The 72,089-nt window shown below is 41.0% G+C and overlaps 1 protein-coding gene across 1 annotated transcript; it reads left to right on the forward strand.

Moving 5' to 3' along the window:
• The first annotated feature begins 11,253 nt into the window (after positions 1-11,253).
• Eif4e (eukaryotic translation initiation factor 4E) lies at positions 11,254-43,331 on the forward strand. The gene is made up of 7 exons (XM_036190939.1): positions 11,254-11,304; positions 32,229-32,335; positions 35,515-35,610; positions 38,085-38,148; positions 38,679-38,792; positions 40,175-40,314; positions 41,803-43,331. The coding sequence occupies exons 1-7, from the start codon at positions 11,287-11,289 to the stop codon at positions 41,915-41,917; spliced, it is 654 nt and encodes a 217-aa protein (XP_036046832.1). The 5' UTR covers positions 11,254-11,286; the 3' UTR covers positions 41,918-43,331.
• Positions 43,332-72,089: the final 28,758 nt, after the last annotated feature.

A 72,089-nucleotide genomic window follows, 5' to 3' on the forward strand; every position in this document is an offset into this window, starting at 1 on the left:
GCTTCAAAGTCGTAGACAGAACAGCTACAGAGAGAGAGAGAGAGAGAGAGAGAGAGAGAGAGAGAGAGAGAGAAAGAGAGAGACTATGAGTCACTCATAGTCTCTCCTTATATAATGGACACATTTTCATAGTTTAAAAATACATATTTCATCAATTCTGTTTGCATTCTCTTGGTGAGCTATAAATAAAATTAACTAATATTTAGAGTACTCCTGGCTGTCTTGGAACATGCTCTGCATACCAGGCTGGCATCAAACTCAGAGATCTGTCTGCCTCTGCCTCCTGAGTGATGGGATTAAAGGTGTACATCACGACCACCAGGTTTAAAAGTTTTCTTAAATTGAGCATGAAGGTACACACTTGTATCCCTAGCAGTACAGAGGCTGAGGCAGGAGGATTGCTTTAAATTTGAGGTCAGCCTGGACTGCACAGTGAGCATCAGGGCAAAATTTCATAATAAATCGTTTTTATTTATAATGAATCTATGCTAAGCAAAACCTTAAAAAAAACATGCCAGAGAAAATGAAGTTTGTAAGTAAATACTTTAAAAAAGCATATATAGAGTGTTTGATAATACGTAATATACAGACTTAAATATATACACTGAGAGTAGCCTTACTAGAAAAGTACATAGTGTTTGGGCTGTGGTGGTGCATGCCTTTGGGTGGATCTCTGAGTTTAAGGCCAGCCTGGTCTACAGAGTGAGTTCCAGGACAGCCAGGGCTACACAAAGAAACCCTGTCTCGAAAAACCAAAAAGAAAAGTATGCAGCGTGTAATTGTGCTTTGTTGAAATGTTAGAACTGTCTAAACTGAATATGAAGGAGTCAGAACAGGCGGTGCCTGTTGGGGAAAGGAGTTGTATTTGCATAGGAAAGAAAAATGGTCAAAATACTTTATACGGTTTTGAGTTTTTCTTGTGTTTTTATAACATTTTACATCTTGATAATGTTTTGAATTGTGCAAAAAAAATTGTGATAAAATTCATTCAATGTGTCTATAGTATTTGTACACTTCATTTTATATAAATTTAGTCTAAAAAACCATGCCATAAATAAACAGTGAACTCTTCTTAATCATAGGCATTTTGAAGTATTTAGTCAATGTATTTTAAAATCATCAAAGGAATAAAAGGATGAATATGATCAAGGCATATAGAATATATATGAAATATATATGAATATATATGAAAATCACAATGAAATCCATTATGCTGTATAACTATATGCTAATGAAGACAAAAGAGGGATATGTAATTGAGTACAATAATGCTTTTTTTAAAAAAGCAGAAGAAAGGTCTGGTGAGATGTCTCACAGGTAAAGGTGCCTGCTGCCAAGCCCGATGATTTCAGTTCAATCCTTAGGACTCACATGGTGAAGAAGAAACTGATTGTCCTAAGTTGTCCTAAAGTTTGGTCTAGACTTATCCTAGGGGACACATTCCCGAGTGCCATATTGTCCTGTGATGAGAATTTGTGTACTTATTTTTCCTGTCAAAATCAGTTACAGAAGTACAAAGTAGATCTTGGGGGCACCAAGCACACCCTTCATATCTCAGTCCATTTCTGCTGTTAATATAACACCACCAACAAAGGTAGTTTATAAAGAAAGCAGCTTACTTTGACTCATATCCCCCCCCCCAAGGTCATAGAGCCCTATCTGGTGGTGGCCTTCATACTGGTAGAGTCCCCAAGTGACACAGCATTATATTTAGAAAGGCAGGAATGGGCACAGATCTAGCCAAAACTTTTCTAGCAAACCTATTGTTTTTGTTTTGTTTGTTTGCTTGTTTGAGACACAGCCTCACTTTGTAGCTTTGAAAGTATATAGACCATGCTGGCCTCAAACTCATAGAGATCCACATGCTTCTGTCCCAAGTGTAGGGATTAAAGGTATGCACCACTATGTCTGTGCAAACCTATTCTTGAAATAAACCATTAATTGATTGATTAGTCCATCAATCACATCCATGGATGAATCCATTCATAAAGGCCTCATGTATACAGTCTCATAAGGTATGATGTCAGACTCCTGAGAGATGGGGAAGTGTGTTCCAAGTTCTCATCATCCTTTGACATGTATCACTCAGCAAATGATGTTAAGTGATGGAAAAATTTTAAACTACATGGCATGTTTCCTTGATATGACAATTACTTATATTTACTTTTGTTGTTTTTCAAATTTTTGAGACAAGGTCTCATGTAATCCAGTCCAGCCTCAAACTTGCTATGCTGATGAAGCTGGCCTTGAATTTCTGATCCTCCTGCCTTCTAAACTGGGATTATAAGTGTGCACCATGTGCAGCTGTACTATTTACTTTTAAAAAGCTCTAATCATGGTTTTCCATTAGTTCTTTGAGTATATCTTTGTTTTTAAGCAATGTTATGAATATATAATGAAAGGTAGTGTCTCCCAAACTCTAAAGTTAAGGATACAGGCACTCATTGTGATGGGTGGTTTTAATTGTCACCTTGACACATTCCCAGAATCACCTGGGAAGAGAATCTCACTGAGGGGTTTCCTGGATCTGGTTGGTTTCTGGGCATGTCTGTGAGGGAGTGCCTTGATTCCTAAAGTCAATTGATGTGGGTGTGTAGCCCACTCTGGGTAACACCATTCCCTCGGCAGGGAATCCTGGACTGTATTGTGGCAGAGAGAGGGCATGAGTAAGCATGCACACCTCCGTTCTCTTCCTGCTCTTGACTGTGGACATGACTAGCTGCTTCAAGTTCTTTCCATGAATTCCCATCAATGATTGACTAGAACGTAGAATTATAGGTCAAGTCAGTCCTTTCTCTCTTCAGGTTGCTTTTGTCAGGGCATTTTATCATTGCAACAGAAATGAAATTAGGACGCTGAAGAAGCAAACACTAACACAATTCAAAGTGAGTCATTGAGCAAGTTTCAGTAGTGTATCATAATTACAATGAACTTGTTACAGTTTTCTCTGGATGACACCAACATTTGAATTTTTTTTTTAAGGGTTATATGTGTAGGAGTGCTTTTCTTGCATGTGTGTATGTGCACCACATGCATGCTTGGTACCTGCAGAGGCCAGAAGAGGGCGTCAATCCCCCAGATGGTTGTAAGCCACCACACAGGTGCTGGGAGCTGAATCCAGATGCTCTGTAAGAGCAGCAAGTGCTCTTAAGTGCTGAACCATCTTTCCAACACGACATTGGATTTTTTTTTTAATTAGAAAACTTCCTATTGACAATAATATGGTGTTTCTAGAATCTTTATCACACAATAGATACTATTTGTTCTCTATACTTGTGTAACATGAGTTGTCCTGCATGCAAGGACGTGTTATTAATTGCATTTACCTTTTGTGTTTTCTGAAAATTTGCTACTAGAATTCATTTAACTACTATTAAAAAAAAATTCCCAACTTGCAAGTGTCTAGTGAAATGGCTGGAGTAGAAAGTAAAGCATATGGCAAATGCTGGGGAAGGATGATAACCACCCAGACAGTTCCCATAGGATGGCACTTCCTTAGGGAGTCATCCCAGATATAGTCCAATGGGTAGCTCTCAGTTTCTCCCACAGACGATAATTATAAGAAAATAACCCCAAAAGCCAAGCACCCCTTTAAATAGTGACTTCAAACAACCTAACTACTATTGTGTGCACATTTGCATTTCCTGAGAAGCCCTATTTATTCCCAAATAAATATGGGAATGTAGGTTTATCTTTATGGTTGCTTGATGAGTCTGAAATTAAGACAAGGTAAATAGGTTGTGTTCTGAAGCAATATCTCCAACAACTGGATTTGTGTTTTCCGCACTGGGAAACCTTGTCCCTGGAACAGGTAAACACAGTCCAAGTACTGTCAGCCTACATTTCTTACAGATGGCAAGCAGCTGCTCCTAATGAACACATGTCCACTCGAACACTGTATTGTAAAGGCAGTGTATGGAGCAACAAAGACCTGAATGTGCTTCCCTCACCCAGATCTCTGATTAAATTTTGGGGACTCTAAATGAAAATGAAAGAAGGCTATTGTTTTGGACCAGGTTCCTACACTGGACCCAATTAATGGTCCATAATGCTAAAGTTCCACGTCCCCATAAGGGAACTAAGCTGTTTATCTATTAGGATTAGAGAGCCCAAATTCCCCAAAGACCAGTCCCAGGCAGTAAGATAACAAAACCCCTCTGCTTTAATCCTTCCACTGAGATGAACCGATTCCTCTCAGTTATCTTCCTATTTCCATTTCCCATCTTACATGGCAAAGAACTTGGAAATGACCAATCTGCTTTTTGCCTCGTTTCTATTTTCATCAGCCTTCTATGTTTGAGTCCAACCTCCTTTGCTCAGCTCTTTAGAGCACTCCTATTTTGAAGTGTGTTATCTGACTCTAGCATTGAAAAAAGACCCAATCTTTAAGACCTTAGAATCCAATTCTTTTATTTTTGCCCCACAAGTGTTTACAATGTTTATTTCTTTCTAAAGATTACTGATTTTATCCTATGCATTTTTTATCTCTCCCAGGTGTTGTGAAATATTCCTTAACACTGCGTGAAGGTGTGTCACTATGATTGGTTTAATAAAAAGCTAAACAGCCAATAGCTAGGCAGGGGATATAGATGGGTGTTGTGTTTTTTGTTTTGTTTTTGGTCTTTATTTATTTATTTATTTATTTATTTTTTTGTGCACTGGCAGCCCAAAGAAAAATCTGTCTACAAATAGTGGCCAATGTCCAGCCACATATATTCACAGAAGGCTTGAGAAAGCTTAAAACAACAACAACAACAAAAACTTGGCTTCCTGGTGACCAAGGTCTCTCAGTAGACTCAGCACACAGAGACTACTGCCCCAGGGCTGGAGCCACCCACCAGCACCAAGCACTAAGCTGTGCTGCTCCAGTGGCTGACAGGGCAGTCTAAGATTTGTCTCATGTGATCAGAGAACACTACAGATGCTTAGTAAAGTCAGGTCCAGACATACAACCTCTAAAAAGGTACAGTATGTTAAAAAAAATCTGTGAGGCTTAAAAAAGAAAAGAGATTGAAGACTTGATATAGTTTTATAGTTTTTCTTGTTACCAAATTCAAAAGAAAAACTTACCTAAGAGATATAAAGTTTCTAAGATTGAAAAACACAAAAGCTTAAGCTGTTTATTTAAAAGGATGTTTTAAGGTCTAAAAAGTTATTTTTAGGATTGTAATATAATTTATGACAAAAAGTGGTTTAGGTATAAAACTTTGGACTAAAATAGGATAAAGGAATATTTTCTCTAAGTTTGCCAAATACAAATGGACTAGACATTATAAATGTAATTCTTACCTGATAATTGTTCTTATTGTGTATAGTTTTACTGTGTTAGAGTTAAAACTTTTCTTGCCTGGCGGTGGTGGCACACACCTGTAATCCCAGCACTCGAGACGCAGAGGCAGGCAGATCTCTGTGAGTTCGAGGCCAGCCTGGTCTACAAAGCGAGTTCCAGGACAGCCTCCAAAGCTACAGAGAAACCCTGTCTCGAAAAACAAAAACAAAAACAAAAACAAAAACAAAAACAAAAACAAAACAAAAAACAAAAAAAAACTTTTCTTTTTTATTTAGACAAAAAGGGGGACATGTGGAATAATCCTTTACACTGTGAAGATGTGTCACTGTGACTGATTTAATTAAAAAGCTAAATGGCCAATCATTAGGCAGGAGGTACAGGTGGGACATCTGGACAGAGGGAGCTCTGGGAAGAAGGAAGGCAGAGTCACCAGCTAGACACAGAAACAGCATCATGGGGAGTACAGAGAGATTTTGGGGTAATAAGACATGGAAGAACATTGGTTAAAAAATATGGGTTAATTTAAGTTAGAAGAGCTCGTTAGAAACAAGACTAAGCTAAGACCAAGCTTTCATAATTAATATTAAGTCTCCATGTCATTTTTTGTGAGCTGGTGGCCGAATTCTGGTCTACATCCATGTTTCAATTGTATAAAGTAACTATGTTTATTTAACCTTATTGTTGGCCTAATATACTACTTACATGAATTTTTCACATTATCCACAGATTGTTTGTTTTCTCATTGTTTTGGAGTGTATCCTTCATTATGCAGTCCTGTTACAATCTGGTCAATCTCCTAGACTGGCTAAGAGTGGCTCCCTCACTTGAACAACCAGGTTGCCTACTTCAGACTGCTCTTTTGAATGAGGAACCCATACAAATGACTTAGTTGGCATACACTGAAGGATTTTTCCTGATAGTTACTTTATGAGGCCTAGGGCTGGGCTTTTTAAGAAAAATGACTACTGGGGGATGTCTTTCTGTATGCTGTGAATATACGTTGTTCCCATTGGTTAATAAATAAGCTGTGGCAAGGCAGCTTAGAGGCAGGCAGGATGTCTAAGGAGAGAGAGAGAGAGAGAGTGAAGAGAAAGGTGGAGTCTGGAGAGAGACGCCAGCTTGTTGTCTAAGGAACGACATGCCAGCACACTGGTAAGCCATGTGGCAAAACATTGATTAATAGAAATAGGTTAATTTAAGATATAAGAGCTAGCTAGCAAGAGTCCTGCCACAGACCATACAGTTTGTAAATAACATAAGCCTCTGAGTGATTATTTTATAAGCGGCTGTGGGACTGTGGGGCTGGGCCGGACCAGAGAAACTTTCCAACTACAAATGACTTTAGAGTTTCCTTTAAATATTTATTACACTGTGCCTTCCATCATCAAGGAGCTAGTATCTGCATGGCAGAGGTGATCAATAATTAAAGAATGTTTGGTATGATGTCAAGCTTAGAGTAAGGGCAAAATAAAGCAGAGTTGGGACAGAGTAATGGGGAAGCTAGTTTACAGGGATGAGCAAGGATGGCATCTCTCATATGACATGGGACAGAGGCTTGAATGAAATGAGGGAAACAATCATGTGACTGTGCCACTCATCACTAGGGTGCCTCATGGTGCTTGTTAGCTGCATCTTCTTGCTTCTTAGTCACACTCCTTTATATGGGCACTGAATTATTTATACCTCCATGACTTAGTATACCAACCAGATTTTAAAATCCAGGAAGGAAATGCCTCTATTTCATGTGTCTTTAAATAGCCTTGACTGATCACATAGTTCCCATTACTTAGTACCTCTTGGATGCTTTCTTGTCAGGCTTGCAAACCAAGCTGTAATTAGGAGTGCTTTGAAGAGAGCCCAGGAGATGGCTCAGTGGGTAAAGGTGCTTGCTGATTGAGCTTGATGACCTGAGTTTGATTCTCTGAACACACATAAAGGTAAGAGGAGACAACAGGGTCCATACTCACTTCTTGCCACCACCACCCCAAAAGACAAATTTAAACATTTTCAAAGAAAATTAAGCATCATCTGGAAGAGCTAATCAGAAGAAAGCAACTGTGTTGTGACGAGGAGAAAAATGGTTTGATTCCATCATTGTATCTGCAGACTTCAACATGTCACTTAATAGTAAACACTCTTTATATTTAAACAACATCAACAAACAGGATTATAAAAGTCAAATGAAGTAATGCATATGAAAAATACTTGGCATGTTACAGGAGACCAATCCATGTTAGCTAACTTTTTAGTTTACACAAGCTTGAAATACCCTAAAAAGATAATAAGCAGCAGTTGGTTCTTAAGACAAAGGAATTCTTAAAATATGTTACATTTTACCAAAAGAGAAGAAACATATATTGTCTCATTCAGTCTCACTCAGTACTTAGGAAACAGATGGAGGAGCACTAGGCAGTTCCAGGCTAGCCTGGGCTTCACAGTGAGTCTCTGCCTTAACAGCAACAACATGGGTTGGGGATTTAGCTCAGTGGTAGAGCGCTTGCAAGCACGAGGCCCTGGGATCAGTCCTCAGCTAAAAAACAAAACAAAACAGACAAACAAACAAACAAAGCAACAACAACTACCACCACCATAACAAAGGAAGAAGCCTGGCCTGGTGGCAAAAGTCTCTAATGCCACCTACATGGAAGGTTGACACAGAGTAGGGAAAATTCAAGTTCTGCCTGGGCTAGAGTGAGTTCATGGCCTGCCTGAGCAACTTAGTGAGACCCTGTCTTAGAATAAAGAGTAAAAAGAGGGCTCTGTATAGCTCAGTGGAAGAGCACTTGTCTAGTATATGGCAAAGAAAATTAAATTAAAAGAGAAATTTACATCAATGTTATGTTCTACCACTCTAATGACCAGTAGTGTTGAATGTTTGTTGCGTTCTAAAAACTATTTCAAACATACTACATGAAACAGTCACTATTTCTCACTGTAACCAAATGAAACAGTATTATTTTCCATCTAACTCGTGAGAAAAATGAGGCACAGATTGGCTAAAACATCTGTCCATGATCAACAGAGTGAGAAGCAAGTTTAAGTTAAGCACAGAGCTGGGCACAGCAGCCTATACCTTAGTTCCAGCTTCTTTGGAGGATGAGGTAGGGGGATCCTTTGTGTCTATGAGTCCAAGACAACCTTGGACAACATAACAAGACTCTGACTTGACAAATAAATAAGCAAAACTATATCAATTATATACAGACAGATATAACACACAAAACCCGGCCACCATATATTTGACATGATGAAATCTTAGTGTTGATGTTAAAAATATGAAACAAATCATATACAAATGGAGATCAGTTATACTATAAAGAATGGAGCATACATAAGTACGGTAAAATCACAAGTCTTTTTTTGGTGTGTGTGGGGGGAGGACAGGAGTACTGGGAATTGAATCCAGAGTCTTGTCTTGTCTTTCTTTCTTTCTTTCTCTCTCTTTTTTTTTTTTTTTTTTTTTGAGACAGGGTTTCTCTGTAGCTTTGTGCCTTTTGTGGAACTCACTCTGTAGCCCAGGCTGGCCTCAAACTCACAGAAATCCACCTGCCTCTGCCTCCTGAGTGCTGTGACTAAAGGCGTGCGCCACTCTGAGCTACACTCTAGCCCAAGATTGACACAGAGGAGGAATGTTGAAGAAAATATAAAGTATAAAAATATAAATGAAAGCTATTTAAAACAAAAGTTTTATAACAGTGGATTTTGGGCTCATCGGGATATTTTCTTGCCAATGGATTGATTTTTGCTGTTATCTTGAAGCTTAATAAAACAGGATATTTATGGTGTCTTGTCTTGTCTTTTCTTGAATAGATTCTTATGTTGCCTTAGCTGGCCTGGAACTTGCCGCATAACTGAAGTTGAACTCCTGATCCCCCAGAATACTGGGTTTATGTGGTGTTGGGGATCTAAAACAGAACCTCCTGCCCGCAAGGTGAGCACTCTACTGAGCTACACTCCCAGCCCTCTACTGTCTTTTCACCAAAGTTAACCAGACATCACTTTACAAACAACAGAAATAAGGGATCAACTATAATTACCTTGGTTAGTGTAACAGATTTGTGCGTCAAAATTCACCTATCGGTTTAGTTTGCAGAATTTTATCTACTTTAGAATCTACTGGTGCTGAGTAAACAAAAGCTTTCATTTAAATCACATCTGCCATTCTGGTAAACAAAAACACGAACAGGCAACTGGCTTTGAGTTCTTCTACAGCCTCAAGTGTTAGTCAACCCAAGCATCCATTATGTACCAATAATAGCTATGACACAGCTCCAGACAACAGCAACACCATAAGGAGGCAGGCACAGATAGCCTGCTTGTACTGCTTTTCCTGGTGATAACATTCTTAGGCATCGTGGAAAGAGCAAGGAGATCCTGTCTTCCTCATTAGAACCTTTACTCAACACTGGCTTGAGAAACCACAGCCCAGTAAATTAGAAGAAAATGCAGCATGCCTGTGTGGGGACAAATTTCTGTTTGTTAGAAGTTATGAACCTAATTTCCTGAACATAAAGCTTCTGTTGAGAGCAGCTACATTCGAAAAGAAAAAAGGTCTTGAAACTTTAAAACTGTGTTGGTGTACATGGCAACGTAACAAAGTAAACAAAAGAAAAATTTAAAACATTGTTAAGGGTTGGGGATGTAGCTCAGTTGGTAGAGTGCTCACCTACCTCAGGAAGCCCTAGGTTCCACCCCAATCGCCGCATTACCCCACCCCCACCCCTGGCACGCGCCAGCACTCCCAGTACTTTGGGAGGAGGTGGAGGCGGGAAGATCTACAGTTCAAAGCCAGCCTCCCCAACACCGCAAGTTCGAGGCTAGCCTGGGCTACAGGAAACCCTGTATCAGGAACAAAAATTGTTAAAACAGCAGCGGAAAGAGAAGCAGCTGGTCCTTAGGAAGGCACGCACTTGCTCCTAAGCATTTAGATTCCGAAGGGATTTCAAAGCTGGTTACAGTCCTTACCACAGCACACCCTTGTGAGGTAAGTGTATTATCATCTTTGGTTCATAAATGAAAAAGCTGAGGCACCGAGCGATTAAGTCACTCGCCTAAGGAGCATGAGTCAACGTCAAGAGTCATAGTTGACCCGGCTTAACGACTCCTGACCTTCAGTCCAGGGCTGAGTCAGCGGAGCCCCGAGTGGCTTCCCTGGCTGGCACCTGGACGTAGGCTATTTCCGTTCACGTTCAAGCAGAATACTGGAACTGATTGGACAGAACTTCCAAACTTTTTACGTCCAGTAAGATTCAACCCTGACACATTCATCTCAGGACTGGGAACAGGAAAAGCCGACGCGTGCACTCCTCCTCCCCAAGCGTGCGAGTGGGTACCGTGGGCTAGCCCGCCCACCCGCTTGGGCAGCGATGGAAACAAGTGACCACCTGCGTTAGTGGATCGGGGACGGGGGAACGCAGACCGCATCAACGACTCTCCACCGCCGCCTCTTTCTGAAACCAAGAGAAAATGGTGGGAGGCGAAAAGAAAACTAAATAAAAACACACAAGCAACTTGTCCTAGAACCTCAGCTAAGCAAATGAAGCCTTCTTGCGTGTGCTGAGCGTGCAATTCCCCAATCTTCTAGGGAAGATGGGAGGACTGGGCGACAAAGGGCACAGCAGGAATACCCCGCAGTGACTGCGACCGTAGCTCTGCTCGCTACACCGCAGAGGCCTAAAACCTACTCTGCAGCTAGCACCCGCGGCGCCGGGAGCCGCGCACTCTCGCCAGCGACCACGTGATCAGTTTTTTTTTTTTTTTTTTTTAAAGAGGAAAAAAAAAACTTCGCGTTAAGGAAAAAAAAAAAAAAAAAAAAAGAGACTCCACTTCCCAGAAGCCTCTCGGTCCCCACGCAGCTGCAGTCTTGCGCAGGCGCCGCCAGGGCCAAACGGACACGTCCGTCACGTGGGCCGGAGCCGGCCAATCCGGTTTGAATCTCATTTTTTTTCCTCTCGCCCCCCCCTTCAGGAGCGGTTGTGCGATCAGATCGATCTAAGATGGCGACTGTGGAACCGGTGAGTGTTGCCTTCGGCCCCCACCCCCGAGGTCCCCGCGCTCTGGCTCCCTCCGCTCAGGGACTCCCCGCGGGACGGCGTTCCCGGCGCGCACGCCGCCCCCGGCCGCGCCCGGCCCCTGTCCCCCGGCCTGACCTTCCGCGGGCAGCCTTGGCGCCGGGAGGCTGGCGGCGGCAGCGTGGAGCGCACACGCCGTGTGGGGGCCCGGGCACCGGGGCGGTGGGGGAGGGGCGCCGCGCGGCCCGGAGGTGCGGCCGGCGGTGGGGGCGGCGCGGGCCGGCGGCGCGGGGATCGGCCCCGGCCCCGGCCCCGGTCCCGGGGGCGCGGGGCGGGCTCTTAGCGGGCACCGTGCTCGGCGGGGCGGGTGGGCGGTGAACCGGCCTGGAAGAGCCGGAGGGAGCCCGGGGCAGCTGCGCCTCGCCGCCGCCCGCGCCACGCCGCCGGAGTCCTCGTGCCGGCCGCGCACGAGCCGTTTAGGAGGGTGGGCTCGGCGGAGCCGGTGGGCGCGCGGGGCCGGCCCGGCGGGCGGGCGGGCGGGAGGGGCGCGGCAAGAGGGCGAGGGCGTCCCGCGCCGAGAGCCGCGGAGCTGCGGGGTTGAGGGGGAGGACACGCCGGGGTCGCGCCACGCACCTCTCGGGGCCCGGGAGGGGGGCGGCTGAGAAGGTGATCACATTGTCCCGGCCCCTCCACACCGGGACTGGGCTGTCATGGAGGAGTGGGGGGAGGAGCGAGGCCTGCAGATCGGGGCCGCGGGTCGGCTGGCCGGAGCCCTGCGTTTCACACGCGCCGGGCTTCCATTCATTCATCCTCTCGGCGCAGCGCGCACGCCTCCGACACGACTCTGTAGGTTCTTCCGCTCTTTCGGGACTTGACGGCCCGGAAGAGAGCCAACGAACACTGATATTGGAAATAGAAACTTTCGGGATCGTCTTTTCCTAAATTTAAAGGAAAGGAAAATTAGCACGGGGCCAGCAGCGCGTGCCGCGCCTCCCGTGTGGAAGTCGGAGAAGAGCGTTTGGAGTCCGGAGCATCGAAAGTCAAGCGCTTTTGCTGAACTCCGGCACCTCAATACTGCTTTTCCCTTTGATTCCCGCCCCCCCCCCCCAACACACCGCTTTCCTCTAAATTAAAGCACTATTCCGAAATTGATTGAAGCAAGATGCTCACCGAGCAGTACGTTGGTAGTTACCCGCAAGGCAGAAGAGTGGTTTTGGTTTTTTTTTTTTTTTTGGTCATGGTTTAGGTTTGCCAGCAGCTGGCCATTCGTTCAGGTATTTTAAGAAATGTCACACCTGTGTGATAAAGTCTTAGGTGATTAAAGGTGTAGACTATCGACCAGAAGCCTTTGACATAAAAAAGTTTGTAGACTATATTCGCTAGATTTTTTTTAAATTTTAAAAAATTCACCTATAGACTCTAGAATCTTGATTAGTTTGCAAAATGGACTTATCTTGGTTGGCAGAATTCAAGGAAACGTTTTTGTTTTTTGCTTTTTTTTTTTTTTTTCCTTTTTGGCATGATTTACTTTTTTTTTTTTAATTGGCATCGGTTTTCCTGGCAATTTGGTTGCCTGCAAAACCGCCTAAGTTGGTAGTGAAATGAACTGACTTTAGAATATCAGTGTTATGTAAGAACAAGAGGGAAGCATTTAAATTTAACTTAAACTCTCTTGACAAGTTCTGATGTCTGCGTCCGACTGAGTCTTCTAACTTTATCAACCAAGTGTTAAGGGAAAGTAGTATGGGTAATAATAGAGGCAGCCCAAAGACCCTAAGCAGTAACACAGCAACGTGTTCTGTGGCAGTTCAGTTCCATTGAAGTCTTGGACTGAGTTAAAGCCACAGTTTAGTCTTTAGATTTTATTCTGAGTCCGTATTTAGAGCTGATGCTATGTTTAGGGTGAGGAACCAAGTGAGAAGTAGATACAAAGTTGTACAAAATGTGCTCTGTACTTGTTCATTGTGAGCGATTCTGGAGCCTAACTGCCAGTGTTGGGGGCAGCAGAGGTGAAATACTCCTAGTGATGACTCTGTTGTGATAGTTGCATTGAAAGTAGTTGGAGATAGTATGCAAAATGGCATTGAGGGTTCTTTGTTTTAGTTTTTACACCCCTGCCTGTTGACTGGTCATATGGTATTTTTAATATTCTTAAAGTTTGTTTTTGGAGCCTGGGTGTGGTGGTGGTGCATGCCTTTAATCCCAGCACTGTAATCCAGCAGGGGCAGGTGAATCTCTTGAGTTTGAGGCCAGCTCGGTCTACACAGTAAGTTCCAGGATAGCTAGGGCTACACAGAAATCCTGTCTCAAGAAACAACACAGATTTGGTTTTGGTGCTTGATTTCAGGTCAGGCCTGATGCATACTAAGCTAATTCTACTACTAAACTATACTTGTGCTTTTTCAGTTTCAAATAACTTTTTAAAGCAGCTGATTTGTTTTACTATTGGATTGCAGTTGAACTGCATTGAAGCTTGTAAAATCTTATTTGTTTATTTAGTTTTTTCAAGACAGGGTTTCTCTGTGTAGCTTTGGATCCTTTTCTGGAACTCACTCTGTAGCCCAGGCTGGCCTGAACTCACAGAGATCCACTTGGCTCTGTCTTCCAAGTGCTAGGATTAAAGGTGTGAGCCACCACCGCCCGGCGCTTGTGAGTTTTAGTTTTTTTGTAGTGTGCTTGTCAGCATTTAGAGCAGTGGTTTGTTCTCAGGATCATCTAAGACCATCTAAAACCACAGATATTTACATTTTAATTCATAACAGTAGCAAAATTACACTTATGAAGTAGCAACAAAAATAATTTTATGGTTGGGGGCCACCACAGCATGAGGAACTGTATTAAAGGGTCACAGCATTAGGAAGGTTGAGAACCACTAGAGTCATGAATAGGGGATTTTTTCCCCTAACGTATCCAACCTTTTATAAGTATTTGTCAGATTTTTTAGTCTATGGGAATTGCATCAATGATCAGTCATTTTCAGTTTGATACCGCAATATTTTAAGTGCTTGAGCTTAGTTACAAAGGTAATAGTTTATAAATATAAATTGAGAAGTTGAAAAGGGAACATTAAGGGAAGTGTATTCACAGAACCTGTGGACAAAGACTACTCTTAGTTTGAAATTGTAGGAAAGTCAGACTGAGTGAAGATGGTAGACAGTGTCCTCAACCATCTTCTGGTGGTTCATGTTTCTTTTTGGATAGTTTGCTTTTCTAATGCTCTATTTTTCTTGTTAGAGAATACTTTCATTAGTTTTTATAATTACTTGTGTATGTGTGCCTCAGAACTTTGTAGATCGGGCTGGTTGGTCTAAGAACTGGGTGGGAGTTCTTCTGCCTTCCCAGTGTTGGGCTATACAGGTATGGACCACCACACCTAGTCCAAATATTTCCTCTCATTTTATACTTAGCAACCTGCTTTTAAAATAAGACTGACAGACATGGAGAAGCCAGCTGTGGTGGTGCATGCTTGTAATCTGAGTACTTGGAAGTGGAGGCAAGAGAATTGTGAATTTTAGTGCAGCCTGGCCTACATGTCAAGACCTGGTCTCAAAGCACAATCAAATCTTAAGAAAAAAGGTCCACTGAGATAGATAGATGCTTGGGGTGAGGGTGTTTGCTGCCATGCTTGAGGATGAGCTGGAGCCCTAGCAACAGGACCTCTTGCGAAGTTGTCCTCTGACCTTCAAGTCCACACCCAGGCAAGTGTACACACAGTGTATATACAAGTATATACACACAGAAAAATGAGTAAATATATGTTTGGAAAGCTTTAAAAGAGAACAGGGAAAGAGCTAAATGTTATAAAATGTAATATATTTACCAATGAAAAACAGTTCATGGGTAAGCAGACTTTGACAAATTTTTTTTTAAGTGAGGAACCCATTTTGTTAATAACTTTGTTCAGGTGTTTATTTCACATTTCACTTTACTTTATACTCTGAATCTGTGATTATTTGACTTAGAGAAATGAAATGTGGATGTATACTTTACACATCATAGTTCCATAGAATCAGATGTAAAATGAGTCAGGTTGGCTTAATCCAGATTGAACAGAAAGTCCTGAGCAAGTAACACTTTCATGAAACACTTAATTTCTAGAACAGCGGCTCTCAACTTGGGGTTGAACAATGCTTTCACAGAGGTCTAAGACCATTAGAAAACACAGATGTTTATGTTATGATTCATAAAGTAGCAGAATTACAGTTTTGAAGTAATAACAAAAGGTAATTTTATGGCCGTGGGTCACCACAGCATGAAGAACTGTATTAAAGGGTCTCAGCATTGGAAGGTTGAGAACCACTGTTCTAGGAGGCTAAGAATCTAAAGTTCAGTAGAAGTGGCAGCAGCCCTGGACTTCAGTAGCTGTTCTGGCAACGATCATTTCTCCTTTCCTTCCCTGCCACATTGGAGAGTATCTTCAGTTACATTGTGAGTTGTACCATCTTTCTCAGGGAGATGACGTGAAGTGGAAATGAGCATGGCTTCTGTAGTCATTAAAATTTCTCTGTGATGGGGAACGTTGAAAAATGGCAATCATATCCTAAAGTGATCCTGTTTTTAAATGTAGTCCTAAGAGAGGATAGTTATCCTGTGTGGATGTATATAACATGTATAATGTTTATACTTGATCAAAGTTCTGCATACAGGTACCTCTGCGTGCACACATCTTCTGCTAGGAAATTCCCCATTTCTTGGCCATTAGCAAGCAGTGGGGAAACCTACGATCACAGCCTTAGGATTGTTCCTTTCCTGTCCTTACCAGAGTCTAGTCACATCTAGAGAAGGATTGCTTTTCATCTAAAAAACACTTGTTTTTTGTCTTATAGTCAGAAAAGTTTGTCACTGTATCTGTGTGTGTGCGCATGTGCACGAGAGTGTGCATGTGTCTCTGCCTATATTGTAATTTTAAAAATACATTATTTTATGGAAATTGATGGGAGGCTTAGTTACACTATATTAAGAGGATTTATTTATGTTGAATCATGCCAAGCCTGACTGGTATTTCCAGGAATGTGGATTTAGTGTTCTAAGCAAGTAATTTTTTAAAAATGGCCTTTTAATCACCGCCTGTTTGTAACAACTGTTTGCTTTTGTAGTGGCTATTTTTAATATAGGCAGATCTTTATTAATTGCTAACTTTGTGTGTCAGGAATCACAGCAAGTACTTTATATTCATGTAATGCTTGCAGCAGATCTGTGAGATAGTGGAGTTATTCTTCACAGATGAGGAAACCTTTAAGGCAGCAGCCAGGTCCCAGGGTATGTGTTCCTAAGCATCACACTGCCATCTATCTGCTGGGCATGCAGGGTAGCTTCAGAAAGGGGGCTTAGTGTTGATAAGCTTACGAGGGGCTTTGCTTCAGCTATAAAATTGAAGGTTGTGTAGACAGGCTTTAAGACAGCATTTATGTGATCATGTTGAATTAAAGCGTAGACTTTTAAGAAAATAGCCTGCAGATAGTTTACGCCTCATGCGATGGTATATTTGCATGTAACTTATACATCCTGCTGTGAACTTGGGATAATAAGTTCAGCATAACACAATGCCACAGCAAGCTTTCCCCTGTGTTGTTTAGGGAATAATGACAAAAATCACGTACATTTCAGAATAGGAGCTGGTTTTTTACCTGGAATATCTTCTATTTAAAATTGGTTGAAATTGTTGTTAACAAACCCACAAATGCAGAGAGCTCATTGTGTAATTGTCATGTTTTAGAACTTGGTCTAGAACTTTGTAGGTATATTTCAAAAGACAGCAAGTGACCGCTTCCTTTCTTTCTCCTGATTTCTTGTTTGACTCTTAGGATATTTTGCTAGTGGAAAGTTTCAGTGAATTTTAAAAAGAAAAGAAATCCACAAACAGGAATTTACTTGCTGTAGACTAATTTTAGATAGGCTTGCCAGGGTGAAAGTTATTTTTGGGAAAGTTTCAGCTCTAATGAATATTAACAGGTATTTAAGCTTGTTACTACAATGTGCTGTACAGAAATTAGTCTTTCTTTGTTTTTATAGTGACAGATTTTAGTATCAATGTATTAGTATTTCTATATGAATTCTTAGGGGACAGTAGCCTGGCAGCTGCAATGTCTGTTATGTGTCACTGAAGGCAAGAATATCTGATTTCTTAACAGAAACAGAAACATGAAAAGTACATATTTTTCTCCTTATATTTTAGATGAATTAAGTATTTTATAGGTAAAGAATTTATATTTTTGTTTTATCTTGCCAAGATTATGTAGATGCTGTGAGTTAGGACTTAAACCCCAAAGCAAATCTTAAGCTTTATTGATGTATTGATGTTAAAGAGGAGGAGAACTACATCAAAATTCAACCAAAATTAAAATGTTCAATCCTACTTTTCAGAAAAACTTGTACATTAAGGATAAAAATTGATGCTTAGGTCCTCATTAAACATGAATAACTTAATATAAAATTATTCCACTGAAAGTCTGTGCCATATGGTATGGATGGTAGGGTTATGATTTTTATATGTAATATATAATGCATATATTGGAGACAGATGCAAACATGTAAGTATATTTCTTTTGAAATTCATGGTGTTTTTTACTTTGGCTTGTAAACTCTATAATGGTATTTAGCTATTATTGTGCTTTTATAATTTAAAAAAAAACTAATCCATGGTCACAATCTAAAATTCAAATAAATTCCTTTAGCATTCTGATGAAGTCTGTGGTCATATTCTCTATATTTTTCTCTTTGTGCTGCTATGGATAGAATCCATTTCAGTATTTTTAACTATATATAAAAAGCACAAGGTTACAGAAAAAAAATTACCAATTATATTGATGTATAATGAGACTGCTGTAAAATGTCTAGGAATACAGAATAAAAACCAATTATATCAGTGTATATTAAGGTTGAGTTAATGAAACATTAAATACATTGACTGTCATAGGCTAAATCCTGCCTTTTATTATTTTGTTTTTTATTTTATTTATTACTTGTGTATGAATCTTATGTGAACGTATGTCATGTGTATGTGGGTGCCTGTGGAGGTCAGAGGGCATTGGGTTCTCTGGAATTGGAGTTACAGATGGTTGTGGACCACCATGTGGATGCTGGGAATTAAACCTGTTACCTTCTACAAGAGCAATAAGTACTCTGAACCACCAAGCCATCTCCCCAGGGAGTGCACATGCCATTTTTGTTTTTGAGACAGGATTTCACTGTATCTCTGTCTGGCCCAGAACTCAGAGATCTACCTGCTTTTGCCTCTTGAGTGCTGAGATTAAAGGTGTGCGCCACTGTGTGCCTGGCCCTTTTATTACTGTGAAAAGTAACTCTTGCCTATCCCCACATACTTTGTCCAGTCTAAATATTACTTATTTGCTTGTTTTCTAGTAATATTTATTACACTTACTTAGTGAGGGGGAACATGTGCTAAGGGGGTCATTGGAGGTCAGAGGATGTGGGTGGGAGTTGGTTCTCTCCACCATGTAGGTTGTATGTATTTTGTATTTGGTTTAATTTAGAAAGTACAATTAGGGATGTCCAATTTGGCTGGATATTTAAATTTATCCTAAAAACACATGTTTAAAAAATAAAGTGTATGAAATTGGTATTGTTCTCTGAGTTAAAAAAATGGGAATTTTATATGCCTATACATAATATGTATGTACATACATATGGTTTAGAGTAGTAATATATATGTACATATGTGGTTTATAATAATAAACTGGAAACCAAGTACCCCACTAAGGAAATCAACTTTCTTTTACTCCATTGTTATAGTCTTACTTTTAAAAAAGGCCTTTTAAATGTATTTTATTTTTATGTATATGTGGAGGGGGAGGCGAGAGGAGACCAGAAAAAAAGCATTGGATTCTTGGAGCTGGACTTAGAGGTGGCTGTTGGGAATTGAACGTGGGTCCTCTGTAAGAGCAGCAAGTGGTTTTTAACTGCTGAGCCACCTCTTCAGCCCCATATTCTTTCTTTTTGTCTACCTACTACCCACTATCCTGACTTGGGACAGTTGTTCCCCTTTTCTTCTTGCAGATTTTTATTTTGTCTATTTATCTATTTATTTATTTTTCCAGAGCTGAGGACCGAACGCAGGGCCTTGTGCTTGCTGACACAGTCACATGTGCATGTGTTCATATGTGCGTCAATCCTGCTGCGTCTTAACCTCTGGTTCTTAACAGTCTTTCTGCCGCTTCCATATAGATCCTGAGCCTTGTGGGGAGAGCTTTAATGAAGACACCCCCTTCAGGACTGGGTGCTCTACAGTTTCTTGCTTTCTGCAAATTGTCCAGTTGGGGGTCTCTGTTAATTCTCACCTACTGCAAGAAGAAGCGCCTCTGATGTCAGTTGAATAAAGCACTGATCTCCTGATAGCCTGCAGAGTACATTCCAGTACCCTGATGTCAGTCAGTAGCAGTGAAATTTTTAGTTAGACACCAGCTGGACTTTTGTGTTCAATGACTTAAATGTTGTCTTCAGCAATAGGGCCTAACCACCAGGTTGTGGAAAGCAACCAATAGTCTTGGCAATAGCCTGGGATGTTTGGGGTGGCGGTGCCTGTCTGTGGAATCCCTTTGGCCAATGGCTCAACAAGATATAACCCATTCCTGGGTACTGGAGGATTTACTTGGTGGAATAAGATAACTAGTTCGGACATTGTCTCCCTATTTTTATCTCCTTTGGGGGGGGGTGTTACTGTTTTGAGAATTCAGAGATCATCTGCCTCTGCCTCCCAAGTGCTGGTATTAAAGGTGTGTTCCACTAACGCATGGCCCCACATTTATGTATGCATGTATGTATGTGTGTATGTATTTAACAGTAAGTAAGCTCCATTTTACATTAACACTAGTAAAATTGGAGATTGAGTCTAGGGTACTTGTTGAGTAGGTAAGTGCTCTTAGTTTTTGTTTTGTTTTGTTTTTTTTTTCTTTTTTTTGAAATAGGGTCTGAGATGCCTCAGGATGGCCTTGAACTTGTCATCCATCACCTTTCAGGTTCTAGAATCACAGGCCTGTAACACCAGACCTGACTTACTATTTAGCTTTGGTGTCAAAAACAAAACAAAAAAACAAAACAACAAAAATACCTTGAAAACCTACATGGTGTATAAGGAAAAAAAAGATGACGAAAACAATTTAGTATAATTTTGGACTTGTAGTCTGGCTTCAGCTTTAAAATTTGGAGCATAGGTCCTCCTGGAGAAGACAGTGAATAAAATTGTGAGCCTGTCCTGAGAAGGTAGGACTATTATCTGACTGGTCTGTCTTATGGGCCAGGCAAAGACTCCTCAATAATAGAGAATAGTCTGTAGGAGTGGGCCACTCTTACCTTGTTTTAAGATTAAAGTTAGGCTGCTTTAGTCTAAATGTACAGGCCAGCTGAACAGAAAGAAAAAAAGCTTCAGTATTGTGGTCAAAATGAGTAATGTATAAATTAGATCTGAGCCAGACATACCACAGCAGTTGACGTGTTTTCAGTTTTATTTTTATATTTTGCAGTGCTGTTACCTGAACCCAGGGCCTTAAAGATGCTAGACAAGTGCTCTGCCATTGAACTGGTATTTTGCTTTGTTAGTCAGATAAGTTTATGGGCATGTTGCCATTATAGCCCATCAAATCACATTGCTTATCACTTTCACCTAAATCACAAGCTGCTTTCTGTATCTAGTGCACTGTTCTCCTGGTTCCCTTGCTTCTGACTGTGTGACTTGCTGTGCCCCATTGCCTTTCCTGTTTGGTTTATTGTCTCACATTGTTAGATCAGTATCTTTTTTTTTTGTGTGTGTGTGGAGCTTAGGATCGAACCCAGGGCCTTGCACTTGCTAGGCAAGCGCTCTACCACTAAGCTAAATCCCCAACTCCCCCCCCCTTTTTTTTTTAAGAAAAAGTACTCGGGCTGAGGGAAATGGGAATCATTTTCTTCAGTGGGATAGCCACTGAGACTTCTGTGCTCCAGTAAATAACCCACCCCACCCGACTCCCATGGTCATGCAGACAGTTCTAATTAGAAGCAGTGGGCCACAGGACATTAGTCAGAGATGTGGGGAGACTTGGGAAGCGTGGCTTGTTCTTTGGGAGTGGGAGGTGAGAGGGCACTGGAGACGAAAATGTCTAGTATGAAGTTGTCAGAGTAAGAAAATAAGTGTCCATGGAATTAAATGGTTTTTAAGACTGTGGTAACTAATTAAGCACTATTATGCCTGTATTGGTATCCTGAGAAATTGAAGCCATTCTATGGTCTTATTTCCCATAAGTCTTCGTTCAGTTAATGCAATGGCTTGTTTTCCTCTTGTCCCTGTTAGCATAAGCATTTTCATCCATTGTACTGGTGCTTCCTGAACTTTCTTACCTTTATAATTTGATTTATTGAAATAGTTTTGTTTGTAATTCTTTTTTCTTTTTTTTGGTTTTTCAAGACAGGGTTTCTCTGTGTAGCTTTGTGCCTTTCCTGGAACTCGCTTTTGGAGACCAGGCTGGCCTTGAACTCACAGAGATCCACCTGCCTCTGCCTCCTGAGTGCTGGGATTAAAGGCATGCACCACCACCGCCCGTCCTCGTTTGTAATTCTTAACTAGTTGACTATTCCACTGTGCCTCTGTTGATGTCATGAGGGTGGTAGCCAACAACACTGCAGCCACAGACTTTGTGGTGGCTCTAGAAAGTTCTCTGGGATATCTTTGTTAATTAGAGTTATCCTCAGCTAGGTGTATATATAAAAATGTATATATCTTTAATCTCAGAGAGGAGGTAGAGGCAGGCAGATCTCTGAGTTCTGAGTTTGAGGCCAGCCTGGTCTTCAAAGTGAGTTCCAGGACAGCCAGGACTTAACAGTTCCACAGAGAAACCCTGTCTCAAACACCACCACCACCACCAAAGAGTTACTCTCCTTTGTGGTGTTTTTCTTGTGGCAATTCTTGGAGGGCTTTCATGGTCCATTTGAAACCAAAAGGTACCCTGTTTTCTTTGTCAGTTTGCTGTAGTGCTCGTAACTCTGTTGTCTTGACACCACCCATCCTATATTTTTTTTTCTTATTTTTAGATTGGATACAGACCTGGGAGCAGAGCAGACAGATTTAACAACCTGTGTACTTCAGACACAGGTCTTTGCTTGAACCTAGGTGGCTGTAGTCTGGGTGAGCTGAGAGATTTGGGACAGCTAAGAAAGTTACACTTCGGCCACCTCCAAACAGATAGCGGCAAGGCTGTGTTTTTTTAAACATTACAGCTCACATACATTACTTCTGACAAGTCTGTTAGTATCCATTCATTCATTCATTCATTCATAATTTTCCTCCAGAGTTTAGATTTTTTTAGACTAATTTTTGGGGTAAATTTTATGTGTTTTCTAATCTTTTAGATATTTTAATTTGCAGGTATTTTTCTTTCTGCTCCTCTTTGTCTTTTGGATGTTCTTATAGCTTACTGTAATTGTTTTATGTGCATGTAAAATCATAACTTATCTCTTTGGTTGTATGGGGTGGGGAGGAGAGAAAGTGAGAAACCGCTCACACTTTTCTCTGCTTGTTTCCTCTAAGATAGTTATTTTATTTTTGAACTCAGGACAGTGGTCCCAGTAGCTTAAGGTAGCAGAGGGAATTGAGGAACCTAGCTGCTTTAATCGGTTTTCCTTCAGTGTGTCCCTCTTTACTGCCAGCTTGATCTGCATTGATGGTTACAACTTGTCCATCTGTGTTCTCGGTATCCCTCTTTCTGCTTTTGCTGTACTGATGTGTTTTGATGGCTTTATACTATAGTTTTTAATAAATATTTTTAAGTTAGCACACAAAAATAGGTTTCAGTACAATACTTTCTTATCTGCACCACCCCTGCTGTCTTCTGTCTTCCTGCACATAGTTTTCTGAGAGAATAATATCACAGTCATTCATTAAAACACTTGATTGGTTACCCACGAGATAGGCACTCTAGTTACCTTTTAAAAATGTGTGTGTGTGTGTTTATGTGTGTGTATGAGAGAGAGGAGAGAGAGACAGACACACACTGTGGGTATGTGGACTTGAGTGCAGGTGACTGGAGGCCAGAAGGCATTGGATCCTCTGACGTTGGGATTACAGGTGGTTGTGAACCACCCCTCATGAGTGCTGGTACCAAATTTTAGTCCTTTGGAGGGTAGGAGTACACTTAATTGCTGAGCCATCTCTTCCGCATTGTGATGTTTGAATGTATAGGGATAATGAACATAGAGGTAGTAGCACATTACTTGATAGTAACTATGTAACACAGATCAAGTAAAATTTTCAGGAGACTGGCATGGTGGCTCATATTTGTAATTCTAGCATTCCAGAGGTATTGCTACTATTTGAGACCAGCTGATACCAGAGTAAGACCCTGTTTCAAACAAGCATCCACAGAAAGTGAAATTCTCATTTTCAAAATCATAAACTGCTGTTTCTCTGGGTTTCATCTGTCCTCATCTGTACCTTTGTTTGATGTAGGTAGGGCCTTGACCCTGTTGGATGTTAAGTTCATAAATTGTAGGTGTGCACACAAAAATAGGTTTCAGTACAATACTTCCTTATCTGCACATACAGCATTCGAGGGATAGTGTGGGGGTGGGGTGGGTGGGGAGGGTGGGGACTGGAGCTAGTTTACTGGTAGTGCTTTCTCCACCCGTTAGTATTGTGACGTTGAACTTGTACAGTTCTCAGTTTCTTCAGGAAGGAAAGCATTGGCATTAGAGTCACTTGAGTGAGGTGTCATCGTTTCCAAACAAGTCACCAGCACTTTTTTCTTTACATGTCCACACCTGCTGTGCGTGATTGGGCTGGGAAGGTCTGATGGAAGAATTGAGGGTAGATGAGCAGTTGAGTCAGGGACTGTAATTTAAAGAGCATGATCCAGGCAGGTCACTATTCCTGTGTTATGTTGCTGAGCTATGAATGCTAATGATTTGACATTTGCAATTTAAATTTGTTTCCTTACGGTAAAATTGGAAGGTCTAGCCAGACCACCCCCACAGTTTGGAAATCTTGTTCAGTATGCTTCATTTACTCATCTGGCTTTTTAAATTCATAGCACCCAGCAGAACTGATGAGAAATTGCAATTGTCATTGTTGATAGTTGTGTCAGAATGTTGGATTATCACTAAAAACCCTCACAACTCCTTGCAAGTGAAGAAATTGATGCTTATAGGGAGTTTTATAGTCACTTAAATCCTTATTCTTAAAAAGTTCACCCTACTAGCTAAAATTTAAAGGAGTTGTCAGGTAGGGGCTATATCTAGATCCCCCTACATGTACTCTACTGTGTAATATTTCCTCCTAGTCCATCAGAAGTTGGTAGATCTGGGATTGCAGTTCATATTACTAGAGAAAAGCTGTAGTAGTGAAGGCAGAGCCTGGGAAATGGAAGCTGTTAGTTGCAATCATAGGATGGTAGGTGAGCAAATATGACAGACTATGGAAGTCAGGCTCCCACCTTTTGAAGAGTTCTTAGGTGGAGGAGAGAGGAATGAGGAAATATCAGATAGAAAGAGACCTAGCCAGTGAGACACAGGACAGCTTCGGGAGGGCCTGGGTCAGTACCCAACAGCATGTCCTTTATTGAAAATGACAAGGGAAGGGCAAAGGACCTCCCCCTTTTGAGATCAAAGCACACCGTACAGCCAAGTGTAGACCCTTCTAAACACGTGGTAAACACGCCTGTGACCAAATCATCTTATGCAGCCCTGCTGGGTAGTGCAAGCTCAGAGTCTCTGACCCTAAGTAAGGTCTCACTAGATAGTCTCTGTGGGCTCCCACAACAGACCTATCCTTTGATCTTTAATTTGGTGCTTGACTTCAATATCTATTATATTCCTTGTTAATAAATAGTTAATAAATAGTTCAGCTCCATATTATGTTCTAGCCACACATTAATTTATCGAGGCAAAAAATCTAGAAAATGAGGCCAAAAGTATTAAAGCTTCAAAACAGAAAAGGTGTTCTCTTGGGTATTACTATAGAGTGATGTCACAGTGTTGGATCTCTCTACTCTGAGAAGGCTAAAGTGATTGCTTATGCTAGCTACCAAGAAGCATTCAGTGGACATGATGTAGAGGAGAGGAAAGCAGGATGTGTATACTGTTTCTTTTCCTCTTGTCAGAATCATAACATACCTCTTCAACCAGTGTACCTCAAATATTTGCAGAATGGAAAGCAATGCAACCATATAGTTAGCTTTTAGTTTCTCAGTTTGCTTCTGTAGCTCTGACTGGAACTTGCCCTGTAGACCAGGCTGGCCTCTAACTCAGAGATTTCCTCCCAAATGCTGGGATTAAAGGCTGTGCCACCACCACCCAGCATAGTGTCTTTGTTTTTTAAGAAATGTAAAAGAAGGGCCTGGAAAGATGGCTCAGTGGCTAAGGGTATGGACTGTTCTTCCAAAGTAACCAAGTTTGGTTCCCAACATCCACTTGGCAATGGATCGCCTCTGGCTTCAGTGGATACCTGCATGCATCTGAACAAAGCCCACATGTGCATACATATGTAATTAATATTAAAAGGCTTAAAGTTTATAAATGTGGAACCATTAGATCAACAAGGAAATGCAAAATCTGTAACAGAAATGCCCTTAGGTTATTCCCTGGTAAAGTGTGTGTGTGTGTGTGTGTGTGTGTGTGTGTGTGTGTGTGTGTAGTGGACTGACTTAGTTGAAGGAAAGCTTTTCATCTATTTATTCATCTAGTCCCTGCAGTGAATCTTCTTAGATAAGTGCTGCAATGCCCATCTTTGCTTTTTTTTTTAAGCTGAGGATCGAACCCAGGGCCTACCACTGAGCTAAATCCCAGACCCCATCTTTGCTTTTTCAAGCCAAGGATTCTCTGTGTAGTCCTGGAAATCTCTCTAGACCAGACTGGCCTCAAACTCACAGAGATCTGCATGCCTCTGCCACTGGAATGCTAAGATTAAAAGTGCGCCACCACTGCCCAGTGTGTGATGCCCATTTATGATGAGGAAAATGAGGCACAGGAGAATTGTCATGCAAAATTACACAACATGAAGGGCAAAACTGAGATTCCATTGAGGATAGATAACATGGCTGTAGATGTGAATTGAGCCCACTGTATAGGTGTGAAAAACTTGTGTTCTTTAAATTGCTGACTGAAGCTAGGCTTAGTCCAGTGCAACTGTTAACCTGGCGCTTGGATGGTGGAGGCTGGAGGATCAGGAATTCAAGCTCATCTGCTGTCTGCTACCTAGTCTCTTTGGGGCCAGCTTAGGCTATATGAAACCTTGCCTCCAAAAAAAAGTTGAACTGCTTTTATAAAATGATACATACTATGAAAAAGGCATGTGATTGATTTTAGTAGATACATAATTACTGTCAAATGTTGTAAACATCCCCAAATGTTTATTTTACATTTCAATAGCTTAACTTCCCCATAGACCAACAGTATGGTGTGTGGGTTGCACTTGGAGTTACTGCTTCAAATTTATATTAGTGCTAGAGGAGCCGTGTGCTAGACTGAGGGATTTTATCACTTCACACAGAGATGAAGGGTTAGGTGATCTTTCCTAAAGAGAAAGCATCAGTTATTGATGTTGTGAAGGTAGTGGTAGACACAAATGAGTGTCTTGGAGGGCTAATCTTCATTTCCAGAAGAGATGATTAAATGCATGTTTGTATTGCAAGTTGGTGACAGATTTGAATATTTAAAACCATAAACAAGCATACCAGGATTTTGGGAACTGATGAAAAATTGATGTGATAAAAGTGAGTAAAATTTCATCACATTATAGAAAATACTACATATATGGGGTAGACTCAGGAAACACTCAGCCATATAATATTAGGACTGTGACACATTGATATTACTAACTTATTGACATGTGCTAGTTTTTGGGTTTTTTGAGACAAGGTTTCTCTGTGTAGTTTTGGTTCCTGTCTTGGATCTCGCTCTGTAGCCCAGGCTGGCCTTTAATTCACAGAGATCCACCTGGCTCTACCTCCTGAGAGAGTGCTGGGATTAAAGGCGTGCACCACCACAGTCCAGCCGACATGTTCTAGTTTTTTAAGAGTATTGAAAAGGCTGAGTTGTGGGTGTTTTGAGTGTGGGTTTTGTTTTTTTTTTGTTTGTTTGTTTTTTTTTTTTTTGTTTTGTTTTGTTTTTTGTTTTTTGTTTTTTTTTTTCCCAGCTAGTTAGATTTATCCTACTCATGCTCGGCTTTTTCCTTTCTTTTTCAACTTTCCACTGTTGGTACAGCAGCACTGAGCCTAGGATCCAACCCTTTACTTGACCTGTATATAATCAACTGATCTAAACCAAGTTTACTCTTTTGCACTTAACTGACGATACTTTTCTCTTCCCTTACTGCCATGGGTAGTTCGTGGCTTCCACTGCGTAGACATTGAGGTGTACTTAATTCTAGCTTGACATCTGAGGCCTTCATAGTCTGTAGCATACTGTCCAAACTGGTTTCATGAGTCACCTGACTCTCAAGTACTTTGATTACACAGCACCATCCTATGACTTTGCTCTTTCTTTTCTGGTCTGCCTATGTGAAATGCACCTGTTATATATACTGTGCTGTGTTTATATATTGAGGGCAGGCTGTCTGTTAGATTAAAAATGTGTTAGATTATTTTTAGAGTAGCCACAATTTATTGTTAGCCTTTATGTTTTTGTCTAGATGATTTGCACACCTGAAAATCCTTTTAAGATGTGGTTGGGAAAGGCAGCATGGTGGAGTGCACTTACACTCCTAGCACTGAAGGTTGCCATCTATGATGTAGTGAGTTGGAATCCTAGCACTGAAGGTTACCATCTATAATATAGTGAGTTGGAAACCAGCCTCAGCTACACTGACTTTTTTTTTTTTTTTTTTTTTTAAATAAGGCAGGGTTTCACAAAGTTGCAGGCTGACCCCAAAATGGCTAGACAGTGTAGACTGGCTTGGAACATTGAGTCTTGATTTAGCCTCCCAAGTCCTTCAATTATAGATGCAAACCACCATGCCCATTTTAAGAAGTTTGTTTTTAAGTATATAAATGTAATGCAGTTCCACCATCTACTCTGTAGGCAGCAACTTTAAAGTAAGTGTGTTCAGCTGCATGTCGTAGCATATGATTTTGATCCTGGCACCCAGGATGCAGAAGTAGGCAGGTCTCCTTGCAGTCCAGCCAGGGTTAAATACTGAGACCCTGTCTCAAAAAAATAAAATTAAGGCCTGGAAAGATGATTCTGTGCTTAGGAGCACTGGCTGCTCTTCCAGATGACCTTGGTCTGGTCCCCAGCTCCCACATTGGCATCTATAATTCTAGAGAATCTGATGCCTTCTGACTTCTGAAAATATTGCACACATGTATATATGTGTGCAGGCAAAACACTCACAAACATAAAATAAATTAAGAACTTTCTAAATCAAATAATTTGTATCTCAGTGGTAATTGCAGTTGTTAAGACTTTGGTAACTGTTACCTGAGTTGTCTTTAGACTTATAATCTCTTGACCATTAGTCGCTTAAGAAAATTCTTTGCCAGTGGTGGCGCACGCCTTTAATCCCAGCATTCTGGAGGCAGAGGTGAGTAGATCTTTCTGGTCTACAGAGCGAGATCCAGGAAAGGCTCAAAGCTACAGAGAAACCCTGTCTCAAAACCAAAAAAAAAAAAAGAAAAGAAAAAAGAAAGTTCTTTACCTTGTAATATTTGATTGGCAGATAAGTAAGCTTAATTTTTCCTTACAGCTTTTTTATTTTTGCTCATATTTATTTATTTTTATGTGCTCTAGTGTTTTGTCTGTGATTGTGTCAGATCCCCTGGATCTGGAGTTACAGGCAGGTGTGGCCTGCCATGAGGCCACAAAGACCCCCCTGCCTCTGCCTCCCAAGTGCTGGGATTAAAGGTGTGCGCCACCACCACCCGGCACCTCTGGCTTTCTGTGGAAACAAAAGCAGAGCCTCCTTTCTTTCCAAAGCAACATATCCTTAGATCCAAATTTTGAAGTCAAGGTATCTTTAAAATATACATATTGGCTTAATCAACAGCTTTTACAATCAAAAGCTTTTCTGCAGTTAAAAATCCCAAAGACAACACAATCCAGATTCTCTGTATAATACCCATCATTACATGGCTTATTTTTTTATACTGCCTTTACTGTCTCTTTAAAAACTTTATTTTTAAAAAGTATTTGTTTATATAACTACATATATTTCTTTTCTCTCTTCCAAGCCTACATACATTTTACACACATTGTAAAGCATTTAAAGTCTTGTTCCATCTGAATCTGTCTCATTGCGAATCTATTGTTTTAAACTGCAGCATTACTAGGGCTAAAATAGCACCTTTGGCTGGTGGCTCCGCCCACCTCAGCTTCCCAACATGGCGGTGGTACTTTACTGACAGCTCTGGGAGCCGTCGACTCTTAGAAACAGTGGGTCTATGCTTCTATCAAAGCAGTGTGTAGCTCAGAAACCTTTTTTTGGGGGGTGGGGGGTACTAGCAAAGACGAAATCCACTACTCAGCAGAATGTGCTGCTTGTAGACACCTCATTTCATACTGCTGGTCAAAGGTGCACACGAGGAACCCATCATAGTAGCTCAAGCCCGCAGGCTGTCGCTAACTTAAGAGAGACAACTAGGAAGCTGTTTTTAGCTCTGTTTTAGAATCTTTTTTTCTCAGGTTTTAGGTGGAAACTCTTGGGCGCCGTTTGTAGCTGTAGTTTTCCTGGTCCTGCCTGGCACACGATCAGGACAAATCTCTCTGTAATTATCTGTTCAGACTTAAATTGGCTAATGAGAAAATAAGAATGTTTTTGTTTTGTTTTGTTTTGAGACAGGGTTTCGCTGTGTAGTTTTGGTGCCTGGCCTTCCTAGATCTCTCTCTGTAGACCAGGCTGGCCTGGAACTCACAGAGATCTGTCTGGCTCTGCTGGGATTAAAGGCATGCGCCACCACAGCCTGGCATGATTTTGTTTTTTAAGGAGTTGACTACATGTAAATTTTAGGGCTTTGATTATTTTGTATAAGGGTTTAAATTTATTCAGTTACTAAGTTCATAATTTCTGGTTAAGTGCTTATGACCATTAGTAATCCATGGACAGAATCAAGCACAGTTGATGCTGAATGAATTCTCTATGTATTTTTTATATTTACTTCCTTGTGTATATGTAGAGGGGAAACATGGATGTCAGGAGGAGAACTTGCAGGAACCAGTTGTCTGCTACCATGTGGGTACCCAGGGTTTGAACTCAGGTTGACAAACCTGCTGAACTATCTGACCAGCCTCTTTACTTATTTTTTATGGTGTCTTGTATAGTGTGTGTGTGTGTGTGTGTGTGTGTGTGTGTGCGTGTGCGCGCGCGCGCCCTACCCCTGTATCTTCATTCTCAAAGCTAGCTGGCCCACAACTTCTGGGTAGTCCTGTCTTCTTGTTTCTTTTCTCACTATAGAAGTACTGAACTCAAATGCTTGTGATGAAAAAAATCTCTGCACATGTTAGAGGCTGATTTTAAAAAGTATCCTTTAAATTGAGTATTTATTGCTTCTAATGTGAGGTCTTTTAGTGTATACATCTCTTTGAATGGGTCAGTTGAAAGCTGGTAGCTGGCCTGGGAGTGTAATTTGGCGTTGCCTCATACACACAAGGCCTTAGGTTTGATGCCCAGTGTTGAGGAATATATATATTAAATAAAAATATTAAGAATTGAAGCTGAGGGCCTGGAGAGATGGCTCAGCAGTTAAGAGCACTGGCTGTTCTTCAAGAGGATCCAGGTTCAATTCCCAGCACCCACATGGAAGCTCATAACTGTCTGTAACTCCAGTTTCCAGGGGATCCAACATCATCACACAGACTTACACAGGCAAAACACCAATGCATATAAAATTAAAAATTTTTTAAAAGAATGAAAAACCTACAAAAAAACAAAACCCTAAAAGAATTGAAGCTGAGAGATGGCTGAGGAGTTAAGAGCACTCACTGACTGCTCTTCCAGAGGACCCAGGTTCTCTTCCAGTATTCATGTGGATGCCAACAATAGCTTGTTCTGGCCTCTAGTAAGCATTGCATTCTTGTGATGCACACACATACATGCAGGCAAAGCACTCATACATATAAAAATAAATCTTAAGAAATAAAATCTAATAACCAAGTATTGTTAAAGCGAGTGTGTGTGTATGCATATGTGTTCTAGCTTTTGCTTTAGCTTCTAATGCCTTTCTTTGGCTGTTTGTAACTGTTAAAACTAGTTTATTGCAGGCTGAGGAACAGCAAGGGGCAAAATGGTAAATATTTTACATTATTCCCACGCTCCTTTTTCAGTTTTGGTGACAGTATTAATTATGCCTTACCTAAAAGAAGAATAAAGTCTTAAGTCTAAGAATATAATTCCACCTTCTTTCATTATTGCCTGTTGAAAATTCCAAACAGCTATTCTTTCAAGCAATGAGTCTGACACAAAGTTATGAAGGGACTCTATTGCTGACTTGATCACTTAAAAACTGCTTTTTTATTGTTTTTCATTATATCAATATAGCTGTTAACTTGCCAAAATACAGCTTTAAACCTTTCCCCAGTCTACCTCCATAACATAGAGAACTTCTTTACCTTTTCTTTGTGGACTCGGGAATAGAACACACTGCCCCACGCAAGCTAGACATACGCTTTACCACTGATCTATGTCATTAACCTTTACGTATTTTATTTAATATAAAATAATATAAAATATTTTAACATAAGAAAGTTGGGTCACTGAATTTTATCCATAATCTCTGATGATCTAAAAAATGTACAAATAGGAGGGTAATGATTTTTATAAAAATCACTTAAATTTGAGAAGCCTTTTTGTCTTAATGAAGAGCTAGAGTGGTCTGATTGTCCTAGAGCTTGGTCTGTTGTCTACTCTGTGAAATTATGTGCTCTTAATTTGTTGTATCAATCTTGTTTATAGTATTGATTTTATTGTGGTTTTGTTTAAAAACCTTAAAATCCTACTTTATATTGTTTTCCACTAGGAAACCACCCCTACTACTAATCCCCCACCTGTGGAAGAGGAGAAAACAGAATCTAATCAGGAGGTTGCCAACCCAGAGCACTATATTAAACACCCTCTACAAAACAGGTAAGCTTTCTGACACAGGTAATAAGGGTGTGGTACCCAGAAAAGTTAGATATGGCTGGTTTTAGATATATATTCTCAGGTACCCGCCCACAGGGATTTCTGTGGATATAGTCATAAAGACAGGACAGAGTGGAGGGCCACAGGAACCAGGAACATGGCTTATTCAAGGTTTCACAGCCTCTGTTGGGTTGGACAATTAAAATAAGCCTTGCTGACTTCAGGGTTTTTAGTAACGTGTAGGTGAAGGAATGAGAAGTTGGAGCATTTGAAAAGTGTATAGGACATTCAGAGAGATGGGCAGCGAAGGCAGATTGAGAGGGAGAGGTGGGTGTGAAGGTTAGATAGAGGAGGTTGGTGTGAGAGGAGCTAGGAGAGGGGACAAAGAAGGGAGAAGATGGATGTAGTCCTTAGAAGGTTTTCTCGAGCTTCACCTAGACGTGCCAGTTGGTGTTGGGTCTAGTTACTGCCTTGTCAGATTATGTGATGAAAACCGTTTTTTTTTTTCACTGAAAACTGGTGGTGGGAAGAACATGGAAACTCCAAATGTAAATGAACCTGGAGAAAAGTAAACTGGAACTGACTTCTGAGGGTCTGGTTTCTTCCTGGTTTCTATGTTTGCCTGAGGCAGGTTTTTGTTTTTTGTTTTTTTACTGAATTTACTTTGAAAGCCTGCAGGCCTATTTGTAATTTATTGTTATATTTTTGTCCTTCATTATCATATTGTTGACATACTAAAATGATAGTTAAAATGTAACTGATAAGAGTTTTTTTCCTAGGAGAGACCCTTTGATTTCAGTGTAACCCTCAGTGAGGAACATAATTAATTCTATATGATGGTGAGGATTGTTATTGTCCCTAAATGGTCTTTCCTTAATAAGGTGTCTTACAAGTAAAATAAGTTGAAGACTAGGGATGTAGCTCAGTAGTAGAACGTTTGCCTAGCAAGTGTAAATCACAGGGTTTAGAACTCAGTTTTGTAAAAACGAATCATAAATAAAAAAGGATTCAACGTGACTTGATAAAATTCAAGGGGACAGCAGAGCACCTAAATCCTTAGGTTCATTTTTGCCCATTTCCTGGTATTTTATGAACACTAATGCTAGGAGTTGGAGCTCAGTAGTTACAGGCTCAAGCTGCTCTTGCAGGGGACCCAAGTTTGCTTCTCAGGACTGAGGTGGCATTTCACAACCATCAGTAGCTCCAGTTTCAGGGGATCCAATCTCACCTTCAACCAGATATTCACATGTTGCACAGACATACATGCAGACAACTTACATCACACAGAGAGCTAACTCTTCCATTTAGTCGTCAGAACACAGCTATTAGTTTTGCTGTCATTATGGAGAAAGGTAATCCAGTACACCTTCAATACTCCAAAGAAATGTGAGATCGTGGAAAAGTATAAACAGATTTACTCAATCCTCGTGAGATCTCTAAAGAGATTTCAGTTTCTCTATAGGGTCTAATCTTTTTCTCTAAAGTATGCCATTTGGGAAAATACTATAAAGTGCTTTTTGATACTTGAATCATTACTTACCATAAATTTGGTAGTTTCTGTGTTTTCCTATAAACCCTTAACAGTTACAGGATTTAATGATGAGCGGGGGCACTGTGTATAAAGTGTGTTTGCTTTCTCTGGTAGTATGTTTGCCTTCCTCCTCTTTGTTAAAGGTGGTGTGTATGATCCAGAGCTGTTGTGTGTACCCACCTGAGCATGAGTTGTTCTGACCAGATGGGTACCAGTCTGAAGTAGGAAGTGAGGTGTTCTTACTAAGTATGTACTTCTTTATTGAAGTTTCAGAACATTTCCATACTCTTTACCATCCATTCTGTGTTTTTACTTTTGGATTTACTTTTTGCCCTATTGGATTATCTTTCAAGTTGATTTCCAGACATTCAAATAGTAGGGATATTAAATCAGTAAAATGCAGTTCCAGTTTACTTTTTAGGTTCTCTGGAATTATATGTGATTTGATTTTAAAGGATTTTAATATTTATGTAGGCAAATAGGATTTTTCCCCGTGGCTTCTGTACTTTTTGTAGTTGTTGTTGTTTTGTTTTTTTGTTTTGTTTTTCGAGACAGGGTTTCTCTGTGTAGTTTTGGAGCCTGTCCTAGAACTCAGTCTGTAATCAGAGTGGCCTCGAATTCACAGAGATCCACCGTCTCTGCCTACCGAGGGCTGGGATTAAAGGCATGCGCCACCACTGCCCAGCTTCCTTTGGCTTCTGGATTTCCTGTCAGTCTTAGTAAAACATTACCATGTAGTAATTTTTAAAATAAGTATATGCTAATGGCTTTCTGATTATATCACTTTGTTTTCAATAATTTCTCTGGGTCCTCTGCAAGAGTAGGCAGAGCTTTCAACCACTGAGCCACCTGTCACGCCCCTCTTAACTTTTTAAAATCTACAGCTTAGTAATGGGTTTGCATTCACCTATTTTCATCTTTAAAAAATGTACTTTAGAGCCAGGCATGGTGGCTCATGCCTTTTGTCTTAGTATGGAGAAAGGCAGTCTCTGAGTTCAAGGCCAGCCTGGTCTACAAAGAGAATTTCAGAACAGCTAGGGCTACACAGAGAAACCCTGTCTCAGACCTCCCTCCCCCTCCCCCGCCCCGTTGTATTGTATGAAATTATTTATTTTTGTGTATGTATGTCTATATATGTAAAGGTTTTCATGTGTCACAGCACAAACATGAGGTCACAGGACAAACCAGAACTGGCCTACATGGGTTCCAGTTGTCCAAACTCAGTCTCCAGGCTCCCACTGTGAGCCATGTGCTGCCGTGCTGTTTCCTTAGCCCTTTTCGTCTGGTAAACTAACACTAGTTACTTAAAGAAGTTGCCGGCACTGCTCTCTCCAGTCCTTGGCACCACTGTGGTCTCCGACTCTGACTTCCTTAGATACCTCATGTAAGTGGGGCCGTAGAGGAGTGTGTGTGTGTGTGTATGTGTGTATGTGTTGAGGGTTGTATTATTTCACACAGTTCCATGTCCTTGGACTTCTCCTTGTTGTGCTGCGTGTCAGAATTTCCTCTTTGGGGCTGATTAGTTTTCCATTCTGTACTACGTTTTTCCATCATCTTCTTACTGATGGACACTTACTTTTTGACTGGTAAATAAATCTTCTCTGAATATGAGTAAACAACTATTTTTTATATGCTGGCTTTTTATTTTTAGGTGGGCACTCTGGTTTTTTAAAAATGATAAAAGCAAAACTTGGCAAGCAAACCTTCGATTGATCTCTAAGTTTGATACTGTTGAAGACTTTTGGGCGTAAGTAATTTTATTTTAAGATATTTATATTTTTAAGTTGTATGCTTTTTTTCATCTTACATCGTTCACAAAATGAAAGATGAAGTTCATTTGTCTCACAAATGTTTGGTGATTATGCTTTATTATACATTTTTTGGTAAATACAAAAGCCCTATATTTGATGTCCAGCACCCCCCCACACACACAAACAACATAAAAGAAACAGGTTCATTATGGTTAGCTCTTGAGGTTTGCATAATCTCTATTCCTCATCTTCCTGTGAGAATCCTCTTTAATGCCTTGGGATTTTTGACATTGTTGGAATTTGTTCCACTGTGCTAGATATATTTGTGTCCTAACTGGGTCCCAGAGCCTTGTCTCTGCAAACAGTTTTCAGTGCAGTATCTGGAATTGTCCTGCTCAGGGGTCAGAAGGTACACTAATTAAAATTCAGAGACATGTCAAGAATGATGGTGTCTATGATGTTAGTTCATCAATTTTACTGTAATTTGTAAAAGAAGAGTAATTGAATTTATTTTAAGTTTAGTTTTCAGTTTAGAAAAAAGTTGACTTGGAATCATAAACTTTTACAAGATTTAAAAATGGAATATGGAATATAAACTGCAAGTCTTTTTTGAAAAGTGTGTGTTTGTTTGAGACAGGATATATCTGAGTTGTTGAGGATGTCCTAGCATTGTAAAACTTGCCTCCAAGGCATAGCAGACATACACTACCCATGCCTTAGAAACTTTGAAATCGATTGTTTTCTGAAGATTAAATTCAGAACCTTAAATATGATAGGCAAATGCTGTACCATTGAGCTGTATCCCAGCTCCTTCAAAGTTAGTCTTGATTTCCTTGGAGAATATATAGGGAAATAGTATTTGAGAATATGAAAGGCAAAATTTTAGAGAGCCTTGAGTTACCTCTATATTTATGTTAGGTTTATATACATACTGAATTTAGTGATTCTTAACATTTTTATGTAAGTCTGCTTGCTCACACAAAAGAATGGATTGTAGTCATATAATTCATAGCTGTATGTTTTTTCAAGGGCAGTCAATAATCAGTGTATTTCTAATGCTTGGCCTATAATAGACATTTGATATACATTGCATCATTGAAAAAGGCATAGTATATAGAGTAAATAAAACTGTTGAATTCACTTTTTTCTACTAAGAACATTCTGGTATTTTCTTTTTTGTGATACAAGTATATTTAAGTTTTGCTAATTAATAGAGGTAGTTGTCTAGTTAATTGAAATTATTGAAATCAAGTGGTTTTTATACTCTAATTGTGTTTACTCCAAGACTCTTGAGTAACTATGAAGCCTTTGCACACACACAAAGAAGCTCTAGTTTCCTACTAAGGAAAAGAAGGGTCTTGAACCCCCACCCTCAGTCACATGCACTTAATGTGGATTGTTTGGCTTTTACAAGTTTATATAATTGTGTTTCTAATTTGTCCTCTAGTTGTGTAAGCGAAATCATTGGGTACTGTAACTGAGAGATTGGAAAGAATCCTTTCCTTTCTGTACATATTAGGCTACTTCTTTATTTATCGTTCCTTTCTAGTAGATTTTATATGAACAATACTTTAGTCCATTTGCTTTAATCTAGTCTATGTAATCTTAAGACTCTTGGGGTTGTGGTTTGGGAATAGTGAACTATTAGATACCTTGTTCATAATAATATCTTATTCAAGCCAGATTATACTGTATAATGTGATAAGAAAGAATTCTTTCTTAAAATTATCTGAAATATTCCTAGACAAAGTTAAAGTCAGAACAGGAGAAGATGCCTTGTATAATGCCATTGAAAGTTTGCAGGCCTGTAGCTAAGATAATCTCTGCAGTCTGATGTTGGAGATAGGCAAATACTGTTACCAATGTTTAAAATCAGTTTTACTCTACAAGAGATAAGTGATATGGTCTCCTACCTTCAGGCATTGAATATCAAACATCTCAAATACTGTTCCATGGCTTAAGTATTTGGGAAATAGCTCAGAAATACAGGTCCAATTGTTATTTGGCTGTGAGCCTGGTATGTGTCGGAGTCCCCCCAACATCCAGGTGCTGACTGGTCTGGAATCATTTTTGGAGTTGGAGAACCACTATTGTGTTTACATACAGTTGGACACTTGCTGGGGTGTTAATGTTGATTGAACCATGTGGTCTGGTGATTTATTTTCATTTTCTTAAATGCAGATGTATGAATTAACAAATGTATTGAAATATTTTTGTTAGAATAAAGTCATTTGAGATAGTTCTTTGTAGAAATTTATAAATTTCTTTGAATGTAATCATTATTTAGACCTGTTTTGTCCATTTCAGAAATTAGAGTAAAAAAGAAAAACAAATATACATGAACTTCTGTTTTTTTTTTTTTTTCAAATTTTCCAAGTGTGTGTGTGTGTGTGTGTGTGTGTGTATCTATGTAAGCACCCAAATCCTGCATTACATATTATGTTTTTAATTATTATTTTCTTTTACCTAGTCTATACAACCATATCCAGTTGTCTAGTAATTTAATGCCTGGCTGTGACTACTCACTTTTTAAGGTATGCCTAATCAACAATTGTTTATATTTATTACAGGACCAGACCATTCAGGTATTTGTAAAAACTGGCCATAAATTCAGGCAGTTGGCTTTACCAGGCTTGAGTACAGTATTCTGGTGTGACTTAGTTACTCATGGGCACATCCTGGGATTGACTTTGAGCCTTGCTAGTCCTGTGTGGCCCTTCCTGGGTATACTTGAGCAGACTGACTTTGTCAGCTACTTTTAAACCCATGAGATATTTATAAACAGACCTAGGTGCGGATAGGTCCTTCATTGGCTCATATGAAATAATTTTTAATGTAGCTTCTAAAAGGTGTCTGCTTCTGAGGAATTTTAAGACTCCTCAGATGAAGTGGAACCTGGAGATTTGGTAGTTAAGTGATGCAATGGTTCTCTTCCGTAGTCGCATGCCTCTGGCACGTAATTCCGTGAACTTTGAAAGGCTGTACCATCGGCAGGGGTGTAGGGAATAAAGGAAAGTTGTCAGTGCCGTTGCTTGGGGATTCTAATTGTGCTCTTACTTTGTAGGATGGTATTGAGCCGATGTGGGAAGATGAGAAAAACAAGCGGGGAGGAAGATGGCTAATTACATTGAACAAACAGCAGAGACGAAGTGACCTCGATCGCTTTTGGCTAGAGACAGTAAGGCTTTCAAATTCTAGACCAGCTTTGGGATGTTCTTTTCTTTGCTTGTTCAGGCTACCTATTCTAGAAAAGTCCTTGTGGTGCTCACATGGCATTGTGTATGCTAAAATCTGAACAACATACAAATTAGTGTGGTCCTTGTGCAAGGATGACATGCAAATTCCTGAAGCATTTTATGGGGTTTGTTTTTGTTTTTGTTTTTTAGTGCAACTGGAAAGTATTGTGTTAAGCAAAATAAGCCAGACTTGGAAAGAAAAATATGGCATGTTTCCTCTTGTATGTGGAACTTAGGTTTAAAATACATATGTGTGTTTGTTTGTTTTAATAATGTGTGTTTGTAGGTCATGAAACTACTAAACAGACCTAATGAGGTGGGAAATAGGACAGTGAATAGATGCAGTGGGAAAGTACAAGGATGGACTAAAGGGAGAGGGTGGGAAGTGGAAGTGAGAACATTGTGGTGACAGTGTGAAGGTGCCATGGGGAAACCCGCTACCTTTTAGACTAATACAGAAATGCCTATAAAATAAGAGTACATCGAGGAAAATGAAGGGAAGTTCTTAGGTATGCCTAGGTGTGACCTTTCCTGCTGAATAATAATCACCAACCCTAGCTCCGCAAAGGCAGTGTTTTATTGCATAGCATCCTACTGCCTCTAGCCTTTGAGTGCTGGCATTCTTCTAGAAGCAGTGTGCTGTTTGGTAAATACTTTCTTTTCTGTCATGTGACTATCACAGACATGTGAGTCCCGTGAATGATTTTTATTATTCTGCAAGTCAGATAAAAAGTGATTGACATTAACTCCATCTTCTCCAATCGGCTGTACTAAGAAAGTAAGCAGCTAATCAGATAGATGGATATTAATGAGATCACTTTTATGTGTGCCCAAAAAAGTTTGCAGAAAAAGTTAAAACATTTGAAGTTTTTTAAGCCAAGGCAAAAAACGATATAAATGAGTAAAATTCAAACGTTTTAAAAGTCAGTTCTTAAGTTGGTCTGTGGCTCCACTGGTCAGAGTGCTTGCTGCCAAGTCTTAACAGCTTGAGTTCAGTTCCCAGGACTTACATGGTGGAAGGAGGAAACCTTAACTCCTGCAGATTGTCCTCTTCCTTCCATTGGTTTGCCGTGCATGCGTGTCCTGTCTTCATCCCCAACAAAACAGCAAAGGATCAGTTCTTTTTATTTTCTATCAGCTTTGGTTTTTGTCTCTAGATCAAGATGACTTCAGACTAGGCAGTGCTGCCTCTGCCTGACCAGTTTAAGAAGTCAACTCTTGATTTAAAATAGTTTTATAACTTTACATCTAGAAAAGAGACCTTTGCTTTCTTGTATGATGTTGATGATGTGTTTGATGTAATTTGGACTCTTTTTTTCTTTAGCTGCTGTGCCTTATTGGAGAATCTTTTGATGACTACAGCGATGATGTATGTGGAGCTGTTGTTAATGTTAGAGCTAAAGGTGATAAGATAGCAATATGGACTACTGAATGTGAAAACAGAGACGCAGTCACACACATAGGGTGCGTTTGCTCTGCTTACCTACTTCTTTGACAGTCCTAAGTTAATGCCCCTGCCCCATCAGTTTTGCTAGAATTCTCTTTGGTGATATGTAAAAAGAAGAATCAAGTTTGATTCGAAGTGAGATTTATAAGAAAGAGATTCATTGTTGAATTGTCGTTTCTCATCTTTCAGTATCAATATTTACTTATAGGAATATTGTATTTCTTTAAAAAGCAGAAATTAATGAGTTTGTTACAGGTGTTTTATTATGTGTTAGTTTTAGAGGTCTTAGAATCTAAAACAGCCTCAGTTTTTCAAGGAATTTCTTTTGTGTTTATTTTGTTTATCCCAACAGGGTTTCTCTGTAGCTCTAGAACTGGAACTCACTTTGTAGACCAGGCTGACTTTGAACTCACAGAGATCTGTCTGCCTCTGCCTCCCAAGCGCTGAGATTAAAAGTGTGCATCACCTGAGGCCCAGCTGAAAATAGTCTTTTTATGCTTTCAGTTGGGATACTCAAACTACTTGTTGCTTCCTTCCTTTCTCCCTTCCCTCCTTCCTTTCTTTTTTTGTGAATGCATATTTAATGGTAAAGTATATATTAAAAAACTGTTACAATGTCTTCTCATACTAGTTGACAGATTAGTTATTTAAAAAAAAAACTTATTTAGAATTTTAATTAATTTCTCTTAATACTGTAGATTAGATCCTGTGATTTATATTGCTCTTACTCATATTCTTAATGCTATTTAGTACACACAACATTTTCTTTTTAAAGTAATCACAGTGAATTTGAAAATTGGGTTGTGAAGTTATTTGTATATAGGCAGAATAGAATTCATATGTAAGAAATTTCTCTCTTTTTTTTTTTTTAATCTCATGGATGCTGGGATTCTAGGCTTATGACACTACACCCACTTTAGTTTTAACCTTTTAGATAGAGGAATGAAAGGAAATGTGTGCTTTTTTTGTGTGTTTTTGGTTTTTCGAGACAGGGTTTCTCTGTGTAGCTTTGCACCTTTCCTGGATCTCGCTCAGTAGACCAGGCTGGCCTTGAACTCACAAAGATCCGCCTGGCTCTGCCTCCCGAGTGCTGGGATTAAAGGCATGTGCCACCACTGCCCGGCTATTTGTTATTTTTAAATAAGTGAAGTATATGTGTGATTATTTCATCATTGCTATTTATGGTTATAGATTTGTAAAACTACCAGTGCTTTGAGCTCATAGACTGATCCTACTTTGTTCACTACTGATTTAGTAATAATAATCATAGTACCTTACACAGACTTGGTGGGATTGCAAATATTTGTAAAGTGATTTAAGTATGGTTGTGAAAGTAAATACTAATTTTTAATTTTGCTAGTTATGCTGAAAGAAAATGAATGAATATTTTGTTTTGCTTCCTGTGAGCATTTTTATGTAAAGACTAATATATGAATTTATCAAATACTTTTTAAAAACTTTTTAAAAGAAGAATTAATGGTCCTTTTGTTTTCTTTGTCTTCCAGGAGGGTATACAAGGAAAGGTTAGGACTTCCTCCAAAGATAGTGATTGGTTATCAGTCCCACGCAGACACAGCTACGAAGAGCGGCTCCACCACTAAAAATAGGTTTGTTGTTTAAGAAGACACCTGAGTGTTCTCACAGGAGACTGCGTCACGCAATCGAGATTGGGAGCTGAACCAAAGCCTCATCCAAGCAGAGTGGACTGCACTGAAGTTTGATTCCATCTAAATGTTGCTAAGATATAAGAGAAGTCTCATTCGCCTTTGTCTTGTACCTCTGTTCATTTCTCCCCCGTCCCCCTGCCCCCAATTTTTGCTAATGTGTCCACTATCCCAATCAAAGAATTACAGTATACGTCACCCCAGAACCCGCAGATGTGTTCCTGGCCCACACCGTAACAGCTGGTTAGAATTACCATGATACACACATTTGCCTTTTCACAGTATTCGAAAAAGAACGTGCATTTCTGTTACCTTAGCAGGAAAAGATCTGTTTCTGTTCCACTCCGTGCAGGAGCGTGTTTTGCTGGTGAGAGTCTGAGTACAGTTTTCTAGCAACCTCGTTTCCTTTCCCAGCATTCTCCTTGCTGTCCTCTTGCTGATGGCTGCTAGAGTTTAATTTATTTGCTTCCCTCCTTGATAACATTAGTGATTCTGATTTCAGTTTTTCATTTGTTTTGCTTTTGTTTTTTTCCTCATGTAACATTGGTGAAGGATCCAGGAATATGACAGAAAGGTGGAATAAACATTAAATTTGTGCATTCTTTGGTAATTTTTTGTTTTTTTGTAACTACAAAGCTTTGCTACAAATTTATGCATTTCATTCAAATCAGTGATCTATGTCTGTGTGATCCCTAAACATAATTGTGGACTATAAAAATGTAACACCATAATTACATTCCTAAGTAGAATTAGTATGTCTGCTTTTGTATCTTTATGCTGTACTTTAACACTTTGTATTACGTAGGTTATTTGCTTTGGTTACAAATGGCTCAAGTGGAAAAGCAGTCCCATTCATACTAAGACAGTGTACAAAACTGTAAATAAAATGTGTACAGTGAATTGTCTTTAGACAACTAGATTTGTCCTTTTCTTTCTCCATCTCTGTAGAAAGAATCTGTACTTGTATTGCAAGGCAGTCTCTTGTGTCTCCTTATAGTGTCTTCCCATGCACAGCCTAAGTTTGGAGCACTAGTTTACTATTATGTTTATTACAATTTTTAATAAATTGAATAGGTAGTACCACATATGTAATTAAACTGATGTGGCTATCTTTTTTAATAAAGTTAAGGCACAGTTTTTTCAGTCTTAGGTTAAATAATGTACTTTGAATATGTTAAAATTCATGAGAATTGGGATTTTGGTGTATCACCATTTGATAGGAACAGTGGCTATAAAACTAATTGTTGACTTTGAGATGTTTTTACTTAAAGGCCAGAAAACTAGCATAAGGAGAATATAGGGGAACATGTGTTAGGATTCTTAGTGTTATTATCTGAATAAAACAGAATAAACAAGTATTAAGAACTATTTATATTGGTCAATTGTTGCAGTATGGTTTTCCGTAAACTTGAAACCTTGATCTATTCTTTTCTTGTATCATTTTAAAGCAAATGAAGATATTTTGTCTGTAGTACACAACTGTATAGTTGAGATCCTATGAAATGAGGTGTGACTATTGTAGACGAAGGAGTAAGCCAAACTGTGGTAGTAGCAGAATGGAAATCACTAGTTGAGAGGAAAATGTTGTCTTTAAGTGGTAATTATTATGAATTCATCTTTTCACACTGATAAACTTGATAAAGATCCTCTAAAATAAATATGGAATCAGTAGCATTGCTTTTATTACAGACTTTTAAGATGTCCCACAGATTGCCAGCTGACTGCTCTCGGTGTCACAAACAATCTCTATTCAGTGTTAGAGAAATAGCGATGTTTATAATCTCAGCATTCTGTACCTAATGTCTACTGTGTAAGTGTAGATGATTCAGAGATGTTCCATCTTTTGACATCGCAACATGATGTGGTCTGGGGTTGGGCTGCATCATAGCCATCTCCTGAGTGAGGACTAGGATGGATGCCTGAAAGCTGATAGGTATAATGTATAGTCATGAAAGTGCTGGTGCTGAGACTTGTCACCAAGTGGGGTTCTAATAGTTGGGTTTATTAGAGGTGAATGCTCATATTCCTTTAATCCTAGAGTATAGTTCAGTTGGCTTTGGGTTTTGGTGGGTTCTCCCCCCCCCCCCCCCCCCGAGTTGGGGTTTCTCTGTGTAACAGTCCTGGCTGTCCTGAAACTCTGTACACCAGGCTAGCCTTGAGCTCACTGAGATCTGCCTGCCTCTGCCCCCAAAATGCTAGGATTAAAGGCATGCGCTACCACCGCCTGGCTGAGTATAGTTCAATTGTAAAAAGTATCAGCTTTAAGAAGTGGAGAAAGAATCATAAAATATAGTTTCAAATTTAAAAACTTTCAATAGAATGTATTTTTGTAATAGAAAATTGAAATGATTTCTAATGGATGAATAATTGTAATGTAGTCAGTCTTTCTTGTCAGATTTTCTTTGGGACTGCCAGCTCCCCAGTAATGACATTGAGACTTCTTAAGTATGAAAGCTTGGCTTTTAGTTTTAGGCCTCTTCCCAACTAGCTCTTATAATTAAACCTGTTTTATTATGTTCTTCATGTGGTTTTTTTACCCCTCCCTTTTGTGTGTCCGACTTCCTCTGTATCTTGCTGGTGTCTCCTGCATGCCTAGATTCTAATCCTGACTTCCTCTTCCTGGAAGTCCCACCTGTTCTCTCCTGCCTAGCTGTTGTCCATTCAGCTCTTTATTAAGCCAGTTAGAAGCTGCCTTAGACAGAGATACATCTTTACAGTGTACCAAAGATTGTCTCACAACAATGAATAAATTAATTTAGTGTACATCCTATAGGAGTTAAGTCATGACAACACTCACAGTACTAATGGTTTGGCAGTGTTTGGGTCACTTCACGTTTACATTGGCTGCATAATATATGTAGGTATCGCCTCTCCCTTTTACAAAGGAAGAAACGTTTAATTTAATATTAAAGTTTTTGTTAGTTGTAAAGTAAATTTGAGTCCTAGAATTTGCTTCTAGGAGCCCGTAGTCACATACTTCAGAAGAGGAAAAGATCTAACGGGTTATAGTAAGTTACCTCAGTTTTATTCAGCTGGTAAGCTAGGCATATAAAAGTTTCTCCATTTTACTGCCCTTCGTAATGAAGCTAATAGTTTTGTTTTTGAAGACTGTCTGTTAACCAGCTGAGTTAATTACAAACGACCATGGAGGGAGTTACTGGAGTTGAAGTGTAATGAATGTTTTTATTGGTGCTGTAAGTCATGGTCTGAGATAAATGGCAAAGTGTTCGGATTGGTGGGAATTGAAGTTCTTGGGTGCTGGGGAAATTAGTAAACGGCCTGGCATGGCAGCTGCATTCCTATAATCACAGTGCTGAGACAGGACGACCATAGTTTGAGGCCAAACCTGGGTTACATAGACCTTTTTTCCAAAAGACAAGGGCTGGGAATTTGCCTCCTTGTTAGAGTGCTTCCCAGTCGTGTACTCGGTCCTGTGTGATTGCCAGCACTGTCAGAAGAAAGACAAGAGAAAGTGTTGTCTTTGTGCTAATGTCTATCTCTCTTTCTCACAGATGGTCTTCAGTATTAAGTAATGTAGGGAACAGGGCAGCTAATCCCTACATAATTCTCCTTTGGCACTACTCTACAAAGTCAGAATGCAGGTCAGATCCGTGACTTCAACAGGAAATTAGCCACTCTTTGAGATGGGAATGAGTGTAGAAATTTTGAGTATCTAAAAACTTGCCCAGCAATTTTATGTTGTAACAGTAAAGTGTGTGCTCATTTTCCACTAATATAAAACAGTGTATATTTCACAGGATCGTGTCTGACAGTCTGGCCCTCACAACGGGCTCTTGGAAGACCACTGCTGTGCTTTCCCTGGGCACTTCCCTGCCCTCTAATCCTAAGGCAGCCTGTGGTGTGTGTCACAGCACCTTACAGCTAGTGGATTGGGTGTAAAGTTTTGGTTCTGTTGTACAGCATATTAATGCACTGTTGTATCCTGCCTGTGAATTCCAGGTCAATACATCAGCCTCTTGCTAGCCAGGGTACGGCTGTAGACTTGGAGATCCTTGGATTGCTCCATTGGTATAAGTAGTCATGTGAAAGCGGCATGCATGGGATAAAGTGCAAAGGGGGTGAATTTGAACATTTTCATTTTGTCCGTTCTGACCACCTAACTTCTCAGAAGTTTTGTACAATTCACTTGTCTGTTATTTTCCTGTCAGAACCCATGCACTAGAACAGGGTGTGCTAGGCCACTATTGTAAAGCCAGTTTTAAAGCATTTTCAAAATAGATGAGAGTCTCTGTTAAGTTCTCCAAATCACTTATTGAAACTGAAGGTTATTTTGTTTTTTTTTTTTTTTTTAAAGGGCAGTTGTGGCACATGCCTTTAATCCTGGCACTGCGAGGCAGAGGCATCTCTGTGAATTCAAGGCCAGCCTGGTCTATAGAGCTAATTTTAGGACTGTCAAGGCTATACAAAGAAACCCTGTCTTGAAAAAACAAAACAAACAAAAGGCCTGGTGTCTTGGAGAACCTCAGGTCCAACATTGAGTCTAACTGAGTCCCACTGTCGGAAGATCCCAGCAAGCCAGGACATGGGAATGCCAGGTTGCAGCAGCTTGGTGGCTTTTTAAAAAGATGTGTATGGGCACTTTGTCTCCTGTATGCATGTGTACTGCCCGTGTGTGTGCTTATGCGATGCCTGAGGTGGTCAGAGTGCATCTAATCCCCTGGAATTGGGAGTTCTGGACAGTTGTGAGCCACCGTGTGAATGCTGGGGACCCACTGGGTCCTCTGCAAGAACAGTTAAGTGTTCCTGCCTGCTCTGCCATCACTTCAGCTATGGCTCTTGTTTGATTAGGTGATAGTATTTGATTTAAAAAACAAAGAACTTTGAGCACATTTTCATTGTAATATTGCATTGATGTGTGTTTTGAAGGTAGCTGGTCTTTCAACCCCAATTCCAAATACTGGACTCTGGTTTTTAGTGTTTGACAAAACACGCCCACTTTTCTGTCCTTACAGAACGTAGGAGATATGTCCTGTGTGCCTTAATTTGCTCATTTCAAGGCATTTCTTGACTGTTGTAAGTACCAGATTTTTCTGTGCCATATACTAAATGTCATGGGTGTATGTCTCCCCCATGTGTGCATCCGTGTATAACCTATGTTACTCTAGGCATGGCTGTGCCATGGTTGATGAGAATATTATTCAGGAGTTCTGTAGATAAAAAGCTACACCGTGGTTTCCTTGGGTCACTGAGCCTTGTATTTTCAAGGCTCCCTGGCCCAGATGGCAGTAAATATCTGTATCAGTGATTCTGCCAGGCAACCCATTTGTGAAAACTAAAACACTATCTTGGAATGAAACTTATAAATGATAGAACTTGCATAAGCCTGGTTTTGTTTGTGGGTTTTCTTTCTTTCCCTTTTTGAGCTAGGTTCTACATGGCCCAGAATGGCACTGAACTGATGCTCTTGCCTGGGCCTCCTGAGTGTTGGGTTACAAGTATGTACTAGCACACCTGTCTTACCTAGTCTCAATTTGCAGCCCTTGCTGTCACAAAACTTCTCACCGAGAGCTGGGATTAAAGACGTGCTACTATGCCCAGCTTACCTGCTTTTTTGTTTTTGTAAAGGGGGAAAAGATTCCCTGGTTGAGAAATAGGATAGAATAGTAGGACTTTTTAAACTTTAGCTCTGGCAAGTACATAATGGAGTCACCTAGTAACTGGAGTATGCCTGCTGTCTGTGCCATCGTGACAGCTGTTGAATTTAGCTACTCTGAAATGGCCAAGGGCACTTAGAAGTGGTGCAGTGATCTCTCATTTTACATGTGATATTGCTGGAAATTTAAGGGTACAGATTGTGCAGAAAAGACTTGTGTGTGTATGATCCCATCACTGAAGAGGCTGAGGCAAGAGGATTGATTGACATTTCTGGACCAGCCTGTGCTACGTAGTTAGCGTCAGTCTCAAAACTGGGAGTTGAGGTTCAGATTCTATAAAAGCTACCTATGTTCTACATTCCTGGAAATGACTTGAATGTCATTTGTTCTTTCCCTATTGAATCTGTATGGATTGTTATTCCTAAAATTTAGAGAATTAGTCTATCAGTGACAGCTCATAAATTCCTTCTAGTACAGTAGTAGGACTTAATTGGAATCACCACTGAAAACAGTTCTAATGGACTAGTACTTTTAAGAGTTTACCATGTACACCAGTCACACGGCTTCTTTGACTCAGGCCTGTGATGCGTTCTAAGGTGTCACCAGGTAGATGATTTACGAAGCAATCCTTGGGATCCAGGTACTGCTTTTGGAAACGGCTAGGCGGTATGTTTGGGGTCTGGCTTCTAACACAGGAGTCACTAATGATGTTTGTCTGTTCTGCCGGCTCCGGCTCCTCACTCAATAGCCGTATCTCAAGTGCTTGCTATTCGTGCTTAGTGGCTGTCCTGACAACCTCAGACAGCATCGTCCACCATTTCCAAACCTGTGGAACAGCTGTGCTGCATTGTTTCTCAAGTGGGCTTTAAAGGTTTCAGTGGCATTCAGTTTTACTTTGAGACAAGAAGAGCACTCATTGTTTTAGAACATTTAGAATTAGGGTTGCTGTTCCTTTTGTTGAGTCTGGTAGTGAGATGTACCTGAGGGTTGCCGCTCTTGCAGAGAAGACAAAAGAGCCTAAAAATTGTTTTGCAAAATTTTTCTCACTACAAACATAAAAAAATATTTTGTTTTATGACCCCACTTACCTATATACTAAAAAGTTATTAAATAACATGTGCAGTGAGTTTTGAGGTTTTCTATGCCAGTCTTCTCTCTCCTCTTTGTTCCCTTCTCAGTCACCAGCTGCAGTTTGAGAAAATGACATGAGAGGTATCCATGTGGTAATGGGGCCGGGGAAGTTATAAAGGAGTCTACAGTCACTGGCCTCTGAGGTCTTAGGCAGTGTTCTGTTGCTGTGAAGAAGACCACAGCACTCTTATAAAAGAAAGCACGAATTGGAGTGTGCTTACAGAGGGTTAGTTCATTATTGTCATGGTGGGAAGTGTGGCTGCAAGGAGGTAGACAGGGTGATGGAGAAGTTGAGAAGTCTCCATCTGGACCCCAAACAGCAGGAGGAGAGAGACACAGTGACCAGCTTGATCTTTTGAAGGCCCAGAGCTCACCCTCAGGGACACACTTCATCCGACAGGGCCACACCTTAACCCCTCACAAATCATGCCTCTCCCTGGCGCAAACATCAAATTGATGATGAGCCTGTGGGGCCATTCTTGTCCAACCGCCATGCTCTCCTTTGTCAGTTCTCCAGTGAACTTCTTGTGGGCTTTAAGAAAGGAAAGCATGCCTAGATAGTTATCTCAGCAGTATCTCAGAACTGTAGCTCCAGTTCAGAGCAGCCCACTCTTCTAGCTTCTGCAGCCACCAGACATGAACTTGGTGCATGTATGAATGCAGGCAAGCATTCATACACACAAAAAAGATAAAACTTTTTTTATTTTTTTGAGACAGGTTTTCTCTGTAGCCTTGGCTGACCTGGAACTCACTCTGGACCAGGCTGGCCTCAAACTCACAGAGATCCACCTGCCTCTGCCTCTTGAGTTCTGGGATTAAAGATGTGCACCAACACTGCCCAGCTGACAAAATTAAAAAAAAAAATTTTAAGCATTCTCTTGCTCCATTTATTTCATAATAAACTCATGGTTTCTATTTTTGCTTAACTGATAACCTTTAACTTCATTCCTTCAGTTAGCAAGCATCATTTCTTATATATTCCCTCAGCAGATGGAGCTAGATTAAGTGTATGTTTGTACATAACGCATATACTGCTGTTCCCATAAACTTTCATACATACATGTTGCCACCTGCCCTGGGCTTCAACTCAGTCACATTATTAATGCAAACTGTCGCGTTTGTACCTTGTGTTAGGCCCATGCCCCTGTCACTTGCCCCCTTTCCTACTTTTTCCTCTGACTCCCTTTTTTCCTTCGTGTCTTCTCTGCCCCCTTTCCTTTCCATATCCTCTTTCTGTTCCCATTTCTCTGGTCTTCCTTCCTCATCCCCTCCCCCTTTCTTTTTGCTTGAGTATCAGTTGCTAACGGACCAGCTTGATGAAAATAACCATTTCTTTTTTTGTTTTTGTTTTTGGAGACAGGGTTTCTCCCCAAACTTTGGAGCTTGTCCTAAGACCTGCTCTGTAGACCAGGTTGGCCCCGAACTCACACCGGTCTGCCTCCCTAGTGCTGGGATTGAAGGCATGTGCTACCACTGCCTGGCCTATTTCATTTTTTTTTTTTTTAATTAGATGTTTTCACACTCTGGAGGAGTGTTCCATCTGTTGGTAAGTTTTTGCTACTTTTTCATTTGATTTCTGATAGTAGTCTTGTGCTCGTCCGAAGGTTATTCTGTGAGCTGCAGGCTTCAGTGTGCTTTCAGCATTTCTCAGCTTCGCTGTTGCTGGACCTGTTGATTATGCATGCACATGCCGGACCTGCCTACCTCCATCTTGACCATGCCTTCTCTGAGGGCTGTTGCTGGGCTGTCTAGCTTGTTCTCTGTGCACAGTGTCAGATTCTCTGAGTAATTCATACCATTCCCAACCCATGCTTGTTCCACAGGTGGGTTTTTGACTTTATGTGGGGCAAAGTTGATACATAGTTTATGTAGACTACTTGGAATTCTGGTCTTTTCCTGGGTTAGTTTTCTGCAGTGAGGCGTTCTTTTGAAATACAGCCTGGGCCACAGCCATGCTCAGAGCCACTGTCACGGCTGACTGCAGGTGATGCACACAGTTCTATGTGGGCAGGCTTTTGTTGCTTTTTGAATGTGGTGTTTTAAAATCCCATCAAAACTGCAAAGCACTCACCTATGTGAAAGGTCCCACAGCTCCTTATAAAATAGGCTTTGTGTTAGATATTTCTCCCAACCGCAGACTAATACGTTTTGAGCAGATTTAAGGTAGAATCAGCTGAAATACGGTGCTCAGTTAAGTTAGGTATATTTATTGCATTCTAGAGATGAATTGTGACAGTTGTATTGTACACTAAGAGTCTGTACTTGTCTGTGTTTGGGGTCCAGTTAATGCTTTTCTCTAGGTCTTGTTTAAAAGGTGACAGGTCTTTCTCCCACATGTTTTTGTTACTTTTTTTCAGTTTCCAGAGGAGAAAGATGAGTAGTGATTTGCATGGCCTCCTCTTCCCCTTCCTTTCATACGGCTTGAGGAAGGAAGGGGTCATTTGGTATTTAGTGTACTGAACGTTCCATTGGAAGGCAGAGTTTTCTTTAAGAGATGAATTTAGTTATGTGGTAGTGACACACACCTTTAATTCCAGCACTCGGGAGGCAGAGGCAGGTGGATCTCTGTGAGTTCAGGGCCAATCTGGGCTACAGAGTAATTCCAGGACAGCTAGGACTGTTACACAGAGAAACCCTGTCTCAAAAAACCTAGGGGTTTGTCATTTTAAAATATTTTTTTCTGTGTAAATATTTTAAATCTTCAAAAGCACTTTAACTTTTTTCTAATTTTATACTTATTTTTTTTCAAGCTACCTGGAACTCATTATGTAGACAAGACTAGTCTTGACTCAGAAATATACCTACTTTTATCTCTCAAGTTCTGGGATTAGGAGCATGTATCACATGTGTGCAGTGCTCATGGAAGTCAGAAGAGGTGTCAGATCCTGTGAGGATGGAGTTACAGATAGTTGTGAACTGTCTTGTGTGGGTGCTGAGAATTGAACCTGGGTTCTCAGGAAGAGCAGCCAGTGTTCTTAACCACTGAGCCATCTCTCTGACTTCTCCAAGCATTCATAAAGCCTCCATAAATGCAGGTGGTTGATTCATAACCAGGTTAATGGGAATATTGTCATACATATGTGTAAGTTTCAGGAATTCACAAATGCCATTATAAATCTGTAAATTCCCTCAGAAGTATAGATGCGTTCTGTTTTATCTGTAGCTTCACTGGTTGTATGTGTCTGCACATTGTAAGTGCAATGCCACATGTATGGGACATATATAAGACAAACAGGTACCTGTGCTTTATGGAATTTACGGTCTGCTGGGGGAATGCAATAAATAGTGGTTCTCAACCTGTGGGTTGTGACCCCTTGGGAGTTGGATGGCAACAAGGGGTTGTATATCAGATATTTACATTATGGTGCATAACAGTGCCAAATTACAGTTATGAAGTAATGACGAAAGAATTCAATGGTTGTGGGTCACCAGCATGAGGAAGGTTGAAAGCCACTCCAGTAGATGAACACCGTAATATAAACATCTCAAAGGTGCATGCTGTAAAGGCCGCTGGAGCACTGTGGGAAGGGATGCTCTCCTCAGCTGGGTAGCGGTGAATTTCAGAATAGCTGACTCCTGGCCAGAGATTTGGATGAAGCTCATGTTGCTGTAGAAAGAGCTGTGGTGAGGTGTTTGCTGATGCTCTTGGTTCCTCAGAATCAGGTGGACGAAGAGTGTGCAGCTGGGACTCCGCAGAGATGGCTCAGCAGTTAACAGTTTGTGCTTTCCAGAGGACCTGAGTTAGGTTCTCAGCACCCACAGCAGGTGGCTCGCAGCTTCCTGCAGCTCCAACTCCAGGGTATCTGACACCCTTTTCTAGCCCCTGTGGGCACCCAATGTGGGCATAGACACATATAAATAAAAACAAATTTAGAATGATGAGCCATTGTCACCCAACATGGAAGTACTAATATATGGTTATTTGTATGGTAGCATTTTGAACATGCTTTTACAAGGGTAAATAGATTTAGAATATATATATTCTTGACTCATTTTCCTGTCAGGTTGTTTGTATATGTCTGGGTACACATGTATGTATGTGGTATCTATGTTTATGTGTGTATGCATGTGAGTGTGTACATGAATGTGTGTGCATATGGAGGTCAGAATTTGGATGGACTCTGATGGCGATGCACCAGAAGCCAGAAACTTGGTGTTTATTCTAAACATCTGAATGTGGAAGGCGAGTTTATAGGGAAGGAGGAAGCAGGGCTGGCTGATCTCAGGAGGGGGCTTTCTGTAGGGGAGCAGTCTCAGGCTGGAAACACCCAGGAAGAGGAAGCTGCAGTCCACGCTTTCTGCACAATGTCAGCATCTGCACATGGACCAGGGAAAGACTTTGCCATTCCCATGGGTCTGGGGCAGTGCTCATGTCAAACAATGTCAGGACTTGATTGGCTCCTGACTCAGGACTTGGTCCATCCCCATAAGTCCTATTAGATGAGGTGGTAAGTCCTATTAGATGAGGTGGATCTCTCGTTGAACCTGAAGCTTGCCCATTGAGCTAGTCTGGCTGATTAGAGAGCTCCAGGGATCTGCTCATTTCTAAACTTGCCTTTCGGAACCCCCCAGTGCTGGGCTTACGGGCATACACCACCACTCCTGGCTTCTTCGTGTGGGGGCCGAGGATTTGGACTCAGCCTCCTACATGTACAGCGGGCACTTCCCCCACTGAGCTGTTTACCCAGCACCACGGCTCCCTTCTTTTCTATTTAAGAGCTAATTAATTAGAGTTAGCATTATACTTTCACAGATACATCATTTTTTTTTACTTCAGTTGAAGTATTTTTTTCCAAACAGACTGTGGATAGTGTAAAGTCAAGTATTTTTCCATGTCAGTAATGGATATAGATTGGTGACCACTGTGTCTACATGTATTTCTATTTTTCTGTGTATGATTCATCTCTTCTGTTTATGACTTTTGAATATGATAGGCACATTGACTGAGGGCAGCAAAGACCAACTTAAACTTGAAGTAAAAACATTTTTGTTTTGTTTTCAGTTTTTCTGGGTAGCTCTGACTGTCCTGGAACTTGCTCTATAGACCAGGCTGGCCTCAAAACTCAGAAATCCACCTGCCTCTGCCTCCCAAGTGCTGGGGTTAAAGGTGTGCACCACCACTGCCCAGTGAGATCTTTTCTTCTCAAGAGCACCTGGGTTGAAGGAGTTAGGTGCACTTTTCCATGTGTGGTGGTATATTTTTGACTCCCAGCACCTGCCTCTGCCTCTGCCTCTGAGTGTTGGTATTAAAGGCATGCACCACTAAACCCAGTTGAAGAAAATCTCAACCTCTACACTTGGATTGCTTATCTATAAAATGTGGATTATTAAAAAAAAAAAATCCATGGAACTGTGAAGTCAGGGAGTCGGTATTCTAAAATGAAGACCACCAGGTGGATGGTGTGGCTAGGAGAGGTGATCAGATAGATAGCCACCTGACGTTTGATTATACCAGGGTCGGGTACCATGCCTAGATATCCTGTATGAAAAAATTAAGAAATAAAAATGTTCAGAGGCCATGACAGCCACTGACACCATCTCAGCAAAATGGAGTACTCACTCCAGAAGGGGCTTACTCTTGACTAATTTTTCCTTCTGGTGGTAGAGGGTTTTGTTTTTTCAAATACATTCCTTTTTTTCTGGAGGGGTAATGCTTTGTCTCCTTTTTCTCTTCCTGTTTTTCTACCCCTCCTGCTTTTTCCCCCATCCACTAGAAGTTTGCATGATTTTTATTTTATTGTATTTTTTAATATAGGGTCTCAGTATGCAGTCCTGGCTGGCCTGGAACGCATAGAGATCCTCTTGACTCTGAGAGGCAGCTGCTGTTTCTGCCTGGGAATCCAATGGTATCCACATCAGAAGATGGTTTATTCATTATTGAGATGCTCAGATGTGGGACAGAAGTAGTCAGTAATCTGTCAGTTCGTTGTGGCTGGAGATGTCAAAAGGAATGTTGATGATATCCAGGTGGCCTTTTATTAGTGACTTCAGCCCTACCCCCAGGTTTTTGTTTTTTCTACAAGACCTTGAGCTTTTCCCTAGAACTGAAGGATATGTTCTCAGTCTCTTCCATCTAGAGAGGCTGAAGTGACCTAAGGTAACGCAGATTCCTGGGGGAATTGGTTGATGCTTAGTCTGAATTTGAAACAACTGAGCAGTGAGAACACATTCGTATTGTCACTTTCTCTGAAACCTAATCCAAAGCTCTTCATTTCAGGTTTGGTGGATATCCTCATAGGAATTTCCCAAGGACTCATACAATATGCTTTCTAATCTTTTGACTATTTGAAATTATTCTGTTTTTTTCTTACATTCCAAGAAATGTAAAGACAAAAGTGGTTTGGCATTCTCTGGTTGTAGTGTTTTTCTAGAAAACAATCACTGGGGTGGAGAATTTGCTCCATGGTTAAGAGAACTAGCTGCTATTCAGAGAATCCAGGTTTGGTTCTCAACACCACATGGTATCTCACAATTGTCAGTTCTAGGAGATACAATGCCCTCTTCTGGCCTCTGCAGACACTACACACACTTAGTACACAGCCATAAATGCAGATAAAATGGATAAAACATTTGTTGTTTTCATCTAAGTTGTTCTGTTTACCAACAAAAACTCAGGAGTCAGATACTGGGGCGAAAACATGCTAGGTCAGAGAAACTACCATCTGACCTTCCTTTTTGACCAGAGACCCAGCAAGAGAGCATTTCTCCTTCTGTCCCAAGCCAAAAAGGACCAGGAATCTCCAAGTCCCTCCCTGCTCCTACCTGTGCATCTCTCTATCCTTCTTTCCAGGTCCTCTGTCCTCTCTATGGCTAATTCTTTTCAACTAGTTGCTGGCTCTGCTTCCTGATATAAGGTTAATTTTATCACACAGTCTCAAAGTTTTACAGTGCCATCAAATATCCCACAAACATTAACTTAATTACATTCAATAAACTGGGGGAAAATAGTTAACTTTAGTCATACACGCCTTTAATCCCAGCACTCAGGAGGCAGAGGCAGGCAGATCTCTTGAGTTTGAGGCCAGCCTGATCTACAGAGCAAGTTCCAGGACAGCCAGGAATATACAGAGAAACCCTGTCTTGAAAAACCAAAAGAAAGAATAAATACTATTTGGTGATTCTTGACATTTAAAATCGCAGTCAAGCTAAGGTTATAGCTAAGTGGCAGAGTCTTGCCTAGCATGTACAAGGTCCTAGGCTTAATCCTCAGTACAATAAGTAAATGTATGCTTACATAAATTGTAAGTTCTTTTAATTAGCAAAAAGTGCAGATAGGCCTACCTTTAATGTTTGTAGGGTTCAAGACAAAAGTTCAAATGAAGACCCATATACAATATGTTTAGTTATAAAATGTTTTAATTAAGCTGATAAATTGGAAACATTCCATTTTCTTACTTTGGTAAAGAAATTTGATATGATGAAGTGCAGATATCAGGAGACTGAATTGGAGGGTGCACATGTAAATTGTACCTAGGAGTTTGGGTGAGTGAGAGAGACTGGTGGCTTTGGTTAATGTTTGTTTCTTTGTTTCAGATCTCTCCCAGGATCCTCATTTATTATTATTCTGCTTTTTATATACTCAGTTATTTCATGGTCTTTAGAAATCTTTATTCTGAAGATTTTCAAGTATTTTTTTTTTCTTACCTTTACTATAGAAAAAATACTTCATTAAAAAATTTTGGGGGGCTGGAGAGATGGCTAAGTGGTTAAGAGTACTGAGTGTTCTTTCAGAGGTCCTGAGTTCAATTCCCAGCAACCACATGGTTGCTCACAACCATCTGTAATGAGATCTGGTGCACTCTTCTGGCAGACAGAACACTGTATGTATAATAAAGAAATAAATACATCTTTAATTTTTTTTTTGTTATGAAAGCAGTAATATTTGTTGTCTTAGTTTGGGTTTATATTGCTAAGAAGAGCCACTGACCATGACTGTGGCAACTCTTTTTTTTTTTTTTTTTTTTTTTAAGTGTATATAGTGTTCTGTCTGCATGTTTGGCTGCAGGCCAGAAGAGGGCACGGGATCTCATTACAGGTGGTTGTGAGCCACCATGTGGTTGCTGGGAATTGAGCTCAGGACCTCTGGAAGAGCAGCCAGTGATCTTAAACACTGAACTATCTCTCCAGCCCTGACCATGGCAACTCTTATAAAGGAAAACATTTCATTGGGGTGGCTTACAGTTCAGAGGTCTAGTCCATTATCATCATGGTGGAAGCATGGCAGCATGCATGCAGACGTGTGGAGAGGTAGCTGAGAGTTCTGCATTTTTTATACAAATCACTGTACTTGTGTACATTAAAATATATATGTCAAAGATGAAAATGGAACATTCATTTTCATCTTTTCAAAAAGTTGTCTTTACAAAAAAAAATCACTTGTGTTTTGTCTGCATATCAGAAGAGGGCATTGGATCCCATGGGACTAGAGTTAGGGCTACCTGTGAGCCTCCATGTGAGTGTTAAAAATTGGATCTGGTACTAGTACTCTTAACCACTGAGCTATCTCTCCAGCACCTTCAAAAAGTTCCTTTAAATTGTTAAAAGGGCTAGAGAGATGTCTCAGGTTAGGAGCACTGGCTGCTCTTCCAAAGGTTCTGAGTTCAATTCCCAGCAACCACATGGTGGCTCACAACCATCTATAACGAGATCTGGTGCCCTCTTCTGGCATGTCAGTAAACACGCTGGCAGAACACTGTGTACATAATAAAATGTCTTAAAAATTATTTGGTAAAATTAAGATACAACATGAATATAATGAATGTTTTAGTTTAAGTAGAAATCTTAGTAAAAGTTTAATTTCCTGAAACTTTAATTTCTCTAAACTCTTAAGTGTTATTAAATGGTTTATATAAATAAAACTATGCAATTTTAGTGTTCAGTGTTTGTCTTGTTGATAATGTAAAGAATCAGCTGTTCACTTTATTCATTTATACAGTTTCCCTCGCTCTCTTCATCCTGCTTGATCCCCATTCCTCCTCTTCTTCCCTCCCTTCATCTTCTCCCTCCCTCCTTCCCTTCCTCCGTCCCTCCCTCCCTCCCTTCCTTCCTGCCAGTAATAAAATTCAGGGCAGGCAAGTTTTCTACTACTGAGCTATATCTTCAACCCACTTTTTTTTTTTTTTTTTTTTTTTTGAGACAGTCCTACAGTATGGCTTAGACTGGCCTTGAAATTCATTATTTAACCCAAACTGGTCTAAAACCCATGGTTGTCCTGCCTCAGCCTCCTAACTGCTGGGATCCAAGGCATGTTCCACCATGCTCGACTATACGTTACTTCTAGAACTGTACAGAAAAAAATGAGTAATAGTGGATATTGTAAAGTACTTAACTTTGGTTACTTGATGTGAATACTATTGGCAGTTCATTTTCTGTTTTCCAAATCTTGTTTCCATTGGTCTCTATTTATGTCATAACACCGCTACTGTTTCATATTGCCTAGGACCTTCCAAGTCATTAAATTGTTGCTCCATCTCCAATTTATTTCCAATGGGTTACATAACCAGCTTAAGGTTTGCAAGGGTTACATTAAACTTCCTAGTTGGTGCTGCCGGTCACATAGTATGTCATTAACAGGCTTATACCCTGGAACCTTATCCCTTGGCTCAGACAATGGAAGTTGGACTTCTGCACTGTGGACTTGTGTTTTTCTTTGAAATAAGCAGGCAATCTGTGCCTCGGTGCTTTGCTATGTCTCTGTCTTCTCCAGTGACTTCTTACCTAGTGCTTGAGCATGCTATGGGATGTGCTTCTGTACACTGTGAATATGTGTTGCTCTCATTGGTTGATAATAAAGATGTTTGGCCAGTGGTGAGGCAGAATAATGTTAAGCAGTTCAATCAAACTGAGGATGGAGATGAAAAAGGGCAGAGTTAGGACAGACGCCAGCCAGCCACTGAGGAAGCAAGATATGTAAAAAATAAGGTGACAAGCCATGAACTATATGGTAAAGCATAGATAAGAAATATTGGTTAATTTAAATGTAAGAGCTAGCTAGTAATAAGCCTGAGCCATTGACCAAGCATTTATAATTAATATAAACCTCTGAGTGGTAATTTGGGAAGTGACTGTCAGTGACTCAGGTGTACAGGACAAAAAGCTCCACCTCTGTTTACATGAGCATTCTTGTCTGACTCATGCCATGAAGACTTGGATAAAGGACTAAATCATTCCTTCTACGTGTCTTAGATGGCATTTTTCTATAAAGAATTTCCTTCATTATTACTGAAAACTTATATTTCCTCCCTAAAGTCAAGATCAACATTTAACTTATGTATGTATGTATGTATGATGTATTTAATGTCTATGGGTGTTTTATCTGCATGAATATCTGTGTATCGTATACATGCAACATTTTATTGTTGTTATTGTTTGTGTACATGTGCCTTGGAGCACAACTTTGGGGAGTCAGTTCTCTCCTTCCACCATATTGGTTCCAGGAACAAACTCAAGTTATCAGGTTTGATGGCAAATGCCGTTACATACTAAGCCATCTTACTGGACTCTTGTTAGATTTTTGCCTAATTTTGCCATTCTTGCAGAATGAGTTTGTGTTTGTTACTTTTCTTTTGCTGTGATAAGACACCATGACCAAGGCAACTTAAAGAAGATAGAGTTTATTTGGGCTAGAGTCCATGACCATCACAGCAGGGAGCATGATAGTAGGCAGGCAGGCAGGTATGATTTTGGAGCAATAGCTGAGAGTTTACATCTTTGTCTGCACGCAGGAGGAAAAGAGGAATGGTGAGGGCCTTTGAAAACTTTTTTTTTATTTTGAAAGCCAGCCTCCAGTGATACACCTCCAACAAGGTCCTACCTCCTTAACCTTCTCAAACAGTTCCAACAACTGGGAACCAAGCATCCAAATATATGAGCCTATGGTGCCATTGTCATTCAGACACCACACAGTTGTAAGTTTTTCCTCATTTTCTATTCTCTGGAAGAATTTGGATGGTTGGGATTATTTCTGCCTGAATGTTTGAAACAACTCATTTTGCTACCTCTGCAGAGGCTTGGATACCTACCTTTTCCAGGGGTGGTGGATTTGTAATGATAGGCTCTTACTCCACTGGCAACAGGACCTTTGCTTTTACACATTTGTTACATTGCATTTTTTCTTGACATTTGTTCATTAAATCAGATTTTCATCTGCTTATCTTTTTTAGTGTTTTAGACTATGATGTGGGATCATCCAAAGTTCTCATCATGCTTTCATCTTGATTTGATCTGACAGATTCATCAATTTTATTAATAAAGAACCAACATTTGCTTCCTCAGCACTCTTGTATATTTGTTTTGTCCCATTCATCCTATCTTCACATTCCTTTCCTTTTAGTTCTTAACTTCTGAAGATTTGTGCTTAGTGTTTTATCTTTAGTTCTTTTTTCTAATATAAAATTCCCTTTTTTCCTTGGGACGTTCGGGGCTATGAGACTAAAGTACTGCCTACTGTGTTTAAAAGCTGCTGGCTAAATTCCCTTACTTTAAAATATAAAATTCAATGCAATATTAATCAAAATGGTGATGGAAATTGTGCAGAGTAACAGTGATTTAATTATATATGGAAATAAAAATTTAAGGATGGACAAGACACTCATGAAAAAGAACTTGTGTAGAGAACTTGTTTGGCCAAGCATTGGGATTTATTTTTAACATAGTGGGAATTCTAAAATGGTGAGTTTTGGGTACAAAACTAGAAAATAAACCAATAGAATAGAATGCAAAGTCCAGAAAGAGACTGCTGTGTTTATGAACACTTGATTTATACAAAAATAACATTGTGAAGTGAGGGAAAGATAGCTTTTTCGGTAAATGGGTTGGGCAAAATATGATACTGCATGGAAAAAACTGAGCCCAAGCTCATAATTGTTCATAAACAAAAAGCAACTTCAGTATGATAAAGAAGAAAATGGAAGGCCAAACAATGAGGCTTTGAGAAGGTAGCATCTTCATGGCTGTTGGCAGTGGGAAAGTTTTTTTAAGAGACAGAAACACTGATGTTAAAAATTAATTTGAAAACATTAATATTAAGAGTGTTCATTTTATAAAGGGCCACTAAGATAGGTAAAAAGTAAACAAAGGAAAACCGTTGGTACGTATACCCAATCAAGGACATATAATCAGACCCAAAGAAGAACTCTTGCAAGCCAGGCGGTGGTGGCATACGCCTTTAATCCCAGCACTTGGGAGGAGGAGGCAGGCAGGTCTCTGAGTTAGAGGTCAGCCTGGACTACACAGAGAAACCCTGTCTCGAAAAACAAACCAAGAACTCTTATAAAGCCAGGAGGGGTAGTACAAGCCTTTAATCCAAGCCCTCCAGAGGCAGAGGAGAGTGGATCCTAATTCAAAACAACAAAATCCAGAATTTACAAAATCCATGAGACATCTATAAATACCAACACTTGGGAGGAAGAGGCAGAAGAATCAGGAGTTCAAGGTCATCCTAAGCTACATAGCAAGTTTGAGGCTAGGTTGCGATACATGAGGTTTCATCTCAAGAAGCCAGAAGAGGTGGATGTGCTGAGATGGCTCTGGGCAAGTGCCTGTTGTGACCTGAGATCCCTCGGAACCCGTGTGAAAAGCTGGGTGTGGCTGAGTGTGCCTGTAACCCTGGAGCTTTTGGGGCAGAGGTAGAAGGATTGCTGGGGCTTGCTGGCTGTTAGCATTGCTCCAGTTCAGTGATGGTGGGGAGTGAGAGAGCAGGGCACTGGATATCCTCTAACATCCATGGGTATGTATGCACACACCACACACATGCATACACAATGTGGGCACACAACACACCATGCACCAATTTCACACACCCACACATTACACACATCCCCCCACACACAATCAGGAAAAAGGAAAGAAGGCGGACAAAAGGCCTGACCAGCTTTATAAAGAGGATGCTCATACAGAATTATATGAGGTTAAACCTCACCGGCATTTAGAAAAATGCATCAGCAGTGAGGCAGTTAGAACCCCACAACCAGCAAAAGGCGAAGGGGACGATTGACTGAGTGGTGCATCTGTAATCCTTCAGCCAGGGAGTCTGAAACAGGGGATCACCAGTTCAAGATCAGGATGATATAGCAAGACTGTCTTAAAACAAAATAAAAATTAAAACAGACTACAATAACAAAACCAGGGTCTGGAGAGATGTCTCAGTGAGTCAGAGTTCTTATTAGTTTTTCCTATTGCTGTGACAAATACCATAACCAAAAGCAACTTACGAAAAAGTTTATTTTGGTTTATGGTTCCAGAGAAAGCGGGTAAGAGTGGAAGTGCCAAGCCCGCGGTGGTGGCGCACGCTTATAATCCCAGCACTCAGGAGGCAGAGGCAGGCGGATCCTGTGAGTTCAAGGCCAGCCTGGGCTACAGAGCGAGTTCCAGGAAAGGCCGCCAAAACTACACAGAGAAACTGTCTCGAAACAAACAAAACAAAACAAAAAAAGGGGGTTGGGGGTTGGGGATTAGCTCAGTGGTAGAGTGCTCAAGCCCTGGGTTCGGTACTCAGCTCTGGAAAAAAAAGAAAGGAAGAAAGAAGAAAAGGAGGGAGTGCTGGCGGCCGGCCAGCCGAGAGCTGAGAGGGCACATCTCCAACCCCAGAGCAGAGACAGCCGCTGGAAGTGGGTGAGGCTACAGACTCAAAACCTGGCCGCCCCAGGCACTTCCTCCACCAAGGCCTCTGTCAGGAGCATGTGTTTAAATACCTAGATCTGCGAGGGACGTTCTTATTAAAAAGACCACTAAATGTGTTACTGCTGTTGCAGAGAATGGGAGTTTGGTTCCCAGCGCCCATATCAAGTGGTTCACCACTGGAAACCTGTAATTCCAGCCTCAGGGCATTTGGCATCATCTGGCCTCCAAGGGTATCTGCACTCATGTACACACACACACACACACACACACACACACACACACATGCACACACACACACACAAAGACATGAAAATAGAAAATAATTGGGAAGAGAAAATGGATTAATGGGAGTAGGAGAATGATAAGAAAGGGTAGCAGATGAATATGATCAAAATACATCATGAAATTTATAAAAGTGTCATAGTGAAACATTATTGTAAGTGGTTAATATGTACTAACATTTATTATGTATAATTAACAAATGCAAATAAAAACATTTAAAAGATTAAAAATCATTAAAAAGTAGAGTGATTTAGAAAGGCAGCTGATGTTGACCTTGGGTCTCTATACAGGTACATACAACACACATACACAAACCCCCTAAGCCGGTCTACTGTTAAGTTTTGTGTTCATTTGAAGCACAGTGAACCATAATGACATCTTCTGAACACATTTTACCATGTTAGGTACCCCTTTAACAGGCATTTCAACCCAATGTTGCCTGAGTTATTGTATTTCCTGGGTCAATGAAATACACATGTAAAATTGGACATGGAGGGAGGGTTCCTAATCACCTTTGATAAATTGAACATACTTGAAAGCAACTATCACTTATTATGATGATAAAATAAAGTCTTAACATTTTAGCACCATACCTTTAGAAAAGATGTGAATAAAGAGTTAGTTGAATTCCAGCTTCATAAAACATCAGCTCACATGGATCTGAGGTCACAAAATTCCTTTGGCCTAGGAGCCAGCCACTCTTTCAAGGTAGGAGATGGGTAAATGGCCTCCCTGCCTGGACAGTTGGAGCCCTGGGAGGCACATGGCCAACTGGTCCAAGGTAAAGGTCCTTCTGGCTGGTGTACTGAGGCTTTCTCTTAAATATTGTTATTTAAGTAGACAAAGCCAGTCAGGGGGAGCTGGTTTCCCTGGAAAAAGTGAAGGGCAGGGGGCAGTGAGGGGGTGATTGTTCTAATTGCCTCATTTGAATTTAGAACATTAAATTTATTTCACCATTGCTGCAGCCCATCGAGGAAGCACTTTGAATCAATTATCCTTCGAATGTTCTCTTGGTGCCACTGCGACTTGGTGACATTTCAATTGGCTGCCCCTGATGACCTATTTATAGGATCTGGTTTAAATATATACTTGGCTTGGCACTTTAGAGAGACTATTAGAAATATGGGGATCTGGGTAGAAAAGGTTATGAAAATTAGTAAAAGAAGTAAACAAATCCAATGAATTATAGGGTTTATTATGCAGGAGAACTTAAAAATATCTCTCTCTCTCTGGTCCTGAACACTGACTTAGCAGAGTCAAGGTGAGAGCTATGGAGCAGGACTATGTTTGTGTCATTGGTCAGTGTCCTTGAGGACAAGTCCATCTGCAAACCCACAGAAGAACCAGAGTAGATCCACATTGCCTTTTGTTCCTGGTCAGCACAGCTGTATGTCAACCCCAGCACAGAGAGGACGCTCCCTGTAGCCCACAGACAAACAGAATTTATGACATTCTTGTATGTCATAAATGTTGTACACCATGCCTTCTCCCAGAATGTCTTGGAGGCTATTTGCCCATCTTAAAGAGCTGCAAGTGTGGAGGATGGGTTATTCTGACCACATATCCCAGGATCTTCCCTAAGTTACTCTTCTAAACCCACCTTCTCTCTCTCTCTCTCTCTCTCTCTCTCTCTCTCTCTCTCTCTCTCTCTCTCATAAGGTTTCTTTGTGTACCTCTGGCTGTCCTAGAACTCACTCTGTAGATCAGGCTGGCCTCAAACTCACAGAGATGGAATTAAAGGTGTGCGCCACCACCCCCCTCCCCAGCCTTATACTCTCTTGATGGGCAAACAAGGACTAAAAACTGCAGAAGGACTAGAAACATCCTAGAGATATCACTGCTATCAAGAAAACCAAGGCTCCCCTTTGGGTTTAATTTAGTCTTGTTAATGAGAGAATTGAAAAACAGACTCAGAAGTGCAATTTTATTAAGAGTTTGAGAAAAAATAAAAACAGGGAAGACAAGATGTAAGTCTTAGCAGCTGCCCTGATGAGGGGAAATGGGAAAGAGGAAGGGAGAAGACATTCCCTTTGCAGGGGACATTAGGAAGCAGAGCCATGGCCTCAGGGCGGGGATGCTTCAGGGAAAAGTGCAAAGGTTCAGAGCCCCAGGGGAGGCACATTTAGGCTTTTGGCCAGTATCTGAAAGAAAAGGAGACAGAAAAAGAGAAATATGCACATTGTCTTACTTAGGGCTTCTATTGCTGCTAAGAGACACCATGACCACGGCAACTCTTATAAAGGAAAACATTTCATTGGGGTGGCATACAGTTCAGAGGTTTAGTTCGTTATCATCGTGGTGGGAAGCATGGCAGCGTGCAGGCAGACATGGTGCTGGAGAAGGAGCAGAGAGGTCTACATGTTGATCTGCAGGTAGCAGAAGACTATGTATCACATTGGGTGTAGCTTGAGCATATGTGAGATCTCAAAGCCTGCCTGCACAGTGACATACATCCTCTAAGGCCACATCTGCCTCAACAAGGTTATACTGCCTAGCAGTACCACTCCCGACAGACCGGACATTCACACATGAGTCTATGGGGACCATTCCTATTCAAACCACCACCACATGTTCTCATCAAGTGATAATCCGTAAAGTGATAATCCGTCCTCCCCTTTCTTAGCATGTCAGTAAGTGGGTCAGATTTTCTCGAAGCTGGGTGGACTTGGGCCGTAGACTCCCGGTTAGATGGCTGACAGGCTCAGCTGGTTTAGCTCTTAAAAGGAGGACACAGTGTTATATAATGCTCCGGGTTGCTTCGGCTGCTGGTCTCTGCCCAGGGCCTGACGTCTCTTCCAGGAAGAAGCAGTTTTCCCTTAACGAGCCTCAATCCAGCCCAGACACCTCCACCTTTCCCTGTAGTAGCTTAAATTCTAAGGGAGGGATTTATCGTGAGGGAGGGGCCCAATGGCCTCCAAAGATAAGTTAGTCTGCTATCATTATGGCAGGGGCTTGGTGGGAACATGTCAGCATCGGTGGCACTGGAGAAGTAGACAAGAGCTACATCCTGATCCTCAGGCAGAGGGAGGGGCTGGGCCTTTTTTTTTTTTTTTTCTTTTTGAGCCAGAGCTTTTGAAACCTCAAAGCTCACCCCAGTGACACACTTCCTTCAGCAAGGCCACACCTCCTAATCCTTCTAATCCTATCGAAGAGTTGTATTCCATGGTGACTAAGCATTCTGTATATGAGCCTCTGAGGGCTGTTTTCATCCAAACCACAACACTCACACACGCATTGACTCACTTGAAGGGGAGGGAGGGAGGGAAAGAGGGAGGGAATTCGCTGGAGATTAAGAGGAGGAAGACAGTGGGAAAGGCTGTGGGGGAAACAGCGTAAACAAGGTAGCACCCGGAAGCACCCGGTGGCCCACGCGTACTGTGAGCAGAGTTGAAGGCATGCCCTCAGCACCCGGTGTGCTTCTTTGCAGCAGCTCAGAGAGGCCCAGGGAGCACCCAGCAAGTGTCGGAGCCGAGGCTATCTCAGCCTAGACGCTGCCTCGCTAGTTCTCCTGCTGTGGAGACAGGGACCCTCACTTCATGATAAGTCCTGGAGACCGAGCGAGGTGGAAACAAGGCGCACGAGCTGCTCCGCCATCGAGAACAGTCTGTAAACCCAAACACTTCCACCGCTTTTGAAAACGAGAAGCGTGCAGTCTTACACGTCACCGGGCCTCTACATTTCTCACCGTCATTTATGTATGTCTTTTTTCTCAGCAAAAGCTTTGTGTGGGTTCACCCCTCCATGTTCCATCTTCCTTTTTTAAGTTCACGCAGTGCACGACCTTGCAGATAAGTGTGGCCGCTTGCCACGTTCTGGTCTAAGCTCCTACTTTGGCGGTGTGAGTAGAGCTTAGCAGAGACAGATGGGGAAGGATAGTTAGGCCTGCGGGTGTTATCAGGGATCTGGTGGTCTCTGTTCACGTGCAGCTGAACCATCAGATTTTATTTCTAACATGGCTAAGGAGAGATTTAGATTGATTTTACCTGTTTGTTTAGGACAGGGTCTTATGATGATCTTGAACTCTTGATCCCCCTGCTTCTACCTCCTGAGTGCTGGGCTCCGGGACTTAGACCTCCACACCCGGCTCTAAGGTGAAACTTCTTATAAGAGTGGGAGTACAAAGGGAGTTTTCTCACTACCATAGTATCGTAATTGGTACTAAAATGTCAATTGCTGGAAGTAATTGCTTTTGTGAATGAAAATGACTCTGAGCTCCTGGACCTGCACACCCCGTCATAAGGGGACAATCTTCACCTCACCTTGCGTTACCTTCTGCTGGAAGGGGTTGACACCAGCTCTGCCTAAACCAGGCGCCGGACTGTTGTTCTTCAAGATGCTCCCTTTCTATGCCTTAGTTTCTCTACAAATCGAAAATGTCTGATCTTCACATCGTAGGAAGAAAATGGAATGAAGTCCATTATGTCACTTGACTCATTAATTTCTAACCCACAGCTAGGTGGGTTGGTATACTCCCAAAGCTGTGCCACTTAATCCAGAAAAATTCCCTTGCCCCAGGAATCCTGTACACATTAGCATTAGCCAACACTCTCATCCTGTTTGGCCCTAGCCTCTGATCACCACGAATCTAGTTTATGTGTCTATGGGTTCGGCAGTTGGACATTTCATACAAACAAAACCCACAGTCCACAGCCCTCCGTGCCCAGTTCCTCTGAGCACAGCATCCGCAAGCTTTGCCATGTGAGTGGTGTACATCAGCACTTCCTTTCCTTCTTTAGCTTTTCATGTCCGATTTCGTGGTGGTACCAGATTTCTACTATTTTCCAGTCAGTTGATGGATATTTGGTTTGCTACCATTTTGGGTGACTATGAATAATGCTGTTCTGAATATTCATGTTCATGATACATTTATTAATTCTCTTGAGCATTAGGAGCAAAACTGCTGGGTTTTGTTTGTTTGAGGCAGGGTCTCTTTAGGTATCTGTGGTTGGCCTTGAACTCATAGACTTCAAGTAGGAAAAGGGAAAGGAAGCTGGCTCTGCCTCCTGTTTGCTGGAATTAAAGGTGTGCACCACCATGCCTGGCTGAACTATTGGGTTCCGTGGCATCTCTATGTTTTAGCTTTTGGGGAGCTAACAGACTTTTTTAAAAAATAGTCTGTGCTCTTCCCATTGCCTCCAGCACCATGCAGTGTTCCGATGTCTCCCTGTCTTGGCTGATGCTCCTCAGTGTGTATCTTTTCTGTATCTTTCTCTTACAGCCGTGCTGTTGCTGTGCTTGGCAGCCAACTCACTGTGGCTTGGCTTTGTGAGTCCCTATTGACAACGGGGCTAGGCATCTTTCTTTCTTTTTTGTTCTTTGTTTTTTTTTTTTTTTTTTTTGTTGTTGTTGTTTTGTTTTGTTTTTTTCAAGACAGGGTTTCTCTGTGTATTTTGGTGCCTGTCCTGGATCTTGCTCTGTAGCCCAGGCTAGCCTCAAACTCACAGAGATCTGCCTGGCTCTACCCCCTGAGTGCTGGGATTAAAGGTGTGCCACCCAGCTGAACATCTTTCTTGTAGATTGCATTTGGATAAATGTGTACTCAAATTTTTGTCCACTTTAAAATTGTATTGTTTATAAGACTATTATATCTTTTAAAAAATCATTACATTTATGTATTTGTGTGTGTGTGTGTGTGTGTGTGTGTGTGTGTGTGTGTGCGTGCATGTGCATGTGCCTATGTGCGTCAGGGCTTGCTTGTGGAGCACAGAGGACAGCTTTTGGAAGTCGGTTCTCTCCTTCCACTATGTAGGTCCTAGATTAGACTTGGCGGTAGATACCTTTACCCACAGAGCCATGGCACCAGCCCTATCTTTTTAAATATAAACCTTTCCCCTTAGAACAGTTTTAGATTTACAGAAACTCTACCAACCTAATTTCCCCTATTACTTACATCATATATTAGTATGGTATATTTGCAATTACTAGGCAGTTATTGTGTGTTATTGCTAACTAAAGTCTTATTAAGATTTAGCTAGTCCCCCACCTCACCACACCCCACTTCATACCCTTTTTCTGTTTCAGAATCTAGGATGACACATTGTATTTATTGTGCTTTCCTAGGTTCCTCTTGTTTGTAACATGCTCAGATCTTTGTTTTCAGGGATCTTGGCAGTTTGCATGAAGGGTATTTTGGGCTGGGGCTGCTTTTGTGTGCTGCTGGGGATTGAGTCCAGGACTTGTGGGGTGCTTAGCACATGCTGATCCACTGAACTCCTCCAGCACCTCTCTGGAGTGGCAGTCAAGTATTCTGTAGAATTTACTGTTGGAATTTTCTCTGGGTTTCCCCCCATGATTAGCCTGGGGTTATGTGTTTTAAGGAGAAAAACTGCGTAGGTGCAATGTCATCTTTACTACACACAGCTGGCAAAACCTAATATTGATCCTGTTCGTGGATTCCTGATCTCCAGTCTGCTGGTTGTCCCCGGACAAATGTGTCATCCGTATACTACTCTGCAAGGAAGTCACCATGCACAGCCCACAGTAAGACCTCAGGAGCTGGAAGCCACCTCAGGATGTTATCAGAACTCTGCATAGAGTGTCTGTCACTGCTCTTCCTTTGTTCACACCTGTATGGGCACAGGGATGTTTTGTTTCATGATTGGCCATACAGTTCAGTATGCCTTCATCTTGTTGCTCAGTTGGTTCAGCTCTCACCATTGGAAGTTACTCATTTGCCTCTTCTGTCCCATTGGGTGTGCATGTATGCATGTGCGTGTGCTTATGTCTGTGTGTATGTGTTCATGTGTGTATGTGTTTATGTGTGTATGTGTTCATGTGTGTATGTGTTCATGTGTGTATGTGTTTATGTGTGTATGTGTTCATGTGTGTATGTGTATGTGTTCGTGTGTGTATGTGTATGTGTTCATGTGCGTATGTGTATATGCGTTCATGTGTATGTGTATATGTGTTCATGTGTGTATGTGTATATGTGTTCATGTGTGTATGTCTACATGTATGTGTATGGACGTGTATGTGTGTTTGAGCACGTGTGTGCAGGTTCTTAGAGGTGTCTGATCTTTCTGAAGCTAGAGTTAAAGGTAGTGTGAGCTATCTGATGAGGGTGGGGAACCAAATTTGTGTCCTCTGGAAGAGCTGTACATGTTCTTTACCACTGAGCCATCTCAGTGAAAACTGAGCCCCAGTTTTTCCATTTTTTTTTTCCGGGGCTGAGGATCAAACCCAGGGCCTTGCACTTGCTAGGTAAGCGCTCTACCACTGAGCTAAATCCCCAACCCCAGTTTTTCCATTTTTAAAAACTTTTTTATTTCTAGAGTCCCAATTCTATTCCCTTGATTGATACATTTGTCTTTAAGCCCGGGCAATTGCAGCTTTGATGAGTATAGTTTTGCTGGAGACTGAATTTTGCAGGGATATAAGCAATACCTTCCATTTATGGAGTCCCGTGTGTCTTGTAAAAGACTCTCTCAGAGCTGCCAGAGAGTTGCTGTACACCAAATTTGGACTGAAGTAGGAGGATGTAAGGTATGAAGGAACTGTGAAATTCCTTCAGGGCTTAATGACAGAGTGTGACATTGTTCAGACGTGTAAACCCAGCAGCTCAACTAGACAGACGCACAGACATCAGCAGGATAAAGGGAAAGCGCTTTGGGCTGAGGACATGAACTTCCTGTTACACTTCTGAGACGCTCTTGGGGTCACTGTGTCTGGAAGCAGAGCCACACTGCTCCCTGAGTCATCCCCTGCTGACTCTGCTCCTCAGACTGGGCTCTGTGGCAACTCTTGTATGTATAAAACAACTGCATGCTCCTGGCCTTAGAAACAAACCCATTTAAAACTTATTTTTATTTGGTGTGTGTGTGTGTGTGTGTGTGTGTACACATGTGCACGTGTGCAGTGCCTGTGGAGGCCAGAAGAGGGTGTTAGATCCCCTGGAGCTGGAGTTACAGGTGAGTAAAACTGCCAGACATGGATCTAGAAACCAAACTTGGGTCCTCTGAAAGAATGGTATGCACTTTTAACTGCTGAGCCATCTCTCTAGCCCCAACAAATGCATTTTTGAAAGGATTGGACCATTTAGATAATGCTTTTTAGACCTGAGTTCAATCCCTGGGGTCAGAATCTGTAGCAGGAATCTTAAGGAGTCTTATTAATAAGAACAAACCTGGGCCAGGTATTGAGGTGAATGCTGGAAGATCAGAGAGACAGAACAAGCCACAGCTACCTCACCTCGCCAGTTCCTCAGCTGATCCTGTTTCCTCAGACTGCAAGCTTCTGAGTCCTCATCCAAATGAATCTCAGCTGAACTGTGCTGCTCCAAAGCCTAAAAGCATAACCAGCCAAATGCTGCTAGTTTCTGGTCTCTACGCCTTATATATCTTTCTGCTTCCTGCCATCACTCCCTGGGATTAAAGGCTTGAGTCACCATGCTTGGCTGTATCCTTGAACACACAGAGATCCAACTAAATCTCTGCCTCTGGAATGCTAGGATTAAAGGCGTGTGCTACCACTGCCTAACCTCTAAGTTTAATATTGTGGCTGTCCTGTTCTCTGACCCCAGATAAGTTTATTAGCGTGCACAATATTTCAGGGAACACAATACCACCATAGAAATCCACATGGTTGAAGCAGAGAACCGACTCCAGAGGGCTGTCCTCTGCCCTCCACACACACACCATAGCACACATGCACATACAGGTATTCACACCTTAATGGTAATTTTGAATGAGTCTGGAGGCTGAGGGCAAACTAGACTAGTATGAGAGTGAGATTCTCCTTAAGGTCCTGATCTTGAGGGAAGACTACATTGTGCCTTATTCCAGGAGCCCTATGATATTTTCATGTGAAGTTTATAGTGAATATTCACAAAAGGCCATGAATAGGAGTTTTTTGTTGTTTGAGTTTTTGTTTGTTTTTCAAGACAGGTTTCTGTGTGTAGCCTTGGCTATCTGGAATTTACTCTGTAGACCAGGCTGGCCTCCTTTTTTTTTTTCCCCTAAAGATTTATGTATTTATTATGTATACAGTGTTCAGTTTGCATGTGTCCCTGTAGGCCAGAAGAGGGAGCCAGATCTCATTACAGATGGTTGTGAGCCACCATGTGGTTGCTGGGAATTGAACTCGGGACCTCTGGAAGAACAGCCAGTGCTCTTATCCATTGAGCCATCTCTCCAGCCCTGTTTTTGTTTTTTTAAAGGCCTAACTATAAATTGTCTAACCAAACTCAGTTCATATGTTTATATAGAAAAGAATGGGGGAAAAATACCACACTAACATTAATTTAAAACTTTTCAGTATCTGTTAATTTCAGGTAATACCAGTTTCAATTGCGCACGCTCCCCCCTCACCTCTTTCTTTTTTGAGACAAAATCTCCCTATGTAGCCTTGGCTGGCTTAGAACTTGCTAGGTGGACCAGGCTGGCCTGGAACCCCTAGAGATCCTTTTGATTCTGCCTCCCCAGTGCCGAGATTAAAAGTGCATGCCACCCCACCTGGATCCATCTTAATTTCTGAGACAGGGTT

This window comes from Onychomys torridus, chromosome 6 (assembly GCF_903995425.1).
Source record: "Onychomys torridus chromosome 6, mOncTor1.1, whole genome shotgun sequence".
In the NCBI taxonomy this organism is placed as follows: Eukaryota; Metazoa; Chordata; class Mammalia; order Rodentia; family Cricetidae; genus Onychomys; species Onychomys torridus.

Excerpts from the sequence above, each read along its gene's own strand:
- Eif4e (XM_036190939.1), top strand. Across the intron at positions 38,793-40,174 it reads ATCGCTTTTGGCTAGAGACA|CTGCTGTGCCTTATTGGAGA; the intron begins GTAAGGCTTTCA and ends TTTTTTCTTTAG. Across the intron at positions 40,315-41,802 it reads GACGCAGTCACACACATAGG|GAGGGTATACAAGGAAAGGT; the intron begins GTGCGTTTGCTC and ends TTTGTCTTCCAG.